The sequence below is a fragment of the Cibotium barometz genome, chromosome 21, assembly GCF_041138505.1.
Source record: "Cibotium barometz isolate CiBa-2024 chromosome 21, ASM4113850v1, whole genome shotgun sequence".
NCBI classification, from domain to species: Eukaryota; Viridiplantae; Streptophyta; class Polypodiopsida; order Cyatheales; family Cibotiaceae; genus Cibotium; species Cibotium barometz.
Genome location: NC_141066.1, coordinates 26,157,640 through 26,229,728, shown reverse-complemented (window position 1 = coordinate 26,229,728; position 72,089 = coordinate 26,157,640). Strand labels below are relative to the sequence as shown.

At 41.4% G+C, this 72,089-nt stretch overlaps 1 protein-coding gene across 1 annotated transcript; it reads right to left on the bottom strand.

The window, feature by feature from the left end:
* Positions 1–44,356: 44,356 nt before the first annotated feature.
* On the bottom strand, positions 44,357–54,533 carry LOC147627000 (uncharacterized). The gene is made up of 3 exons (XM_086815221.1): positions 54,236–54,533; positions 53,498–54,133; positions 44,357–44,424 (listed from the first exon to the last, which is right to left on the bottom strand). Exons 1-3 carry the CDS (start codon positions 54,429–54,431, stop codon positions 44,357–44,359), a joined length of 900 nt encoding a protein of 299 aa, XP_086671347.1. The 5' UTR covers positions 54,432–54,533.
* Between the last annotated feature and the right edge of the window lie 17,556 nt (positions 54,534–72,089).

Below are 72,089 nucleotides of genomic sequence, written 5' to 3'. Positions count from 1 at the left end.
CTCTACGGAGTAGGGGTCAGTCATGGTCAATATGAATAAGCCATTCTAATTCCTCAACATTTTCCTCTCTGGCTAGTACATCTATATGATCCCATTCAGTTTCAATTATGGGATAGCACATGTGAAATATCTGAGAAAGGTACAGATGATACCTCTCATCAAAGGTGGATAAACTGTGCGATGCCCTCGCATTTGCCATATCTACAAACACAGATATAGCATCAGTAGGTTTATGACAAGTCAATCTAGTTCTTGATTGTATATACAGATATTTCTGCTCTTAACGTGCTCTTGCTCTTTTTACTATTTTTTGCTTTGCTTTTCTTTTCTTTTCTGTGTATGAAGCTATATATATACATCCCCTTGAATTTGGCAATTACATGGTCAGGGGAGAAGGTTAAGGAGGAAGCATTAGAATGTCGAGCGTGAGTACATGCTCCCCCTTTCCTTGGGTAGATCATATTATTTGCAATGATGTTGCAGCCTCTTGGAACCAATTTGTCCAGTGGGTCATAGGTTGTGATGTGGGCAGATAGCTTTTTATGACCCTTGTGGCCACATCCAATTGCCGAGATGGTAGTGTACGCTCCCATTGACGAATAGAGGAAATGGTTTCCGACGATACTATTACAAGGGGAGACGTAGACTCATCAGTTTTTTGTTGGGTGTTGACAAGAGTAGGTGTAGAGCATGTACAAACTTCTATATGAGTGTGTGCTTGGCATGAGGAGCTAGAAGCTTCATGTGGCTCCCCCCTTCCTGAGCTAGGTGGTAATGATCGATATCGTTTGGGAATCCAAACTAACTCTGGAAGAAGTGGTGCGGAGCACTCTATTACCTTTCCCTTACCACGGTCTTGAATTGTCATTGGGGTGGCAACAATTGGTTTGCAAGTTTTTACAGGTGATGTAGAGGATTCAGCTTATGTTTAGGGACCCAAATCTGGTCATTCCCCTCGTAGTACCCTTGGGCTACTAATAATTTTTTAGGGATCCATCGTGATGTTACATTGCCCTTTCTCGGGTGGGTAGCTGCTTTCCTCCTACAAGGCTTCTTGTCTGAACGAGATTGAGCTGGGGAAGTAGCTGTTAACGAAGCTTTAGGGATCCATTTGTATGTATTTTTTGGCATAGTAAGCGGAGCTTTAGAGACCACTTTGCATGTTTCCACTCTTGGCGTTGAAGCGTTAGAGGGGTGGCAAATAATCAAGATGGTTTTGCCACTGGACTTTGTGATTTTTCATTATCTAATATTTGAGTGGATGACTTAGGTGCGGGATTTTGAGCGGTCAGCAGACCTAGTGTTGGTTCTTGCGTTGTGACTCGTCTGGTTGCCCAATTGATATTGCACGTGGCCATCATTCATTTGTGCCCTAAGTTTACAGTCCCTTCCATGGTACCCGCCGCCGCAGGCATAACCAAAAAACTTTGAATTATGGTCCCCTTGTCATGGCAATCGGAGTGTGCAGAATTCCTGAGATAGGGGTTTTCTTCTTGTTGATTCCTTGAACTTGGATAGCTCTCTTGGATAAAGGTGGTTTTCCAAGTTGACACCACACGCAATATGATAGCAAATTGTGTTGAGCTCCTGTATCCAATAATGCATTATACAGCACCTCCCTGCCATAAGGACTCTGTAACTCAATTGGGTATCTTAGAGGCAGGTTAGATTCCAGTGCATCCTCCTCTGCTTCCTCAAAAAATACTTGCGTAATTCCCAAGTTGGCTTCTCGTTGTCGCCTAGCACGCTGTTGACGTTCTTTGGCTTTGACTCTTGCTTGTATCTTTTTGAGCTCAGCTTGTTCTTTAGCTGCCTTCTTTTGATGGATAACATGTAACTCCTCTTGGCTCAGGGGGTCATAGTATCTTTTGAATTTACTCCCATTAAGGAATCCAATAGTTTCAACTCCGTCGTCGAGAGTCTCCATTCTAATGGTACCTTGCGGGGTAATTTCACATACTCTATACGGTCCCTTACTAGCATATTTGAGCTTCTTCTTTTCGTTACGCACTCCATACATCAGGACTTTATCCCCAACCTTGATGTCCTTGTCCTTCAGGTTTTTCCTTCTATCCTTCTCCACAAGGGCATTGTATACAGCCAATTGTCTTTCTTCATTTAGCCGCGCAACACAAAGACTAGGAATGACAAATTTCCACGGCATGACTGCTTCTTGGCCATATACCATTTTGAATGGTGTGCAATTAATAGCCACTTTGTACGCAGTACGATAGGCTCATAAAGCTGTCTCGTAAGCTTTAGATCCCAATCCGTGCGATGAGCTTCAACTGTCTTTGTCAAAACAGAGATTAATGTCTTGTTTGTACTCTCGGCTTGGCCATTCTCTTGCGGATAATAAGGAGTAGATTTATGATGGAATATCATGAAATTTGTTGTGAGCTCCTTAATCACGTCATTTATAAAATGCGTCCCATTGTCGCTCACAAGTTCAAAAGGACAACCGAAGCATGTGATTATATTTTCAAAGAGGAACTTGGCTGTTGTCCTCGCATCTGCCTTACGTGTCGCTTTCGCTTCAGCCCATTTGGTCATACAGTCAGTGGCCACAATAATATAGCGAGATGGTGTGTTTCGGGCCGCTGGGCTAATTGGACCTACAAAGTCTAAACCCCACTTTTCAAATGGTTGGTTTACTTTGATTGGATGTAGGGGCATCTGATCTTTTCATTGGGGTTTCTTGTATCGTTGGCATTCATCGCAACCCTTCACAAAGAGTGATGCATCTTGGAACATAGTGGGCTACCAATACCCTGATTGTAAGATCTTTCGCGCAGTTAAGTCTCCTGAGAAGTGACGCTACGCCCATATGTGCCTCTTGCAAAATGTATAGATACTCATCCTCTCGGGCGCACAACGCCTAAGAACGTCATCCTTTCCTCTTTTATAAAGAGTCCCTGCTATCAAGCAATAGGGTTCACATTCTTTGATCAGCTTTCGAGCTAGATCTTTACGAAGCTCCTTGGGTGGAAAGCCATTAACCAAAAAGTTAACAATCTTTCACTCCATTCAGGCATTGTCTCCACCATGAACAGGGAAGTGTCAGGTAAGTCATCATTAACCCCTGTAGGAGCCTCACCATTAGGTATGCAAGATAAATGATCAGCCACATAACATGTTTTTTGCCAGGTCTCACAACAACAGTGAAATCAAACTCAAGAAGAATCAATAGCCATCGTGTGATTCTTCCTGTGGAGCATGGTTTGTTTACCAGATACAACAATGCTTGATGATCCACATAGAAAACAAACTTGGTGGCAAGGAGGTAATAGCAAAATTTCCTTACTGCATATGTCATTACCAACCCTTCTCGCTCCGTAGTGGTGTAGTTCATCTCAGCATCGTTCAACTGGCGACTGGCAAAGCTAATGGGGTAGTCTAGCTTGTGTTCTCCAGGTTGAGTTAACACACACCCAATAGCAAAGTTTGATGCATCAATATGCACATGGAAGAGTAAATCCCAGTTAGGCATTCTCAAGATTGGAGCACTCGCCAAGGCCTTCTTTAATAGCTCATAAGCACGGTCACATTCTTCGATGAGAAGCTTATATAATGGTCGAGCAATCTCGGCAAAGAAGAGAATAAACCTTCGATAATAACCAACGTGGCCCATAAAGCGTTGGACTCCCTTGTAGTTGGTGGGTGGTGGTAGTTCCAAAATGACCTTGATTTTACTCTCATCTGTGGAAATCCCATTTTGGACACTATATACCCTAAGATAACTCCGTGTTTAACCCAGAATTGGCATTTGAAAGGATTCAAGGAGATGCGATATAATCTACACCTTTCAAATATTTTTCGTAAACACATCAAGTGCTCATCCCAAGAGGAATGAACACAAAGATCATCTAAGAAAGCTTCACAGAAGTCCCTTAGATATTCCTTAAAGGCCGTGTTTATCAATCGTTGGAATGTTGCAGGTGCATTGGTCAAGCCAAAAGCCATGAGCGAAAGGCAAACACTCCAAACTTCGTGATAAATGCTGTTTTAGCTTGGTCCTCGACTGCAATTGTGATCTGATTATAACCTGAGTACCCATCTAACAAGCTATATGCCTCTTTGCCTGCCACTCTTTCAAGCACATGTTCAGAATATGGCAAGGGGTAATGATCCCTTCTGGTGGCTACATTAACCTTTTTGAGATCAACGCACACTCCGAGTTTCCCATTCTTCTTTGGTACGGTGACTATCGGAGAAACCCATTTTGAGTGCTCAATAGGGTATATGAATCCCCATTTTACAAGCTTTTCAATTTCCTCTTGTACAATCTTTGCATACTTAGGATTCATTGGGTAGGGACGTTGCTGGACTGGTTTAGCAGTGCTAATCATTGGAATCGTGTGTTGCACCACCGAGGGTGGAACACCCTTCATATCATGATATGTCCAAGCAAATATGTCCTTGAATTCTTTAAGAAGTTTCGTAAGTGCAGCTTCTTCCACCTTGGTGAGGTCTTGAGCAATAAAAACTAGTTTAGACTCCTAACCCGGATCTGCTAAGTCTATCTCCTTAACTACCGCAGGGCCATCATAGACACCGCTACTCCCATTGGTAGGCATTCGTTGGGCTTTTGTGTAGACCACTTTACGTTCCCCTGTGGTAAATGATTTGAAATGTCGGGTGCGGGGTGTAAGTCTACTGGTTCTTGTTGTGCCAGGCTTTTTTCTTTCAATTCCGCTTCCTTTGCTGAGCCAACTCTTGGTTTTGCCGCTATGTATTTCTCCAAGCATCCTATGTCATATCAAATGATCTAAGGACGTCCTTTCATGAGGGAAGCACAAATGGTGCATGACTGGTGAAAAACCATGTCTATCTACAATTCCAGGACTCTGTCATTCGAGTTGATCTTGAGAATGGTCGTGCACATCCTTTAGGAAGCAAGGTTATCATTGATAATTGATCGGATACCACTATTCACTCCGCCCCATTAAGGTATTGCTATATATGCAAAAAAGAGACTGATGATGGGAAAGATTCTCCTTATATGGATGTCCTACCGGGTATGACTGAGTCGGATAACGTGGATTGGGTACACCTAGCGGCAACCATAGACACATGGGGAAATAGAGGCACAAGTTGGGTAACACCTGAGGGGCAAGATATGCCACCGTTAGTGCCAATAAACATGATAGGTGTTATGCACTTGACTCCTGATGGTGGCAAGAAAGTGGCAAAATCAACTGACAGTAACGAAGAATCTGACCAATGCAACTCTGAATATGAATCTCAAGAAGAAACTGACTCTGAGCCTGATGGGGGGGATGAATCAAATATTCACCCAAATGTGGAAGCAAGGTGCTCAAGGCCTAGGATAGTGACCTCCTGTAGTTTATCCGAAAGTGAGGGGGACACAAGTGAAGATCGACCAAGTGAGTTCGAATCTGATAGAAACAAAAATCAAAAACTTGGTAAGAAGAAAACGAGACATAAGCGCCAACGCTATCGAGCTAATGTACGCACTGCAATAAACAAGGAAAGATCCACTGCAGAATGGCTTAGTTATGTAGGAGCCATTGGAAGTTAGCGGATAATTGGGGACAATACCTCCAAAGTGTCATGTGGTGTATTCCGCAACCTCATGACGTCACCCAATTAGAAATCGAAGAGAAGCCGAAACTAAGTCGTACTGCAAGAAAGGTATGTCTTACCTTGTATCCCAGAACCTTGATCTTAAGGTCCCTTAACATTCCAATAGGTTTAGCAATAGTTCCGTTTGCCATCTTAACCACTATGTTTGTGACTTTGAGGTGAGGTCTCCCCATAGATTCCCAACAGTTTTTAGTCACAATGCTCACTCCAGCACCACCATCAAGGATTCCCTTTAGAGTTAATCCCTTGGTAGTAATGGGGAGGGTTGCATTAGATTCGTCACCTTCAAAAAGTACTGTCCCAACTTGTTAACAGGTATTTCAACGACCGACTCTTCATCTAAGTTGGGTTGTAGATCCCAATGCTCCCCTTCATCTTGAAGCGTGTCAAGTCTATCCATATTTGCAAATTGTGGTAGCCCCGCCTTTAGTTCTCCATTGAGAAATGCCCGAAGAGCTAAGAATAGCTCAAGATCTCCGTATAATTTGGATATGATCGTGGTTCTGATTTCAGAGGACATGAAATCCATTAGCTTGGACACATTCAACGGTACTTTTTGAGATATCACCCCTTGACTAGGGACTGGTGAAGATGGAATCACTTCCTCTTCGATGGGGTTAGGCATTCCCTCACTAAACATTCTTTCAAGAAAAAAGGGTGGTTGCCCACTTCCTGATGTCCTATCCTCACTTTCTTCCCGAATGATACTAGGTATAGCTAACGGTCTATGGTTCCTATGAGGCTGAACTTGCGTAGGAAACACTGTGTCTGGAATTTTGATTTTTCTCGGGTTTGGCTCCAGTTCTCTTTGTGTTTCTTCCACCAAACCCCTTAAGTGTTGCACTTGTTCAATCTCCTCAACTGGGTTTGGGTAAGTTCCAATCTTTTTCTTGAGGGTTTTTGGCCCACGTGGCTTGTCTTGGTGGGGGGGAGTCTCAGTTTGGGTGGTCGAGAGGGTATTAACTGACTTGGTTGTGGGGACGAGGAAGTTTCCTTCTGTTTCCCCTTATTTATGTACTTGCTTGATTCTCCTTCATTGAGCTCCTGAGTGGGTTCCTCCCTTAAGGTAGTGGCTTTGGTCCCCATGGTTTCTATTGAATCAGAATCATCTTCAGGATCATTCATATACACGGGGTCGTCTCCTGTCCCTATGTTAGTCTTTGAACTAGGCATTAGGAACTCAATGGAGTCTTTTTGGGCCCTTTAATTTGCCATGAGGTTATGGAAACGTTTAACTTTTTGACAAATAGGAGCTCGCCATGTAAGCAAAAACCAATGGTTTGTAAGAGAGGTGTAAGAGTGGTCAAAGGGTGCACTTTTTCTCCCAAAAAGGGGAGGGGACAATTTTACAATTTTCGGACCTCCATAACTTCTACATACAAGCTCCGATTTGAGCGGAGATTACAGATTCGTGATCTACGCATCAAGAGCTTTCCATAGATATGTTACATGATATGGTTTTATCCGCTAGATTTTAAATTCCATTTTCCCTCCAAAATTCAAATTCGAATAAAGTAGCCGTTTTGAAGCTTCAAATTAGAAAACGTTTCTTCTTAAGAGAAAAGGTTTGACTCCCTTAAATTGCCAAATAAAAGGGCCCAAGAAGACTCCATTGAGTTCCTAATGCTTGGAGCTCGTGGCATTAAGCGATCTCTTCCGCCGTGTTTTCTTTTTCTTTGCGCCTGAGCGATTGATGCAGTATCCCTTTTGAAGCATTGACCGTGTAACTACATTCGCGGGGGTACAACGGGTGTGGTTCCCCGTGCGCTTGGTTGGTGACCTCAACCAAATTCAATGGCGTAATCTTGGGTGCATTAGGATTATGTGGACATTGAGCGATCAAATGATCTATGCCACAACGATTACATGTAAGTACCGGCATTCCCGCCGATGTGCTCCCTTGATTTGGAGCAATCTTCTGTAGCCTATTAGGGCACTCCGCTACACGATGCGATCCACCACACTCGTAGCATTGAAGAGGTGGTCTCCTCGCCAAGGTATTAAGGTTTTGCCCTCTTGTGGCGAGAGCAGCCGCTTGATATACAGGCTTAACTTGCCCGAAATGATCCTCCAAGTAGTATTGGGGAATCATTTCAAACGTATCAATCCCATATGGAGCAGTGGGGTCTATCTCCTCTTCATAATCCCCACACGCACTATGTGACTCACAACCCATCTGGTTTATTGGGGTAATCCTTGGATGTGGAGGTTGTGGTCCTAGCACTGGCGGTGGTAACGGCACAGATTGGACTACATTCGGATTCCTTGGAACTATGTGCTGTGACGGTTGCTCGACAGGTTGTGCAGGCAATAGCGCGGGTACTTGAGGTGTGCTTGACCAGGCTAGTGGTGCTTGATTTGCCAACATTCGCTTAAGTACTAGGCAATCTTTAGATTGATGGCCATACTTACCACATGCATTGCAATTCCCATTGAATTTAACTCTGAATGTGGGACATTCACTCGTGCTATGTGGTCCTAAGCACACCTAAAAGAAATAAGAAGACAAGAATAGTTCTATTAAGAGATAAGTATCTCCAAAAATAGAAATTTGAATTTAGGTGATAAGAGATAAGTATCTCCAAAAATAGAAATTTGAATTTAGGTAATAAGAGGTCATATTTAGAGTACTTTTACATATTTAGAGTCCATGCATACTGAAAATGTGGAAAAGCAACGCGTTTCTAAAGATGGCACGTTTGAAGCTATATACAGTCGTTTTTACCTATTCTACCCATGATGTCTTGTGGACTAGATGGATGGCAAAAAGTGTTGATCTCTATGATCCAAGTGCAAGTTTCTTCCTTGATCTGACCAAGTGACTTTAGGTTCGGTTGGATCAGTTTGGTCAGTAATCACCTTGACTACGTTAGAGTAAAATTTTATCCTGGAGGAATCGCTTGTGCTTTCCGGGCAAGGGAAGTTTTTTTAAGTTCGGTTTTGGAAGAACCGAGGAATTAGTCACCTGTCTGGATATCCGTGGGTGAGGCTCGGAGTGTAGGACCCTGCCCCACGCAAGATGTGCTACTTCCGCTGCTGCTAGCACCCAGAATCCGTTACGCGGTGAGATTACTCTTGGTGTTAGGAGAACCATGGCTATTTTTAAGACACCTGGTAGTGATCTAGGTGCATGCAAGTCTATGAGGGTTAGATATTGTGTTGACAGATCGAGATATGATTATAGTCCATCACTATGCTTATATGGTAAAGAGATAAAAATCAAATCACCCATAGGGTAATTGATCATAAATTGGGCAACTACTAGACTTGATTTCTAGAGGCAACGATTTTTTCCTCATCCATGCAAGGCACAGCTGCTGGCCTAGTCTTCTAGAATAGATTTTCCCAAGAACCTATTTATCTAGTGTAGGGCTTTCACTTAATCTGTTGGAAAGCTACCGACTAATCGGGTCCACCCGTAGGATGGTGCCGTCGGGGCATTTCATCCTCCCACTTTCCACCCTACTCACGTGTCAATTTGTTTTCTAATTAATCCTACCACACTGTTTGACATAAATAAACATGTTCCTTAATTAAGGCCCTTTTCACAAGGTTTGTTAAAACAGTATTTTTCCACAATACAATAATGCCAAAGACAAGATTTATAAAAAAAGTTTATACATGAATCAATTCCATACAAGCCAAACCGGCTCTCTTATTCTTTTCCTTTATACTGCCAACAATGATCTAGAATTCAGCCTTCCCCAGCCTCTACATGATGGGCAAAACCCTATGGGACCATACACCTCATCGTCGACCACTGTGGCGAGAGGACTCAAGCTGGCCTGTCGCCCTCTCAATCTCCATCGCTCGATCCTCCCACCCCTCAGAGGGATGTCTGCACACTAGGGTGGGCTTTTTCACCGCACTAGCTTGGACCCAGAACTAGACAGCATCATATTCTCTCGCCTCAATCGGCAAACCTTATTCTCCCAATGGTATGAGGGATACCTTGGGCCATTCTCGGGCTTTTCTAACGACACCGCCCGGCTACACAAGCACGGAATGGAGTTAGCGTCGAAACCAGGAAAAACTTGCACTCTTTAACGATAACAATTTCAATGCAATTCATTGAATACAGCATCACTCAATTCGTAACTTCATACAATTTTATGTCATTATTTTAAAAGGAAAAGATACACATTTATTTTCTACTAATATTAAAAAGAAACTCTTCTTTAAAAGATAACCAAGCTAACCTGGCCCCATTTCCTTGAGGAGCTTGTAAAGGGAGGGTTGGCGGGAGCATCTTCTCTAATCACGTTATTGCGCCCTTCTCCCAAGGCAATATTCTGACATTTTCGGGAAGGGGCCATCTTGGATATTGTCTTGTAGGGCTTGCGGTTGCGATCAAAATGCTCCAGTCAGATCTCAATTCTAAGATCATTTGCTCATCGTATGAGCAAAAGACCACAGTGCATGAACCCTCTCTAAAGCTAAAACCTCTTGCTAAAGTCCAGGCAAATGGGGGGAGGGGGGGATTGTGTGATGTCCTTAAAATGTTTTGCTGAATGGAAGAAGGACTACTGTAAGTCTCTTCACACAGGGGGGAGAAGAGTTAAGGACACTACCTCCTAGCAAGAGGGACATAGAGGAAAATTGCCTTATCTGAAAAGTGGCAAATGAGGGGCTGTGAAGAGAGGTGGCTGTACTACAGCAAGTACACTGCACAGGGAAAGATAGCGGTACGAACGGCGGCACAAGAGAGCATAAGCTACGCAAAAATGCGTGCTACCCATGGAGCACCCCACAAGGGTTTATATAACTGTGGGATACGGGTATGGGCGCTGCGCAAAGCAAGGACGAACGGACGGTGTACCAACAAAGGCTGTAGATCAGTGGCCTGCATGGCTCAGGAGGAAAGGTACGATTAACAGGGAAAGGAGTGGTACGCATGTACCTTATCTGGTAAGGGGGCAGCATGGGTGTCCACGTAGCGATACGTGTGGACCACACAGTGGGCGGTCGTTCTTTGGTTCTTGTGCAGCCATCTTACACGAACCCTGGTAAGTGTGTATGGTCTAAATTTTGGGACGAGGTCCCCAAATTTGGGGCATCGGTCTCGATTTACATGCCGGACCGTGCCGGGGGGCGATTTATTTATTTTTTGTCCCGGATGTTCTCCTGGTTGTTGTTGGGGTGTAGACCGTTCGTCAATCAGACGCCCGGTCGTGCATTTATTAAGGATTTTTTAACTAAAAATGACTGAAATTTACGTATAAGCTTGATCCGGTGTCTGTTTTGGATGTAAAATCTTATATAAGTGTAAAATCGCGCGCAGATTCCAAATTTAGGCTTAGAATTTGAAGATTCTAAGTAGAAATGACTCATTTATTAAAATCATTGATTTTTATACCATAAAAACTCATAAATTTATTTATTACATAAACATTTCTTTATTAGTGAAGATGGGTATGTTACATCCTTCCCCCCTTAAAGAAATCGAGATGTCCTCATCTCGTCATGAATTGGGGATAACCCTTTAAGAGTGTAGCTTCATCTTCGCAAGTTGCATCCTCTTTAGGGTAATCTTTCCACTGTACTAGATGTTCTACAAGAGTTCTATTTCAGAGTTGCCTTTCCCTAGTATCTATGATGCTACTGTGCTGTAATTCAAGGACTCCTTGAGTAGGGATTACAACTTGTTCATCACATCAAGAATATGATCGAGAATGGGTACATAAGGTTTTAACAAACTTACATGAAATACATTGTGGACTTTGATATGGACTGGGAGTTGGAGTTTATAGGCACTTTTACCTAGACACTTGATAACTGTATAGGGACCACAATACCTAGGGCTGAGCTTCTTATATTTCCCAAGTGATAGAGAACTTCATTTGGGTTGCACTTGTAGAGAAGAACTTTGTCTCCTTCCTTGAAGATCCTTTTAGACCTCTTGGTGTCAGCATAATGCTTTTGTCTATCTTGGGTAGCTTTAATATCCTTTTGGATTGCCTTGGTTTGTTCCTCCATCTCTTCCAGCATTTTCCTGGATGCCTCAACTCTTATGGGTCGGATTAGAGAAATTTAGAGGAGACAAGCATTCTTGCCCATAGAGTGCTTTTAATGTGGTGACATTCCTATGCTCTAATGATAAGATGCATTGTAGGCAAATTCTACCAGAGGAAGGTATTGAATCCACCTTCTTGGTTCTCGTCCACAATATGCTCTGAGAATGTCTTCAATTACTTGATTGACTCTCTGAGTCTGGCCATCGGTCTTTGGATGATAAGCTGTGCTAAAGCAAAGTTGAGTTTCCAAGGCTTGAAATAAGGACTGCCAGAACTTTGAAGTGAAGTCAGAATCCCGATCACTTACTATCCTTTTTCGGAGACCATGAAGTTTGAGGACTTCCTTGATGAATATTCGAGCAACATTAGAAGATTTGAAGGTCTCTCTTTGCTAGTATAAGGTGAGCTACTTTGGTAAGTAAGTCCACTACTACTAGAATGGAGTCATATCCTCCTTGAACAGTGGGGAGACTTGTGACAAAATCTATACTAATGCACTCCCACTTCATTTGGGGAATATCCAAGGGTTGAAGTTTCCCAGGCATCTTGACTCTTTTAGCTTTGATCCTTTGGCATGAGAGACATGTCTTCAAGTATCGAAGGACATCATTTTTCAAGCCTGCCCAATGAAAGCTCCTTCTTATGGCATTTAATGTTTTTGCATAGCTTAGGTGTCCTGCAGTAGGACTATCATGAGATTTATGGAGGATTAGTTTCCTTAAAGCAGGATCCTTAGGGATACATAGCCTGTGGATTGAAGTAGAGGCTTCCTTCATGAGTGGAGTATCCCTTGATTAGATTCTTCTCTTTCTCTGAATTTCCCCCTTCTTCTACTAACTTCATCATCCTCTGATAATCTGGATCATGAGATGAGACTTCTTCCACCTTGACTAGTATATGGGATTATTTGGCATTGTGATTGCACTTAAGAAAGATTTGCGGGCGGCTAAGTGCATCTACTACCACATTATCTTTCCCAGGGCGGAATTTGATGTTGAAGTCATATTCTTGTAGAATTTCAATCCATCTTCTTTGTTGCATGTTGAGGTTAGGCTGGCACTTCACAATTTTGTGTTCAGTTTTACAAGATGGAATTTGCCCCCCAAGAGATAATGTCTCCCTAATTTGAGGCAATGAACAACTGCTAAGAGCTCCAAATCATGGGTGACATAATTTGCTTCATATTGCTTTAGGTTGCGGGAACTATAAGCGACTAGTATTCCTTCTTGGCCTAAGACACCACCAAGTGCTAGACTATTGGCATCAGTAATAACCACTTCAAATTCCTTGGTGAAATCAAGAAGTTTCAGGACTGGGGCAGAAGTAATAATGTCCTTGAGCTGATCAAAACTGTTTTGATGGATTGGCAGCCACACTATTTTGCAATTCTTCTTAAGAAGATCCGTCAAAGGTGCAGCTACCAAGGCATAATCTTTGATAAAAATTCTATATCGTCCCGTGATTCCCAAAAACCCATGAACTTCACAAACTGAATTAGGGGGTGGCCACTCCAGAATATCTTTGACCTTGGCGGGGTCTACTGAAATGCCATCTTTGGAGACGATGAGTAAAGAAGGTACATTTGCTTTTCTTGGCATAAAGTTTGTGTTTGCGTAATAATTGCAGAACTCTATGGCCTAAGGTGTTAGTGTAAATCATTAATTGAGTTTAACCTTATTTTAAAAATTCTTGGGAATGCATGATGTCTTTAGTTAACACTAGTTTGGTACCAAAACAGGACACTTGAGTGTCCTTTTTTGGGGGTTGCAAAAAAAAATCAAACTCCTAATGTAGGCTTTAAAAACCAAAATGCTTCATTGGGCATGTAGAACATAACCCTATGCTTATGTAAAAAATGCTAAACATGTAAAATGCCTTTTTATTTGGAAGCACATAAGCAACAAAGTAGCATATGTCTTGAAAATGAACATTTTTCAGGATTTTTCAGGATTTTTCCAAATATGCAAGCATCATTCTCTCTCAAAAAAAATCCAATGATATCAATAGCATTTTTCCCAAGATATTTTGACAGCATACATGAGTCCAAGGAGGTAGAAGTTCACCAAAAAAATCATTTTCCTTTCCTAGAATTTTTTCCAAAAAAGTTGTATAAAATCAGCAAAAGTAACGCGTATTATCAAAACTCAATCACGCCACTAAAAAAAATTGTAGCCCTATCAATGAGAATGTTGATTATTGGTTTTTATGCTTGAGATGAGATAAATAAGCCATAATTTGATGTGTATGACACTAACTTAGCCTCCACTTAAGTAGGTTCTTATCGCCTAGTTCTAAAAAAACTGTAAAAAACAAAAATACAAAATTTGATCATCTTTTTTCAAAAACTAATCATAACTATGCTTGCACAAGTAGTCTACACCTATAGTTACAACAAATAATGCACTTACACAGCTTTCCCCTTTGATGAAAATCAAAATTAGGCTCATAATTAGATATTTTACGTATTAAAAACAGGTTGCGCAAAAGGCCATGTATGAGAAGAGGCCCAAAAAGTGGCTCTAAAGTTTTGGAAAATTCAAAACAAAGTAGTATTTACCCTATATAACATGGGTGCACCTCAAGTTTTACATTATTAGCTTGCATATGGAAGGAGAAAAATTCATGCTCCACCTGTATAAAAAACATCATTTCAATATTAGCGAGTCAAAAATTTATCCAATAATTATCGTTTGATGATTCCAAGATTTAGTTTACATCATGGGCTTTCCATCAAGCCAAGTTTCATGATCAAACTATGTCCCTTCTAAAAGTTATGTACAAATTACTACTATTTTGAAAACAGCAAAAATCATGCGTTTTATCAGCATGTGTCTAAGAAAATTAAAATATTGCCTTGCAAAAGCTAAGAAAAGTGCAATTTAAAAAATCTCAATTTTTTTTTGGGTCTTGAGGAACATCTGTGGATGTTAAGCATTTCAAAACTCTTAATAGATTGCCCACAAAAATTCAAGAAAAATGCTAACTTTCAGGACACTTTAGTGTCCTCAGGACACTTTAGTGTCCAATTACAGAACTAGTGTTAACATTGGAATATGGTTGTCTCAGGTCTAGGGTTAAAACCATCTTAATGCTTGAACAACTTGACCATGTGTGTTGACCTCTAAGACATAGCTTCTACCCCTTTGTTGAAAAAGGATGTAAGAACGCATGATAATTTGGGAGAAAAAATCCAAAGAGATAAATAAAAAATAAAAAAGAAAGGCCTACAAAAAATTGGCAATGTATGTCTGTTATGTGCTTTCATGTCGGCCTATCTCCCTATTGACACTTGGTAGGTGAGGAGTACTCCACTTCTCTAGACTGATGCCCTAGGTTGGTAGGGGGTAGCCTTGCATGAGCTAGTAGATTCCTGGAGAAGGCCTTGTGGTAAACATGGCACTAGGGTCGATGCTAGTTTTGCTTTAGGGAGGTCGCCATTGTTTGTAAAAATTATCATGTGCATAAAAGAAATAAAGGCAAAATACTCCTATGACTCTAATGTTTCTTGTGTGCTTAGGCTCTTGGGATTAGCTTGTTCTTAGAATAGACACATTGTGGTCATCTATTTATTTATTAAGCTTGGTAATTTTCCTTGACTTAGGCCAGTTGTAGACCTTGATTAATCTTCGACACCTTGCGAACTCTTGAATTACTTTCAATAGTTTTAAACTTCTGTTAATTTGCTATGCTAGCTCCTTAATGTGACCTCTTAAACTAGGTTCTCATGGCATACTTCCATTGTGGTTTAACATGCTTGATTTTATTTTTGATACACTCTATATCTTTTGGAAGACCAAGCATGCTTTCACTCTACTTCCCTGTTTTGCAGATACAGTCTACCACAACAAACCCTGTCGAGCTTACCATACCATAGCTTCCGAGGACGGAATCTACATCACAAAGGGGGGCATGTTAACCTATGGCAGACATTGAGACGTATTACTTTTTATGTCATATAATTATTTTACATATTCTGAGTCATGGGCCAGGCTTGTCGGCACCACATGTAAAGGGCACCTCGAATTTCATCAGGATAAGGGATAGGATCGGCCCGCCATGTGTGGACACCCATATGTGAACGGCTAGGTCACATATAAAAGTCAAATGTAACCTAAAACCTCTTATTCTCGGAGTGTTGAATACAAGGAGTGCTCTTGCTTCATCTTCTCCATCTCCTTTCCCAGCGTGTGTGTGTGAGTGAGAGAGAGAGTGTGTGTAGCGATCGAGCATTGTGGGTGAGAGAGAGAGAGAGAGAGAGAGAGAGAGAGAGAGAGAGAGAGAGAGAGTGTAGCGATCGAGCATTGTGGGTGTGTGTGTGTGAGAGAGAGAGAGAGTGTGTAACGATCGAGCATTGTGGGTGGCACGGTGGTGATGACGAGGCGATAGAGTGGCGGCGGTGACTCCTTCTTCATCGTGGCGCAAGAATCCTTCACGAAGGCAGTCTGAGTGGTGAGTGACACACCATTGCTCTCTATTTTGAGCTTGCTGGATTCCTAGTTTTGTGCTTGCAGCCATTCGTGGGCTCGCATATGGTGCTTGGCAAGTCCCTAGCTCTGACACATGCGGCAAGAGCGCACAATCATATAGCCTATGGGTGTAAATTTCAACCCATATAGGCATTTGTTTTCATGAAGGAAATTTTTGTTATGCAATATGGATAAGAGTGGCAGGAAGAAATTGTAGCTTATATCATGTACATATGTGGTGGTGGTGAAAATTCATAGTATGCATATGTTGATGTTATCACTAGATAGCCATTATAGTTCTATGAAGGGCTTTGTGAACATCGGTGTCAAGCTCTTCCTCATCTGTGAGAGGGTTTAGTTGTCAGCGGTGGTTCACGCGTCTCATGATTATGCCAAAAATGATACATTATTAAATTCCTATTTGATTTTGTCAACGAGATCCTAAGACTTAAGAGGTTCAAAAAATAATTGCTTAAACAAGATAATCGATCTTATTGGAGATCTACGATATATGTCTGAGAAACAGATCTTGTTTCTTCAATTCATCATATAATAAACAAATCACTTATATAACTGAGAATTTTCCACAAACCATTTCTTTATTTATATAAAGGTTGCAATATGTACATAGAGCATCATGGCTCCATAAAATCAAAAACTTTGTGGTATAAGCGCATGAGATGGCGATACTGGCAATGATTTTATATTCACGTGATCACAAATTTTTTTTTGTTAATAACATGTGTTAACATGTTATTAACATGTTAACATGTTAACATGTTCCCAAAAAAGCCGGTGGGAAGCTCCCTGATAACCGGATAAAATCCCGCCGGGGTTTTGCAATACCCGGCGGTCCCGCCGGGAAAAAGGAAACCCCGACGGGTCCCAGCGGGGTACAATTTTCTATATATATGGGCCCAGGGGGCCCTTTGGGAGTTCATTGCTGACAATATACACAGGTAATGAAACTTGTGTTTGTGTGTGTGTGTGTGTGGGTGTGTGTTCGTGCGGGCAGCCGCCCATTGTCGCAATGCGCGGCAGGATGTGGGTGGTCCGCCACACGAGGGATGTGTGTGTGGGTGTGTGTTCGTGCGGGCAGCGGCCCATTGTCGCAATGCGCGGCAGGATGTGGGTGGTCCACCACACGAGGGGTGTGTGTGTAAGGCCATTCTTCGGAATGGTGCTTACCCTGGGGCACTTCGGTAACGCGGCTAGTCTGTGTCCTATGGTAAGTATGGCATGCCGTAGCGGTACTAGTCATTAATGCAGCAAGCATAGTATCGTTATGGCGATGTCACCTTCCCCTTCCCTTCCCTTTGTCAAATGCGGGCATATGGTCGGTAACGCGGCCAATGTATGTTTGTATCCTATTCGTATTCCCATAGAATCGGGCGGCATTTTGTCGTTAACGCGGCAAGTTGGTGTTGTCCGCTAGTGCATATATTGTTTTTTGCATATTGCGGCATTTGATCGTTAATGCGGTTGAAAAAATGTCGTAAATTTGCTTGCATATTACGGCATATGATCGTTAATGTGGTCGAAAAAATGTCGTAAATTTGTTTGATTTGACTTGTATTGTTTTTATCGTGTTTGATCCATGCGATACTTGGTTGCTAACGCGGCATGAGTATTTCATGGATCAAAGTTTACATCATATTGTCTAAATGTTTTATTTTATAATATCGTGATTCGTAACTCGAAAAAATGAATATCTCTCTCTCTCTTCCTGCCCCCCTCTCTCTCTCTCATGATACACTTAACAACTCTTTCTCTCTCTCTCTCTCTCATGATACACTTCACAACACGATAGATGTGTAGATAAGGATTTCTTTTTTTTTCTCTTAAAATATACATAATTCCTAATAATTTCTTTTTTCTCCCTCTATTTACTTAAAAATTAAAACAGTACATTATTTTCCTCTTTAGGAACTCACAAAAATATTAAAAATGTCATCTCTCTCTCATGATACACTTCACAATTCTCTCTCTCTCTCTCTCTCTCATGATACACTTCACAACTCTCTCTCTCTCTCTCTCATGATACACTTCACAACTCTCTCTCTCTCTCATGATACACTTCACAACTCTCTCTCTATCACGATAGGTGTGTAGATGAGGAGTGCTTTAAGAATACAAAACATTTACTCTCTCTCTCTCTCTCTCATGATACACTTCACAACTCTCTCTCTCTCTCTCTCTCTCTCATGATACACTTCATAACTCTCTCTCTCTCTCATGATACACTTCACAACTCTCTCTCTATCACGATAGGTGTGTAGATGAGGAGTGCTTTAAGAATACAAAACATTATTTTCCTCTCTTTAGAAACTCACAAAACTATTAAAAATGTCATCTAATGTTCCCTCTCTCTCTATTTGTCACACCTCTCTCTCTTCCTCCCCCCCCCTCTCTCTCTCTCTCTCTCTCTCATAATACCCTTCATAACTCTCTCTTTCTCTCTCTGTCACGATAGCTGTGTAGATGAGGAGTGCAACATGTATACACTTGATAAGTAATAATGCACTTGTTGCGGTTGTCTCACGTTCGATAATGTATTGCATGATGTTGAGTTCAGTAATATTGTTTGATAATCCATTTTTGTTTGATCATTGATAAGTAATGATACACTTGTTGCTGTTCTCTCACGTTTGATGATGTATTGGATGATGTTGATTTCAGTAAAATTATTTGATATTTCGTTTTTCTTTGAACATTGATAAGTAATGATACACTCGTTGCTATTCTTTCACGTTTGCTTGATGTTGATTTTAGTAATGTTGTTTAATATTCTGTTTTTTTGTGTTTAGTGATATTTGCTAGATTTACGAAGACGACCAACATGATTTCCCCTGAAGAGCGTAAAATCGTTCTACGAGCAATTCGCATCACAGTGTCACAATGTGCTGATGACGTCGTCAAAAAGATCAATGAGTCTGAGATACTCATGCGAGATCTAATAGACCAGATATGGAAAAATGCACAGCGTCGACTTTGAAGCAGAGGCAACACTGAGTTGCTTGTTGATAGACAGAAGATAGCAGATTTCAACCATCAACATATAACACAAACTATTTTGGGGAGCATGCGTGTAGCATGCAATGATCTTAGAGATGCTGCCCCGCCTGAAGCTAATATGCATCGTCTACAGTTATGGGACGTTGTATGGAGCGAGCAAAGAGCCAAGAGCAAGCGCATGAAGGTGCTGGATGCAGAGTCACTCCCCAAAAGAGTGTGCATTGCCCAGGACGTCGCTGCAACGTCCAGCCAGGCAGATGCGAGTGGGACAGGTGTCATTAATCGGACCATCTACAATTCTATGTGCACACACCTCATTGGCATCCCGCAGCACGAGGCTCTGTTCGAAGGGCAAACAATAGGCTCTGGTGCTTTTGGCACAGTAAAAGAGTATACAGTTAAAGGTATATCATTTTTGCCGAAGCACATTACTTTTTGTGAAAAGTACTACAAAGGAGAAGGCAGAGCCAAGTTCGAGAGCTTCCAGGCAGAGCAGGGCATGCAGGTTCTACACCCATCAATTGTCAGGTGTATTGCCTTCACAAAAGAATCTCCTTGGATCACTATTTTTCCATACTATAATGGCGGCTTGCTTGGTGATACTCTTCTGAAGGTCCCCTTCAGATTCAGTGAGTTCACCAGAGCAATTTTCCGTTTGGATCGAGGATGGAGACAACCCCCGCTCGATAATATTCCTTTAAGTCATCTAGAACTTTCTAAAATAAAACAAATAGTAATAACCATGCCACATATTATGCATGCCCTGGTGGAAGGCCTAGCGGCAGCACATCTGGCAGGAATTGTACATACCGACCGACATCCATTCAATGTAGTGTTGGATTTTACAAAAGAGTTGAAGCCACGCATAGGTATTATCGATTGGGGGTTACTGCTAAGAGCACCCAAAAAACGGGTGTCTCTCAATTTTGTATTTGAAGCAGACAAGAACCCTGAGAAGGTGGCACAGGCGGTCTCCTACGGAGACAGAGAGCGAAATAAAAGGCCGTGTGGTGGATAGCCCCGGAACTTTATGATCCGTTTTTGGCAGATGCATACACTCCTGCATCTGATGTTTTTGCTTTAGGATATTTATTACAAACTTTATATGACTTTTGGCAGAAAGTACAAGAGTTATGGATGGACAATAGTACCTATGACAAAGTTACCATGGATACTATTATTTATAGAGTAAAAAATTGGATGTGCTTGCCTAATCGCGATGAGCAAAAATCAAATTTGCAAGTAGTGGAATTTTTTAGATCACTAAATACTGACCTAACGAGGGCACAACGTCCTCTTGTAGAGCTATCGGTGTCATTCACCCCAATTTTGTAATGATATAGTATCAGGAGATTAAGTTTCAGGAATGGCACTTTGTTTCTCTCTTCAAAATTTGATGTGTCCATTGTTTGAAATATTATCTCATTGGGTCTTTGCAATATCTCTCTCCTCTTGTGGTGTTTAAGTTTATGTTTTCTCTTCATGTGCGCGCATTGTTTGAAGTACTTTTGGAGTCAAGTGGATATTTCTCATTGAGTCTTTGCAATACATATCTCCTCTCGTGGTGTTAAACTTTAAGTTTTTGAGGGTAATGGTCAATTTATCTTACGTTGATCTTTACAGTTCATTAAAATCCTAAAGTCATTTACGTTCATGCAGATACGGCAGAGGTGCAAGAAAACGAGCATCAAGAGTTAGCCAAGAAGGCATATGAGCGAATGAAGGCCCTTGTACATGGCCTGACAGCCCGCGAAGCTACAAGAATAGCATGCAGGTTGTCGAAATGGACAAATCCTACTTATGCCCAATGGAAAGACATAAACAAACGCGTAACCACAGAGATGATAAAGGAAATATGGCCATGTCCAGATGGCAAGATTAAGAAGGGAAGATGGAAGATTTCACGTTGCACTCACAATGATATCAAAATTAATGCCGAGCGCATTTTCTTGGAGGTGTACGGTCGTCCTCTCCATAACGCCGACGCTCCACTCTATTTTGCTAAGATGCTATATGCACAATTTATCCTAGAAACTCTAGTGGACTTCGCCTCTAGAGAGGCCACTGTCAACACCCACGACATACGTGAAGAGACAGTGACATTCACAAGGGAGGAACTTGCTCTCATGGTGGAGGGCGCTGGATTGGAGTTAAACAAGGTCAAAGAAAGCTTAGGGGCACAGCTAGCAGAGAAGGAGAAAGAAGCTAAGCGATTATCTCAAGCGTCAACTCCTCCCTCGGCCAATAGAGGGATTCAAGAGCAGCTCACAAAGATCAGCCAAGATGTACAGAGCATCTCTTCACGTATTGCTCCTGTGCGCCAAGAAAACCACATCTCTCATTTTTTGATACATCCTGATCTTGTGGGAGTTTCTGCTGAGGCTACTAGTTCCTCCACCCCCCCAATGTCCTGTATGTTACAAAGTATTCGATGGGTGGAGCGGCCAGTATATACTACCTTGTGGACACTACTACCACTTAATATGTTTAGTGAGGCAAATGCAAAATACTTCCACATGTGCATTGTGCAGTGTCCCAATAAATCAAGGTATTTATACAGTGTTTGGCATGGCTAGCGAATATAAACTACCAGGACCTTTAGATGCAACTCCTAGTGCAATTCACAATTTATTTCAAGATGAAAGCTAAGAAAGATATAAATCCTTCTTTTGTATTGATAATTTCTCCAAATATGATCATTTGTACAAGTACTTTTTATGAAATTAATGAAATGACTTCTTCCTCTATGTCAGTATCTTTCTCCAAAATTCTTTCACCGTTTACTCTCTCGTCTGCTAAATTAAGCTCATTCAAGTCAATGTCTAAATTGTCTTCTATCTCAAGGGTGGTGCACGACGTGCGTCCAACATCAAAGTTCTCGTCTACGACATCATCACAATTGTACATCCATCTGGGCATATCTTCTTCATACTCTTTGCTTTCAATGTCTCGCAAGATCTTTTCATTGCAATACATGTAAACAAGTTTATCTGCTCGATCTGCAAGAAGTCGATTGCGAATAGTACTGTGAATATATTTGTACATGCTCCAGTTTCTTTCTGAGCCTGAGTTTGAAGAGCACTGACTTTGACTAACGTAACTTAATCGTATCTAGCAGGAATCCCCCGCCGGCCCATGGGTTATGTTGAGAGAACGTGGTGCTTATGCTAGATCAAGATGAGTGGAGGAGAGAGACCCAAAAATACAAGAACAAATCTTGTTTATTAAGTTGCTTATGATACAACTTGGCCTTTACACTCTACATAATGCCTTCTATCTTTGCCTTTAAATAGGTGAGCTAGTGGACCATAAGTCCATTCACACACACACCCTTCTTCTACCCTTTTACATGACATTAGTCTTTTAATACCCCCCCTCAATACCAACTATGAAAGAATTGGAATAGGTGGTATATTGGACATAGGTTGCCTTTATAACATTAGGCGTACAAGGTTAGGAATATAGGTGTTGTTACATTGAGATTTAAAACAAATGCTCAGTGGAGTTAGAGGCTAATGGGTTGATTTATGAAGAAGAAAACCAAAAATTTTATGATGTTTTTGGCTTAAGTAGAAAGAGAATGGCTTATAAGAGTGCAACAACCCTTAATCAAATAGAGTCAAGGATGTTGCATAAAAGGAGATTAAGTTGATGAATCATGATGCCATCGGTTGAGCGATGAGTAGCATGCCATCTCATGAATTTTGCAATCCCCTTACATTTAAACATGTTTTGAATGCAAGGAATGGGAAGTGTCTCAACACCTTCCGGGAAACTTTGTCTCCTTGCAAATCATTCCTATAGTGGCTCTCTCCACATTGTAGACATTGTGTTGCATCTTTAGCAACCCCTCTAAATAGCATGCAATCATTGGAACATGTGTGTAATCCATACCTAGCATAGAGAGCATTTTATGACACCCAATGTTGTGAGTTCAATTATAGATTTTGAGGGGAAAGAATCTTCTTAAGAAGCCTACAACATAACATAAGAAATCATTTGTCAAAATATTTGCAAGGTGAGTATTTAAAACATGAGACATTTTCTATTTAAGAGTTAATGAGGCGATCTTACCTAAGAAGACTTATGACACTTGTATCACTCCATCCATAAGTTGTTCAAAGAGGTGCTTGTCTCTCTATACAAGGTTCCTCTTGTGACATTGGAGCTTGCTCACTATCATCTATGACCTCCCTTCCAAAGAAGTCCTTCACCATGTGTTCGTGATGAGATTCTCTTCCTCCACATTTGACAATGGTGGAGGCACCTCATTCATTGGTTGGCAAAGCTGATTCTAGGCCATGCTTTCCATATGAAGCCTTGCCACCTTTTGCACTCTGCCCGATGTTACCAAACAGTGTGAAGCCTTGCCACCTTTTGCACTCTGCCCGATGTTACCAAACAGTGTGGCATGTTACCTACTAGCACTCTCCTATGGTTCTCCTCCATGTCATCATCCACACTTGGTCGTGCCAATTCCTCACATGAAGCCCATACATCTGGACATGCTCAATTTTTATATGATGTTGTCATATATATTGGCCCTTGCATTAATTACACATACAACAAATTGTTTCTCTCAACCATGATTCGGAACCAACTTCTGGCCCTTGATCACTATCAGACATCCAAAATTGATTATGTGTTAGTGCAAAAACACTTGAGCTATCCAAAACTTATAACAGAAACCTGCCTAGGGTTTCACTGCTAGGCAAGGATTACAATAGCATTTTTTCATTGCTCAGCAGCAAAAAAACACTGCTCATCACAATGAAATATCACTACCCCCAATAGTGAAGTTGTTGACCCATTTCTAGGGTTAACAAGAGTTACTACCATTATCTTATATCAAGGAGTCAAGGCAGATACACCAGAAGGTCATACATTCAAGATATGAGGCAATGGTGTCTAAATCTACAACTTGGATGGGCACCCGTAATGATCCTATGGAATACTTATGGCGATTCCAGCTTCAAGAACATGTGGTAGTAAGTTAGGATGAAGTCCCAAGTGATGTAATTCACGGATATATTATGAGAGTAGTAATTGAATAGCATTAGGCCCCTTATGATCCTAAAGTTCTGTAACATGCCCATCTTTAATAATAATATATATCCATTTAATAGATGAATTTATGGTCCCTTTTATAGTGTAAAAATCATCAGTTTTAATAATTGAGCTATTTGACTTGGAATCTTAAAATTATGAGTCCAAATTTAGAATGTGCACCCAATTTTACCCTAATATAGGATTCTACAGCACTAAAAAATGGACACTAGAATAAGCCTCTACGTAAATTTTTAGTTAAAGTATAGTAACTTCCGACCTTAATAAATGCATGTCCGGGTGTCCAATTGACAAACGGACTGCACCCCTATGACCAAGGAGACACCTCGGAAAATTTCACCGAAAAAAAATTGTCTGTTGGGAACACCGACACATATCGAGCACGACGCCTCGAAAAAGGGGACCCCATCCCAAAAAGATGACGTACACACACTCAGGCGCCCATATAATGGTCACATAAGGACCAAAGGCCAACCTCCCTATCGTGTGGTCCCCACTAGCCGCCACTTGGACACCCATGAAACCACCACTGACCCATGTACCTTTCACCTGCGTACATGCACCATCTCTTTTCCTAGACTCATGCAGGCACATACCGGTGTACTTTCACCGTACACCATCCTTTTCATCTCACTTTTCTCTCTCTTTCCCTGCACTCGCACCCATACCTGCCCCTATATAACCCCCCAACACTCATTTGTGGCTGGCACCCAACACTCTATGTAGAGATTGTACCCGATAGCCCTTTGTAGCCAGTACGCGACAGCCCTCTAGAGCCCATCTCCCAGAGTAAGCCCTTTTTAGCCCATCTCCAAGTAGGCTCTACGGAATTTTTTTCAGCATCCCCCACTTGTGTTGTGGGAGGGGTGTCCTACACTATTCTCCCCCCTCCCCCCCCCCCAACACTGATGTGAATAGACTTAAGAGGGAATTCCCCATCTACCCCCTCGTTCAGTTTCCAGCCTTGCTCCAACTTAAGGACACAATACTTTTTGCGTCCCCCTCCCATTTGCGGTGACTTAAGTAAGCACACTTTGGCTCTTAGAGGTGGTTCCCACGTGAGAGTTTTATGCTCATAAAGTCAGCAAACAAACTCCAATTTGCTATCCAAAGGAAGCATTGAGTTCATGGTGGTGCAATCTATGAGAAGGCGGATAGAATGGCTTCTCCTCAAAGATGCCAAAATACCGCCTCGGGAAGCATGCATAATGACGGTCCTAGAGGGAATTCCCTGGACCAACTCTCTCTTTGGGAATCCTACAAGAAACCAATGGCCAGGTTAGCTTAATAATCATTTAAAAAGAGGTTTTTTGATGAGCCTTTAATTTTAGCATAATTAAGTAAGAAAGAGGGTCCTACTTTTCCTTGTTTTGAAAATACCAAAATTCTTGTGAAATTGTTGCTTTCTTGAGAAGATGATGTGGTTTCATGTATCCTATGGTTTAGTTAATAATTGTGTTGCTATCTCGATTAAGTTAAAGTACAGGTACATCTTCTACCTGCCTTGATGATAATCCCGTTTCCTATGCTTGTGTAGCTGTGCAGTGATGTGTGAGTCCCGGAGTCAGCCTGAGGTATCCCTCCTACCATTGGGAAGTTGGAACTCGCTGGTTTGGGTGAGTATTATTAATGCTGCTTGGTTATGTGGGCCCAAGCTAGTGTAGTAAATAAGCCCACCCAAGCACATATAGACAGCCCTTCGAGGAGCGGGAGGATTAATCAACAGAGCCTGAGAGGGAAAATTCTAGATAATCGGTGGAAAGAAAATATGCCTTGATCTAGCTATGGGTATATTTGAACATTGTAGCTATTTTTTATATATTAATTCTCTTATTTTCTAGTATTGTTGTATCATTGTTAAAAAGTGGCTATTTTAATAAACATTGTGTAAGGTCTCTAATTAAGGAACTTGTTTATATATGTTACACAGCATAGTAGGACTAATTAGAGAACAAAATTGACGTGTGAGCTGGGTGGAAAGTGGGAGGATGGAATGCCCTGACGGCACCATCCTAGGACCCACACTCCCAAACATGAGATGACATTAAACAAGCTGTGAAGGAGAGATATCTCGGACCCCTCTCATGAATCCATCAAGAGATGAATGAATTCTTTAGTCTCAAACAAGCAGCTCCATTTAACCTTGGAAGAATACTACTCTAAGTTTATCACTCTCCAGAAGTATGCCCCATCCATGACTACCTCCCAGCAGGTGGCCCCGCTATTGCCAAGGCTTGAATGAGCCTTTGGATGCCCGACTCAAAGCAATGGATGCCCGACTCAAAGCAATGAGGCCGAGTATATTGCCATTTAACCTTGGAAGAATACTACTCTAAGTTTATCACTCTCCAGAAGCAGCTCCATTTAACCTTGGAAGAATACTACTCTAAGTTTATCACTCTCCAGAAGTATGCCCCATCCATGACTACCTCCCAGCAGGTGGCCCCGCTATTGCCAAGGCTTGAATGAGCCTTTGGATGCCCGACTCAAAGCAATGGATGCCCGACTCAAAGCAATGAGGCCGAGTATATTGCCAGATGCTCTCATATGAGCCAAACCTCTTGTGAAGGAGCTGAAGTTTGGAAAAGCTAGGCCCTAGATGAGATCTCACCCTGAATTAAACCCTAAGGATTAGTCTTAAAAGAAGCCCCAGCAAAATTCTCCCTACTACAACCGAGGTCGGCAAACCAACTCCTTTGTTCCCCACTCATATGCTGCTTCTTCTAGAGAGGCCCTTTGTATGTTTTCAATGTAATGAGAGCCAGGACACTTTAATGCCAATTGCCCCAATCTAGCAACATCCTTTCCTCAAAGTGGCCAAGCAAATCGCGGCCGTGGAAGAACTAGCTAGTGGAAAGGAAGTAGTATCTCACCACTCTATATGAAACATTGATTTTGAATTGGGTAGTGAACAAAATCATGACCATTTTAGGGTCTTACCAGTAGGTATTTATGATGGGATCCTTGGGATGGACTGGTCAATCACAAATAATGCTAGTATTCACTTTAACCACCATGCGAGTATCACTTTTAAAAATGATCATGGCCAAATAGTATTAGTTCAGGGGAAGATAGGTAAACCCAAGTCTAGGGTAGCCAAAGAAAAACATCTTGTCAAGGAATCACGTAAGGGACAACAAGTTTTCCTAGTTAAGCTTAACAAAGCTGCTGAACCTAGTAAAGAATCAGAACCCTCTTGGCTCCAAGAATTCTCTGACATATTTCCTGATGAGCTTACAGGGCTACCAGCTCCTCGAGAAGTTGATCATGAAATCTAGCTAATTCATGGTGCTCAACCTGTCTCAAAAACACCCTATAAGATGTCTCTCCCTGAAGCCATAGAGTTCAAGGAGAAACTTTCCCAACTCATTGAGCAAGGATTTTTATGCATCAATAGCTCTCCTTGGGGAGCACCCATTCTCTTCCAAAAGAAGAAGGACGACACTCTTTGTATTTGCATTGATTATTGGGGCTAAATCAAGTCATTGTCAAGAATAAGTATCCTATCCCTCGCATATTGACAAGCTTCTTAACAGGCTTCATGGGCCCAAGGTTTTCTCAAAGATAGACTTGAGGTCTACCTACTACCAGATCAAAGTCAAGGAAGTAGATATACCCAAGGCAGCTTTCCATACCCGTTATGGCCACTATGAGTTTACTGTAATGTCATTCGGTTATCCAATTCTCCTCCAACTTTCAACTGCCTAATGCAAGATATATTTCGTCCCTACTTGAATGAATTTGTGCTTGTCTTTTTTTATGAAATTTTAGTCTACTCCAAGTCAGTTTTAGAGCATGAAGAGCATTTGCGTAGAGTTCTGCAATTACTGTGTGTGTAGTTTTTTGGGAACCTCAAACTCAACTTGTACATGTGTACATGAGTGTTGTTCGTGTTATGGTAAAGTCATGGGAGCACCCATTGACTCAGTGTGGGCGTCGTGGATGCGGCAATCAAGCTAGGAGCTTTGATGGAAGTGTATGTGTAGGAAAAAATGATGAAATCCTGGAAGCACAGCTTGTCCGGAGCGTGATTCGCTGGAGGTGGTTTTAGTTGCTCGGTTGCCTGAATATGTGTGGGCGCGTCAAAAAAAACAATGGGCACTTGGAAGGTTGCTATTTGAAGAGGCATGAGGTGCATGGGCAAATAAGATGAAGTGGACAATGTAGCTTAACATTGGTGTGAAATGAAAGGAAAGGTGGCCATCTTTAGGCCTTAGGGAAAATAAAGAATAATAAAATAAGGATGAACGTGGCCTTCTTCTGGAAAGGTGGCGTGGAGGTTTGAGCTGCCGCCAGCGAGGCTCTTCCAGAAGGCTGGCGAAGAAGTCTAGCGTGGAGTAGAGGCTTCAGAAAGTGAGAAGAGCACGAGGAGAGAAGGGGGCCCCTTGTGTGTTTTTTGTGTGGCTAGCGGCAGCCACAGGCGCAGAGGAGTGCAGGTTCTAGGTGATGGCCGTGTAGAGAGCTGTGGGACCTCTGGAGCGTGCAGGCGAGCTGTGGGGCCTCTGGAGCGTGTAGGCAGGAAGGTCGCCGAGGAGTAGTGGTTGCAGTAGCCGTCAAAGTGGTGAGTCAAGAAGTGAGAAGCCGTGTGGCGCTAGCAAAGGCAGCTGCTGACGACAGCCGAGGGGAACATCGAGAGCAGGCCATGAATACAGAGGGAGCAAGGTGGGCTGCTGTGAAGACTGGTGGCTGGCGACAGAGAGGAGTGAAGCCGGCGAGCAGGTGAAAGGCACAGCATTGGTGACTAGAGAAGCGAGGGCTAGCGTTACTGATGGACGTCAGCAAGTAGGAGCTGCTGGGTGAGGACAAAAGGGGAGCCATCGGGCCACCAGAGGCTGGTGGACAGCGTAAGTGGGGGGCCCCTTGTGAAGTGTAAGGGTTTAAAGTGGCTGGTGTGGCTGAAGCGCAAGGTATGAGCTGAAGGAGGGAAGCATGGACGAGAGCATCCTTGGTGACTGAGTGGCGGTTGTTGCAGAGGTGATGTGGCCTTGGTGGTAAAAGGCGCTGACGGGTTGGTGATAGTGGAGAGCAAAGGCTACCTTTGAGGTGCTGGCAGCACAGAGACAGGCTGCATGTGAAGAGGACAGTGTGGAGTGGTGTAGTTACCTGATGCCCAAATAGTGGAGGATCGCCGTGAAGAAAGGAGAAGACTGGCTAGTGAGGACAAAGAGGTTGCTTTGGGTTTTATTTTGGGAACTGGTAATGTGCTGGTGGTGTAGCAGAGAGACCTTCAGCTGAGGTGCAGTGTAGTGAACGAAGGGGTCGGCTGCAGAGAGGCAAGAGCGAAGGGATTTGGAGCAACCAGGAGCTGGAGAGGGCTGATTGCGAGCGGGTGCTTGATGAAGCTGGTGTCTGGGATATCTCGGATATCCAATTCTGTAAAGATGAAGGTCTTGTCTGAAATATAAGTCTTGTTCATGCTCTTTGGTCTGCTGTTCTGGTGTGTTTGCATGCGTGAGTGGAAGTTTGGCGCTCTATAAAGGTGTAGACAGCTTTACCGCTTCCGTGCCATCACTTTTTGGTGCCTCCACACAGGAATAGATTTCCTCTGGTTTGTGAAAGAAGACAGGGGCTATGTGAAGCAAGATTTGGAAAGATGGCTCAAGATTTTCCAGAGTTTTGGGGATTGCCACAGGAGAGTGCAGTCAGGTTTCTGGAGAAGATGGAATTTACAGCCTTGATGAAAGACACAGCAACTCCGGAGATCCTTTCTCGGATTTTGGCTTATTGCTTGCAGGGTGATGCAAAAACATGGCTGCAGATGTTTGTGACTGCACACAGGAATGTTCATCAAAACAGGATCCTGAGTACCGTGTAGTCAGAGCTACATTTTTGGCACAGTTTGCTCGTGTGAAGAGTGAAGTGTGGAAAGAGTTGTGTAACATTCAGCAGAAAGATGGTCATGATGTGGATCAGTATCTGATAGAGTTTGGTAGACTGTGGAGTCTATGGTGTGAGGCTCTGATTCCTGAAGTACCCCCTCAGATGATAAAGAGGGAGCGATTTGTGGCTGGTCTGGAGCCAACGATCCGTTTGAAGGTGGAGCTGAAGAACCTGCATAGCTTTGAGGAGGCTGTTAGAGTTGCTCGAGAGAAGGAGTGGAAGGTGAAGCATCTGCTGAGGCAATTGGGAATGCAGGAAGAGCCAAAGAGGTTTGTGAAGGTGCCAGAGATTGAGAGTATGCATCCTGGAAGAAAAGCTGCTGTTGTTCCTAAATAGGAGGATTCTTTGAAGGAGGGAGGTTCATGATGCAGTGGAGCTCATGAAGTCTTTATGGATAGAGTCTGTAGGAAGAGGACGAGGCATAGGTGATATGGGAAGGAAGACTGATGCATCATCTGGTTTTGAAAGAAATTCAGCAGATATTGGAAGAGGGAGAGGGTATCCGAATAATGTGCAATGCCGGAATTGTGGTGAGTGGGGTCATATCAGTCCACAATGTGAGAGACCAGCCAAAGCTAATGGTGGCCATATATCAATTGTCTTTGGGAATGAATGATAGGGTGATTGGCCCTAGTATGCAGATGAAGGATGCAATCCAGCCCAATGTTCATGAAATTTGTAAGGTCACATTTGCAGAGCAAGGTATGGGACAGATTAGCCTGTTGGAAATGAAGAAGGATGAGGTTTCTGGAATCAGCCCTGAAGAGCTTTCAGGAGGTGAGGAGGAGGAGGATGGGAGTATTGATGGTGCTGTGGATTGTGAAAGTGATGCTAGTGCTGAGGAGCCTGACGTGTTTGAGCATGGATATGACTTGGATGATCTCTTTGATTTAGTAAAGAGTAATGACTTGCAGGTGCCAGTACTTCAGCCAGCCAAGGTAGAGAGTGATGATCAAGGTGTTACTAATGAAGGTACTATGGATGAAGCACAAGTGGATGATCCAGGTGATGAGTTGGATATTGCAGCCTGTGAGAGTGTGGATGATGAGCTCGACAGTGTACTTGATAATGCACTAGATGATCTGTTGAAGTTGGCTTCCTTGGAGAAGATTACTTGCATGCCAGTTGTGCAAGAAGGGAGTGATGGTGTGACTGATGATGAGTTGAATGCTACTTTGGATGATGGTGTGATAGATTTCGCAGGTGCGGTTGCTGATCATAAGGTGTGTGTTCCTTGTCATGCCCAAGAGAATGAGTCGGTTGTCAGGGGTGAGGATGCATGTGAGGCGATTGTTGTTGGTCAGAGGGACTAGGATGCTTTTGGGGAGCTTAGACTTGGTAGGGATGCCTGTGCAAGATGTGGAGAATCTTGAAGGATCGCCAATGGTCTTGAAGCTGGAGAAACTGCAGGAAAGTGGCAATGATGAGTCTGCAATGCATGAAGTTGCTGTGTGTGATGTTGATGGGCTGAAGGGAAATGGGTTTATGAAGGACACACCACATGTTGATGCTCAGCATATGAATGAGTGGTTTGGTGGCTATGGCCTTGGTCTGGCAGTTAGTCCAGAGGGAGAGTTGGAAGCCAATGATGTGGGCTGTAAATTGGATGACCAAGAGGGGGGAGTTAATCATTAGATGTGTGTTATATCGGTACATGACTATGAGTGGGAATCAGATATGTCAGAGGGGAGTAGAGGTGAGGAATGGTTGTTTCCCTCACAAGGTTATGTGAGCTGGTCTGGAGGAGGAAGTGCAACAGTGGATGGTGATGAGGCCATATACAAAGAGCCCAAGTGGTTGCTGAAAGTAGAAGACCATGACAGGGTGTATCAATGGTTGTTTGATGGAGAAAGATGCTTGAAGGATTGGAAGGTAGATGCACCGAGGTTTCTATTTGATCCAGGGGGATAAATGGTTTCTGTTTGTGTAGCTGCTGGACATAAATGTCTCAGCAGAAAAAAGGGGGTTGCTAAATATGTGTGTAGTTTTTTGGGAACCTCAAACTCAACTTGTACATGTGTACATGAGTGTTGTTCGTGTTATGGTAAAGTCATGGGAGCACCCATTGACTCAGTGTGGGCGTCGTGGATGCGGCAATCAAGCTAGGAGCTTTGATGGAAGTGTATGTGTAGGAAAAAATGATGAAATCCTGGAAGCACGGCTTGTCCGGAGCGTGATTCGCTGGAGGTGGTTTCAGTTGCTCGGTTGCCTGAATATGTGTGGGCGCGTCAAAAAAAACAATGGGCACTTGGAAGGTTGCTATTTGAAGAGGCATGAGGTGCATGGGCAAATAAGATGAAGTGGCCAATGTAGATTAACATTGGTGTGAAATGAAAGGAAAGGTGGCCATCTTTAGGCCTTAGGGAAAATAAAGAATAATAAAATAAGGATGAACGTGGCCTTCTTCTGGAAAGGTGGCGTGGAGGTTTGAGCTGCCGCCAGCGAGGCTCTTCCAGATTGCTGGCGAAGACGTCTAGCGTGGAGTAGGGGCTTCAGAAAGTGAGAAGAGCGCGAGGAGAGAAGGGGGCCCCTTGTGTGTTTTTTGTGTGGCTAGCTGCAGCCACCACAGGCGCAGAGGAGTGCAGGTTCTAGGTGATGGCCGTGTAGAGAGCTGTGGGGCCTCTGGAGCATGTAGGCGACAGGCAGGAAGGTCGCCGAGGAGCAGTGGTTGCAGTAGCCGTCAAAGTGGTGAGTTAGGAAGTGAGAGGCCGTGTGGCGCTAGCAAAGGCAGCTCTGCTGACGACAGCTGGGGAACGTCGAGCTGGGGAACGTCGAGAAGGTGGGCTGCTGTGAAGACTGGTGGCTGGCGACAGAGAGGAGTGAAGCCGGCGAGCAGGTGAAAGGCACAGCGTTGGCGACTAGAGAAGCGAGGGCTAGCGTTACTGATGGACGTCAGCAAGTAGGAGCTGCTGGTGAGGACAAAAGGGGAGCCGTCGGGCCAGAGGCTGGTGGACAGCGTAAGTGGGGGGCCCCTTGTGAAGTGTAAGGGTTTAAAGTGGCTGGTGTGGCTGAAGCGCAAGGTGTGAGCTGAAGGAGGGAAGCATGGACGAGAGCATCCTTGGTGACTGAGTGGCGGTTGTTGCAGAGGTGATGTGGCCTTGGTGGTAAAAGGCGCTGACGGGTTGGTGATAGTGGAGAGAAAAGGCTACCTTTGAGGTGCTGGCAGCACAGAGACAGGCTGCATGTGAAGAGGACAGTGTGGAGTGGTGTGGTTACCTGATGCCCAAATAGTGGAGGATCGCCGTGAAGAAAGGAGAAGACTGGCTAGTGAGGACAAAGAGGTTGCCTTGGGTTTTTTTTTGGGAACTGGTAATGTGCTGGTGGTGTAGCAGAGAGACCTTCAGCTGAGGTGCAGTGCAGTGATGAACGAAGGGGTCGGCTGCAGAGAGGCAAGAGCGAAGGGATTTGGAGCAACCAGGAGCTGGAGAGGGCTGATTACGAGCGGGTGCTTGATGAAGCTGGTGTCTGGGATATCTCGGATATCCAATTTTGTAAAGATGAAGGTCTTTTCTGAAATATAAGTCTTGTTCATGCTCTTTGGTGTGCTGTTCTGGTGTGTTTGCATGCGTGAGTGGAAGTGTGGCGCTCTATAAAGGCGTAGACAGCTTTACCGCTTCCGTGCCATCAACTGCTAAGAAAAGTAAATCTACCTTCTTTACTCTCACCAGATTGAGTATCTAGGATTTGTTGTCTCCCAAGATGGTATCTCAGTAGATCTCGCCAATGGCCATCCCCTAAATTAGTCTGTGAAGTTCGTGGATTTTTGGGAATCACAGGATGGCACATGATTTTCATCAAATATTACTCCTTTGCAGCAGCTGCACCTTTGACCCATCTTCTTAAGAAGGATTGAAAACTATTGTGGTTGCCAATCCATCAAGTTGGATTTGATCAACTCATAGCCATCACTACCTTAGCGCCAATCATAAAACTTCCTCATTTCATGTGGGAATTTGAGGTGGTTACTGCTGATACCAGTAGTCTAGCATTTGGTGGTGTAGACCAATGGCTTATACTTCTTGCAAGCGGAAGCAATATGAGGCCAACTATGCCACCCATGATTTGGAGCTCTTAGGAGTTGTTCATTGTCTCAAGTTATGGAGACATTATGTCCTTGGGTGTAAGTTCTAGCTTCCACAAGAGTCTAAAGTGGATCTTCACCCAGCCTAACCTCAATATGAGGCAAAGAAGATGGGTTGAAATCCTACAAGAATATGACTTTGACATCAAATTATTCCCTGGGAAGGATAATGTGGTAGCACATGCACTTAGTTGCAAATCTTTCTTGAGTGGACTTTTGATGCCAAATGACCCCATATTGGTCAAGGTGAAAGAAGTATCATTTCATGATCCTGATTACCAAAGGATGGTGAAATTAGTCAAAGAAGGGAAAACTTCAGAGAAAGAGAAAAATATAATCAAGGGTTAAGAGAAAACTCTAATCAAGGGTTACATCACCCATGATGGGTGCCTCTACTTCAATCACATGCTATGCATTCCTATGGATCCTCGCCTAAAGAAGATAATCCTCCAGGAAGCTCATGATAGCCCCACTGCAGGGCATCCAGGCTATGCAAAGACCTTGAATGTTGTAAGGAGGAGCTATCATTGGGTAGGCTTGAAAAATGATGTCCTTCAATACTCGAAGCAATGTCTCTCTTATTAAAGGATAAAAGCTGAAAGAGTTAAGATGCCTACAAAACTTTAACCCTTGGATATTCCCCAAATGAAGTGGGAATGCATTAATATGGATTTTGTCACAAGTTCATTTTTGTGGTTGTGGACTTGCTCACAAAAGTAGGTCATATTATACTAGCAAAGAAAACCTTCAAAGCTTTTGATGTTGTTCGATTATTCATCAAGGAGGTCTTGAAGCTTCATGGTTTACCAAAAAGGATAGTTAGCGATCGGGACTCTGACTTCACTTCAAAGTTTTGGTAGTCCTTGTTTCAAGCCTTGGGTACTCAACTTTGCTTGAGTACAGCTTATCATTTAGAGATCGATGGCCAGATTGAGAGAGTCAAGAAAGTAATTGAAAACATTCTCATAGCATATTGTGGGTGGGAGCCAAGAATATGGATTCAATACCTTTCTCTATAGTAGAATTTGCCTAATACATCTTATCACCAAAGCATAGGGATGTCACCATTTAAAGCACTCTATGGGCAGGAATGCTTATCTCCTTTAAATTTCTCTGATGATCCAACATTAAGAGTCAAAGGCCGTGCCCCAAAAAGGGATCCCGCCCTAAAAAGATGTTGTACACATGCTCGATCGCCCATACAATGGCCACATAAGGACCAAAGGCCGACCGCCCTAGCGTGTGGTCCCTCTACTGGCAACCACATGGACACCCATGTGACCACTGACCCCAGAAGGTACATGCGTACCTCACCTTTGTCCCACATACAAGCACCATGTGAGATCCCTGCCCTCTCTGCGCATCGAACTCTAGAGTGCTAGCAGTGGAAGTAGCAACCTCTTGTGCAGCGCAGAGCTTCCCACTCGGGGCCTCGCCCAATGTCCAGGCAAGGAAATAGTCCGGCGGTTCTTCCAAAATTGAAACCGAAAAAAACTTTCCTCGCCCAGAAAGCATAGGCGATTTCTCCAGGAAAATCTTATAAACGAAAATTTATCTAATGGGGTCAAGAGCCTTGACTATCCTTTGTATTATTCCGACCAAACCCGTGGGTCACATGGCCGAATCAAAGGAGGGACTTGCACTTGGTTCATAGAGATCATCGCTTTTTTTCCCTCAAGTGAGGCACAACCGTTGATTCTTTCCAATAGAACAAGAATGCTTATCTTGAATAAAGGATAATCCAAGATTGGGAGTCATTCAATCACTCATAGTTCATTCATAATCACAAGAGAGTCTTCTCTTGGCCCAAACCACCCGACCACCCGACGAGCTATTTCAATCTCAATCTCAATCTCCATCTCAATCCCATCACTATGGAAACTTCATGTTTTGTTATGAAGATTCTCATGAAGTAAGAATAAGGAAAACAAGAACCCATGACCTCTCTAATGAAAGATGTCACTTGTCTGTTATCTTGTATGCTGCTCTACCACAGGCTGCAACTTGATTTGATCATAAAATCTTCATCCAAAATCCGTTTGGGGTCATCCAGGTACTTAAAACGACGGGAAGCTATCTGGTCGAATCCACCAATCCAGCAGACCACTTTATTGGTGGGATACCTCTTTATAAAAATTTGGTTGTGTTTTGTCCTGGGTACTAGGGAAAAGAGTTCCTAGGCCCCCTCTAGCTGACACTCATGCAAAAATATTAAATAGACACACCACTTACGCACCCAATATGAAATTGCCTTTTCTCATATTCAACTATTTTCCAAGACAGAATTGTAATAAAACCACAGTGTTTCCATCATAATCCTCACTATTCCAGTTCCATTGTTTTCCAATCAAGTGTCTTATGGACTCTCCGTTGAAGACCGGCTAGTCAACCAATGAGATCCAATTTCATATTTTTGAGTTTACCTAAATAATTTCTCGCCAATCCTTGAAGATCTCCCTCAACATATGCATGGGTGTCCTTGGCAACCGCGAGCCTGAGCATTGCCTGGTCAGAACCCTCTAGGATCCTCCTTAGGTGTCCTAGAACTTCACTTAGGGACCGCTTCATCGGCCCTTGTCCATTGTACCGATAGCATACAATTTTTAACCATACCGAGGCTGGTCAAGACCTTGGCAAGCTTTGCCGAAGAAACGTCCTTCGATGACTCCCCGTCGGCTGTTGCAATGTAAACTCTCCTTAGATTAAATAATAAACCAAATGCTTCCTCCAACATTTTGGCGTAAAACAATCCTTTACAAAAACAGAGTTTCTATGCAAGTAAGATTTTCCCATTGAGCTTGTTTCCATGTCACACGAAAAACCATTTCACGAGAAAACATCTCTAATATTGGTTCCACAAGACTCTTCATTCAATACCGAGACTTCCTTTTTTTAATTTGATTTTTTTGTAGAGGGAGATTTTTGGGTGTGACCCAACAAAGGAGGAGTACGACTATGGCTACAAAGCCCCTTATCTGCAATTAAAGGCGTGGATGCGTACACGAGGTGTACACTTGTTGGACGAGTCCATTTTGGGGACTCAAGAAGACGAGGTAAGTAGTGAAACAATACTTCTCTTATTTATATCTAATTATATTTTATTGGAAGTGAAGAGGAGAACAAAGATGATGATGTGCTGAGCACTCAGAATCCGATGAGAATTTCGATTAGCCACCTCTTCTTTGATATATTTTTTGTATAAATGCCCAAAGGCTTGACAATTTGTGAAATATAATAATTTTTGGGCTCCCTTGCATTCTGATCAATTTATTTATTTTTCATGTTTATGGAGAGAAGTCAGTATCCCTCAACCCTCTTAAATATGTGTTTGGGTATAATATGGGGTATTACTAGAACATGTTATATGTTGAGATATCGAGCTCTAGTGAGGCGGTGGACACTGATGACCCGCCTGGGGGATAGGCCCCACACTTACACCACTGGCATGGTTGGTGAGATCTTGGGTGATATGCGGCCAGTGGGATGACAGGCTGTGTGACAGCCACTCTAGAGACTGGCATAGTTATAGCGCCAGCTCATTTAGTCGGGTTCACATTATAGAGAACCCGTGTATGTATTGGTTGAGTACCTTTCATATTGTGTGTACTCTTATCTTGTATATGGTGTGTTGAGTGTTGAGTAGAGAAGAAGAAAATTTTCAGCCTCTCACCTTGTGTGTTCTCTATTAGGGTTTTGTGAGTGTGTGTGTGTGCTTGCAAGAGCTCAAGCTCTCTTCCCCCCTGCATCTTTTCATGGTATCAGAGCCTGGTTCGTGCTAAGGGCTGAGCTGCAAGCAAGAGAACCACAGGAAGCGGTACGAGGGTAAGAGCTTCAACTACTCTTCCCTATTGTGTTGGTGACTACACCCTTGTCGGGAGCTCTACGGGAGGCACCGGCAAACGGTCTCCGATTGAGGAGCTTTCTTCGCGGGAGTGAAGCTATAGGGCAACTATACAGTCCTACGGACAGTCCTACGGACTGAAATTTTTTGGCCGAAAACGCGTTTCGGGCGCGTCTGGACCTCCGTTTTTCAGAAAGCAGGCGATTTCAAGCACTGCGGGTAAGTCATCGATTCTCTGCAGAACTCTGTTTTAAGAACTGCAGGAAGACAGATTGACTGTGCAGACACTGTGGGTGCTGCAAAGAGGTCTACAGTTGCCATTGGGTGTATGTATGTGCATTGAAGTCACTGGTTGTGACATTTGATAGTACTGCAGTACCGCTGTGCAGAAAATACAGCATTTGTGCAGAAAAACCAGAGTGCAGTTTCTGGTAAAGTTGTGTGTTTGGCAAGATGTCTAATGATGGCATAACACAGATTGTGGCTGAGAAGCTGGACAAGAATAACTTCCATGCTTGGAGGTTCAGGTTGACTAATTTCCTGATGGGAAAAGGCTATTGGGACTACATAGAAGGTGAGCATGAAGAGGCACCGGAGATACCGGATATAAATCCGACTGCTGCAGATGTGAAAGAGTTTAAAGATTGGAACCAAGGAGCCAGGAAAGTAATGTATTGGCTTTCCATTAGTATACAGGACACCATGATTGGGCACATTCAGGATGCCAAGTCCCCCAAGGAGGCGTGGGACACCTTGGTAAAGCTGTATGAAACAAATACCAAGGCACGTAAGATACAGTTGAAGAATGAACTTCATACTGTGGAGAAAAAGAGCATGTCTGTGAATGACTATGCGCTAAAGATAAAGGGTATTGTGGAATCCCTTGCATCTATTGGTGTGTCAGTAGATGATGATGACAAGGTGGAAGTCTGTCTACGTGGTCTCGGGCCACAATACAAGGCGTTCAAGACGTCCATCCAGACTCGGGAAAACATTCCCAACTTTACAGATTTGGTGTCTATGCTGATTATCGAAGAGAAGAGCTTGGGTGAAGACCAACAGTCTTCACAAAGTAAAAACAGTTCAGAGCAACAGGCCTTCTACACGAGTTCAGGAAGAGGACGAGGTAGAGGAGGCCGTGGACGCGGTCAAGGAGGTGGCCGAACAGGTAATCAGAATTATGGTCAGCAGCAGCAGCAGCAGCAACAACAGTCCCAAAATCAACAACAACAACACGCAGGTGGAAGAGGCAAATTCAGAGGCAGGGGGAGTCAAAGAGGCCGTGGAAATTGGCAAAGGCAATATAATGATGCACGTGAATGCTACTATTGTGGTAAGCCAGGACATGTGCAGTCAGAATGTTATAAGAAGCAGGCTGACATGCAAAATGGGAAAGTGCAGCAAAACAACTATGCATCCTCAAGCAGAAATAATGAGGACAATGAAAGGTTGTTTGTTATGCAGCATGTTGTAAATGCCATGTCTGAAAATGTTGATGCAGCACAAAAAGATAATGTATGGTATGTGGATTCAGGCGCTTCGAACCACATGACAAGTCATGGGGAGTGGTTCAAGGACATGAAGAACCCGGAAAGACCAGGTTTTGTGGAAACAGGGGATGACACTGCTCATCCAATTGCCCACGTTGGAGATGTGCCATTATCTATGCAGGATGGCAAAGTGAAGTACCTTGCAGATGTACTTCATGTACCGAACATAACAAAGAATCTGGTTTCAGTTGGCCAGATGATTGAGCAGGGTTTGCAGGTTCGGTTTAACCCTGATGGGTGTTATGTTGAAGATTTCAAAGACAAGTGCAGGTTGGTTGCAAAAGGCAACAGAGTGGGCAGAATGTTTACGTTGGATGTAGACATGCCTGAGATGAGTGCTGCAATGTTTGCAAATGGTTCAGGAGTTGTTGCAGACACAGACATATGGCATAAAAGGATTGGTCATGTGAATGTGCAGAGATTGAAGTCTATGCAAACAAAAGGAATTGTGACAGGGCTGCCAAAATTTAAAGTGGAAGGTATGCAGAAAATATGTGAAGCATGCCAATTTGGGAAGCAAACAAAGCATGTGTTTCCACGTAACAGATATGTGAGCAGAAATGCACTAGATGTTGTGCATTCAGATGTATGGGGTCCTACGAAGACCGTGTCTATGGGAGGCTGCAGGTACTATGTCACTTTCATTGATGACCACACAAGGAAAGTGTGGGTATATTTCATGAAGGAGAAGAGTGAGGTATTCACTCACTTTCAGAATTTCAGAATTTTGGTTGAAAAGCAAACAGGAAAATATGTCAAGTGCCTAAGGTCAGATGGAGGGGGAGAATACTTCTCCAATGAGTTCTCTGAATTCTTGAAGAAGAATGGTATTCGGAGACAGTTTACATGCAGATACACTCCGCAGCAAAATGGAGTTGCTGAGCGGAAAAACAGGCACATTGCTGAGATTGCGCGAGCATTGATGGAAGAGAAGAATATGCCGCATTGCTATTGGGCTGAGGCTGTTTCTACAGCAGTATACATCATGAACAGGACTCCAACTGCAGCCATACATGATGTAACTCCAGAGGAGAGGTTTACTGGCAGAAAACCAGATTTGTCTCATCTGAAAGTCTTTGGATGCATTGCATATGTGCATGTGCCAGATGAGCTGAGAACTAAGCTGGATCCAAAAGCTGAAAAATGTGTGTTTATTGGATACTCCCTTGAGCAAAAGGGATACAGGTGTTATAACCCTGCTACACGTGAGTTGAGGGTAAGCAGGGATGTTGTCTTTGATGAGATGAGCAGCTGGTATGCTGCTGAAAAAGAAGCTGTTGGGGCTGATGTGAGTGGAAGTGTGGTTGCACAGAATGCAGGTCAGCAATCACAGTCTTTGAGTGGACCAGGAGAGTCCTCATCTAGTGGGTCTGTTGATAGACCTTGGAGTGGCAGGCTGCGTCATAATACCAGCCCTGCAAATGTGATTACTACATCACGAAAAGGAAAAGAGAAAGTGGTTGAGCCCCTTGGTATGCCTGACATTTCTGCAGGGCATTCTCATGTTGATGGAGAGTCTAGTGGCTCAGATATGAGCCTTGATGAGGAGCTTGGGATCCCAGCTATGAGAACACCTGGTGTAAAGAAGGCTATGGAGGCCATGAATGAAAAGCTGCGAAGATCAGGGAGAGTGAAGAACCCTGTGCAGAGATTTACATATGATGGTTATGTGGCACATCATTATGCATATATGGCAAAAGTTGTGCAGGTTGTAGAGCCCACATGCATTGATGAGGCTGTTGGAAATGTGTGTTGGGAGAAAGCCATGGATGAGGAGATGGATGCACTATATGGAAATGAAACTTGGGATTTAGTGCAATTGCCTGAAGGCAAGAAAGCCATTGGATGCAAGTGGGTGTACAAAGTTAAACATAACAGTGATGGAAGCATAAACAGGTACAAGGCTAGATTGGTAGCCAAAGGATATGCGCAGACATATGGGATTGATTATGAGGAAACTTTCAGCCCAGTTGCCAAGATGGCAACGGTGAGAGTTGTGATAGCAGTGGCTGCGTCAAAGCAATGGTCTTTACATCAGATGGATGTAAAGAATGCATTCTTGCATGGGGATTTGCAAGAAGAGGTGTATATGTTGCAGCCACCTGGTTATGAGGATGTGGGTCACCCCGAGCAAGTTTGCAGGTTGAAGAAAGCCTTGTATGGCTTAAAGCAAGCACCAAGAGCATGGTCTGACAAGATTTCTGAATATCTTGTCACTATTGGCTTTCATGTAGCCAATGCAGATTTCTCATTGTATGTGAGACATGGTGATAGAGGAGTTGTGCTTGTTGTCATCTATGTAGATGACTTGATCATTACGGGGGACCATGATGCAGAGATCTTTGATGTAAAGATCTTGCTTAGACAGAAGTTCGAGATGAAGGATCTGGGGGAGCTCAGATATTTCTTGGGCATTGAGGTGATTAGGTCACCACATGGTATTGGATTACTGCAGAGACAGTATGGCTTGGACATGTTGTCCAAGTATGGTATGACAGGCTGTAAGCCTATTTCTGTGCCATTGGATCAGAATGGCAAGTTGAGTGCAGATTCAGGAGAGATCTTGGAGGATCCTACTATGTACAGGAGCATAGTAGGAAGTTTGATCTACATGACGATCACCAGACCAGATTTGAGCTATGCTGTTGGGTTGGTGAGTCAGTTTATGCAGGTTCCACGGAAACCGCATTTGGATGCAGTGAGACGCATACTGAGGTATGTGAGGTCTACTTTGCATTGTGGACTATTCTATGAGACTGGGACAGAGATATGTGTACATGGGTACACAGATGCTGATTGGGCTAGTAGTATCTCAGACAGAAGATCTACCAGTGGATTCATGTTTTCTTTGGGGAGTGCTGCTGTGACTTGGAGCAGCAAGAAGCAGCCTACGGTTGCTCTATCGAGTACAGAGGCCGAGTACAGAGGAGCTGCTATGGCAGCATGTGAGGTAGCTTGGTTGAGAAAGCTACTTGCAGATTTGGGTCTATCACTGGATAGACAAGTTGTCATTTTCTGTGACAACATTAGCAGTATACAGTTGGCCAGGAACCCAGTCTTTCATGCTCGTACAAAGCACATAGAGGTCCACTACCACTTCGTCAGAGAGAAGGTCTTGGCAGGAGACCTTGACCTTGTTTATGTCAGCACAGAGGATCAGGTAGCTGACATCTTCACCAAAGCATTGGGTACAGAGAAGCTCCGCAGATTCAGAGCTTCGCTTGGTGTACATGAGATGGAGTTGAGCTCGAGGGGGAGTGTTGAGATATCGAGCTCTAGTGAGGCGGTGGACACTGATGACCCGCCTGGGGGATAGGCCCCACACTTACACCACTGGCATGGTTGGTGAGATCTTGGGTGATATGCGGCCAGTGGGATGACAGGCTGTGTGACAGCCACTCTAGAGACTGGCATAGTTATAGCGCCAGCTCATTTAGTCGGGTTCACATTATAGAGAACCCGTGTATGTATTGGTTGAGTACCTTTCATATTGTGTGTACTCTTATCTTGTATATGGTGTGTTGAGTGTTGAGTAGAGAAGAAGAAAATTTTCAGCCTCTCACCTTGTGTGTTCTCTATTAGGGTTTTGTGAGTGTGTGTGTGTGCTTGCAAGAGCTCAAGCTCTCTTCCCCCCTGCATCTTTTCATTATAAGTAAACATACAATTTCCATGGATCCATTTAAATGGGTAGAATATGGGGTATTACTAAGACATGTTATAAGTAAAAATAGGACTTCCATGGGCCCATTAAAAGTCAAAGGCTTGATAGAGACACCAGCTCTAGAAGTGTTACCCAAGTGAGAGGATTTCTTGGGGATACTAAGTATTACTCTAGGTTTATATAAGACATGGCATGCATCGTCTATCATTTGAAAACCTTGTTGAGGATAGAAGTGAAATGCGGTTAGGGATACTAGAGGCTCAAACAATCTTTAATTCGCTAACAAGAATTTACCACTGCACCCATCATGAAACCACTAGTCTATGCATCAAAATAATTTCATCTTTATATTGATTGTTCCAAAAGCTTGGTCATTTTTTCTTTTCTTGCGCAAAAGTATGAGAAGAGAGACCATCCAATATCCTACTATAGTTGTAAACTCAAGGATGCCGAGACTAAGTACACGTGGGTAGAACGTGCTTGCCTAGCTATAGCAAAGGTGGCTTGGAAGTTTAAACCAATACCTTACCATGCAACACACTTGTGTTTTTAAAGATTTATGTGAATGGTGTAAGTGAAGTGCAATGTGTTAACATGCAAGTATACTTTAGAATCATCTAAGGCTAAATAACCCCATCTTAGTAGTAGTAACTTTTGAGGAAACGGGGGATTGATTACATGGGACCCATTACACCATCATCTCATAGGAAAACGAATTACATCATAGTCAAAATCAATTATTTGACTAAATGGTATGAGGCTCATGGAGTAAGGGAGGATGATGCCCAAACAACAAATGATTTCTTAATTGAACAAAAAATATATATATATGGAGATTCCTCTTATTTGGTCTTAGATTTTGGTACTCATTTCCTTATGATGTCATCCAAAACACATCACTGACTAACTAAACATACGATGTGATACGACGAGTCCAAAGCCACTTTCTATTTCATGTGCTATGAAATATAATCATTTTGTGTTTGGACTATGTACATGAGTTGAGTCATGAATTGTGGAAGACACAAAGTGTCTTCATAAATCCCGTGCATCAAAGGTGTTACACATGTGTGGAAGGGTTCTTGATTATGCCTTAATTAAGATTTATTATCAGGCTAATTAATGCTAGTTAAATACACAGACACATCACCATCCTTCTGAAGGAAACTTCAACTCACACAAGATCACCATCAGCTCCCTCAAGAAGTGATTCTTCTAAGTTCTCACCAGGGTGGTCATAGCCTTAATGATATGGACAAAATTTCCAGTGGTAGCATTGTAGCAAGATTTGCACAGTATACACATAGATTTGTGTCTGGATCTATGCATTCATTGTATATTCATGTTTTGTCAATACATAGTAGTTTAGGTCTTTCACCTTGTGTTTATCTTTGTGATAAATGTTTATGAGTTCCTAATCATCTTGAAATTAGTGTTAAAATATGCTACCATGAACTTGGGTAGTGTAAAAATTTTGTGCCTTAAACAAGTTTTGTATTATGTATACTACATAAATATAGATGACTTTGCCATCTTCGTCGACTTCTTCTCTCCCTCTTGCTCTACTGGTCTTAACATGCGTAATATAGATGTACCTACCATACATGTTTGTAATGTGGTTGAACTTGCTATACTTGATATAGTGCAGTTGATATACCTATTATTGTACTTGTTGCTATGTATTATGTGTACATGTAGAACCATATATTTGTGCCATATGTGCCTTGATTTTTCGGTACAGTTTTTGAGATCTTATTGTTGGTGGTGGGTGCTTGTATCTTGGCCACCTTTTTGAACCTTGATAAAATATGTGAGGGATTTGGAGATTGAAGAGAGGCATTCCATGCTTTTTTAACTTCATGGATTTATAGGAAACCTATTATATGTGGACATCTTTCAAGACATTGTACTTGGTGATCTGGATAACTTGGTGCTTGTCTCACAGGAAGCACCCCCAAAGTTTGTAATGGATAAAGTCTCCTAGATGCTAAGGGGGACTAGCCCATTCTGATCATATGATGTTAGAGTTCTTAATTGTGTGTGTGGTTTTAAGTGGATACATTGAGTGCCTTTATTTTAAGTGTCTAATCGCATTAATAGTCATATGTAAAAACAACTAATCGGTATAAGAGCACAACTTTCCTTTAAACTATGGAAAATGGTTCTAACTGAGGAATTCATAAGGCTACTAGGGGTTAAGATAAAGGCCTATTAGTCTAGTAGCTAGGCATTTAGGGAAGATTTGGGGAAAATTTCTCTCTTGGTCCAAAAAGAGATGGAGTAGTGCTGAGATACAAGAAGAGAGAACAGGCATTAGGAACTCAATGGAGTCTTCTTGGGCCCTTTAATTTGGACGTTTAGTGAAATGCTTAAAATGCTAATCCATCTTTGACCAAGCCTAGAGGCCTAGTCCTAAAAGCATATATTTGATTTTTCACAAAAACAAAAAAAAATAAAAAAAAGAAGATATTCCTAGATCTGGCCACCTAGGTGACTTTAAAGCTTTGTAATGGGCTGTCAGTCAGTAATCATAGCCTGCAGCAACCTTTTCGAACTCCAAACATTCCAAAAATTCGTCACTTTCTTCCCCCCTTTTTTGTGTGTACACCAGATCTCTTTCTCTCTCTAAATCTTCTCTCTAAAATGCCCTGCACTCCTTCTCCATGGAAAAAAGCGTCTTTCTCTACTCCAAAAGCCATAGCTAACAGATCTTTACTCCTAAATGAGCCTTCTCTCTCCAAACCCACAGTAGTAGCCATGGCTTGTAGGGAAGAAGCTTACCATGAGCATTCTCTCTACAGTACTTGGTCCTCTCTCCATAGCTAGCAGGTCTGTACTCCTAAATGAGCCTTCTCTCTCCAAACCCACAGTAGTAGCCATGGCTTGCAAGGAAGAAGCTTACCAGGAGCATTCTTTCTACAATACTTGGTTCTCTCTCCAAACCCACAGTAGTAGCACAGAAGAACCTTTTCATGAAGTATTCTCTCTCTATATTGCTTAGCAGCCATAGCTTGCACTAAAGAAGCTTCCCATGATGCATTGTCTCCTTTGCATTTTCGTCTCACCATTGCCAACCCTCTCTATGTTTCTTTGGCTCTCTTTCTGGCTTCTTTCTCTATCCACAATGCAGCTCTAGAGAAGCAACCCTCATCTCCATTCTTCCCATTATTTTTTGATACCATATCCTGCTCCTTCCACTCCTATTCAACCCAAGCTTACAAGCCTACTTTCTTGTAGATGGCACTACAAGACATCACCAATAAGCCTTCTAAGATCCGCCTTCAGGTTGATTTGGAGACAGAATACGCAACCCTACGCAGTAGGCATGTTGCACCCAATATTTCATACGATCAGCTTTGAATGCAAGGAGCAAAGGCCATTGATCTTTGGATTGATGGAAATCTTTATCCACACCAGATCCAATATCTGGTGCCCCTCCACCATTCAAAAGCATTACAAGTTTTCTTATGTTTGTTGGTGATGGTTTCAATGGGCTTCTTGGCTATTGTAGGAGATTACACATGTTGTGGCTAGATGAAGTAGCTGAAAAGAGACAAACACAATTTGTCTTCGACCAGCTTCAAGCGGCATCGACTAAGCAGATCAATGGTTTGATGCAGAGGATTAAAGAGCTCTTAGAGGAGCTTGAGGTGCAGAAGAATAATCTAGCGGATCGTGTGCGCACAATAAATCAATTTACCGATAATTATGTTCGTCTTCAACACTCCACTCGTAATCTTCGGCGTCTTGTTCACCATTTCACTCACCTTCCCATGGGATATCACGCAAGGCAAAGAAAACGTAAAGCTGTTGGGTTGCTTTCAAAGACAGCAGGCGCATGCAAGAGGCGTAAACAAACAACCAGGTAAAAATTTTTGTAGGAATTATAGCAGCTTTGAGAAGCAATTAATGAATAAAGCATCTCTCATGGTTGACCATTGTGATTGTAGGGCTTGTGCAACAGCTATACTAGGATGTAACAATGCTGAGGACAATGTTAATGCCTCCCTTCTTCAGCATGTCCTTCAGGAGAAGGATATTATGGAAATGATAACAGGTTCTGGTAATGATAAGCTGCGGGAGACCCTTCGTCAACATTTCTTGAAGGAAATCAAAGAAATTGTCACCCCCAAAGAGATGCTTGATATATGTGACTCAGCAGGTATTAGCCAGAAAGGTTACAGAGCAATATACAGGTCAATCACTTTAGGGTTGCGAGCAAAGGGAGTTATGCAATCCTTGCTTCCAACACTTTATAGCTTACAGATGGCAAAGAAGTGTGCTAATGGTGATATTGCATCCATGTTGTTCGAGGGTGGGTACAAGTGGGTGGAGGATATTATGCCAATGCCAACAATCAAACCCTTTGAATACAATGCATATAACAATGTCTACATTGACATGGAAGTGCTACAAAAAGCAATGATTCAGTACTATGGCCTCACACTTGAAGAGACAGGTGGAAATGCCGTGTTTGTCTTGAAGCTGATGAATGTCAAGTGGTTAAAGGTCAAAGACTGGAGCGTGTTAGTTTAACCTTGATGAGCCGAGCACTTAGAGGAAGGCCTTTATAGACCCAAGAGTTGGATGCAAGTGAAGACAGCAACAATAGGGGTCAAGGGCATAAGCAGGACTACTACGGCATTCAATCAGAGAAGAACATCTGGTGGCAAGCAGCATGGGTCCTCCCAAAAGAGAACCATGATACCTTGAGGTGGTATTTTGAACGGTCTGGCATTCAACATGTCGTCTCTTGTCAGGTCAATGGTGGTCAGAAGCTTGATGTTCCCGGAATAGGCTGCTTTAACGTTGAATGGCACTTGGGTGGCGATCTAAAAACCTTAAAGTGTATGTTGGGTTGTAAAACAGGTGCGAATACTATATTCTCATGTGTTTATTGTTGTCATTCCAAGACAGCAGTAGACTCAAGAGTAAAAGGGAAACAACCTAGCAAAGGCAAAAGTCAAAAACAGGTGGGTGCAAAAAAGCAATCGTTTTTGATGCTGAACAGGAAAGGATCAAAGGTATGGCATAATGGCATATTAAGTTGTGACCAGAGAAAGCCACGTAGTCGTGACCAGGAGGACAATGCTTGGAACCCAATCTTGGAAATTCCACTATGTCAAGTGCATGTGTGCACATTACATGCAAGACTCAGGATTTTGGATAAGCTATTGATGCTCCACATAAACTATGTCTGGAACATGGAGCCCGAAGATCGACGAGAAGAGTCAATACGTGCACTAGAGGGTGTACTTTCCTCTATGGGATTACATGCTGGAGCAGTGGTCTTGACAAAGGACAGAAAATCAAACCCTACACAAGACAACCCTAATAAAATTTGCATGGGTGGATCAAAGGCAAGACACTTGCTATCAAACCACTTGGGTTCTCATAGCCACACTGACTTTGAAATTTGGAAGAAGATATGTGATGTCACAACATATCGAGGAAATGATGCCAGGCTTGGCCTAAAACGTGCACATGTATGGGAGGTGTGTAATAAAATGGTCGATCTTCTAGAGCGACCTCACCTGGATGACCATGGTATTGAGGCACTTAAACAAGCCACTTGTAGATTCACAGAAGAAATGGTCGAGGCATGGGGAGAAACACACATTACTCACTACATGGTAATGTTGTATTTATTGTGTCCTTGTAGTATGTTCTTCATACTGTTTGTTGACTTTTTGTAATTTTCTATGCAGCATATATTGTATGCACATGGGCCATACTTTCTCGATAGATATGGCTCTTTAGCACTTTGGAGCAATCAAGGCATGGAGAAATCACATTACCAAGCAAAGGCCGTGTATTTTAAGGGCACTCGCCATGGTGGTGGCAAAGTCAAGAGTAATGCACTCCATGAAATGTTCAACTGGTTCTATCGCGTTCTGGTTGGCAAAAAAAGGCAAAAAAGTCGCGGTAATTTGTCTCTTAGGCGTCAAATAATGAAAACTGTTAATGCAAGAAGAACTGAAGGATACAACAGATCAAATGCTAGGGAGAGACTACGGCAGTGGGGAGCAAGCAAGCGTCGGTGTGGTTCCTCATGGGCTTAAACTCTCTGATTATAATCTTTTTGTGTTTTTAAATTTTCTAAAAGTTTTAAAAAATTATATTTATAGACATATTTAAGTCATTTTTCATTTATAGCCACCACATTTCAATTTCTTCTTTGTGCTCTACTCTCTCTTGCCCTCCCACTATCTCTTGCACTCGTACATACCTAGGCCATGCCAGAAGAACAGGAGCAAGACTTGCGGTTTTTCGATCAACTCGGCCCACTACCTGCTACAGCAAAAAGGACAAGTCTACCTATCGTAACAGAGCAAGAGGCAAAGGAGATGAGAGAAGAAGAGCGCAGGAAGGAGGCCGAAGAAGCGCAACGCAGGAAGGAAGCTGAAGAAGCAGGGTCTAGTAGAGAAGCAGAAGAAGAGCGGCGTCAAAAAGAAGCCGAGGAAGGTCAAGGGCAGCCACCGGAGATTGTTATTGAGGCCGACACCCTAGAACAGCTCTAAGAGGTTATCTTACAGAACAGGGAGGTCGAGCTCTTGTCCTACGGCATCACGAAAGATACCATTGACAAAGAGTTTGCTCTTGTGAGGGCAGCTTGGGAGACAGAAATGCAAAAGAGACAGCAGCCCAAAGAGGACGCAAGGAGGGCAAGCCAAGCACAGCCACCACAGGCAGCCACAACATCCAGACGGCCAGTCAAGAAGTGTGGTAAAAGAATGGAGGGCAAGTTTCGGGACCAACAAGAAGAGGAAGAGCGTGCACAAAAAAAAAGAAGTTCAGGTCTGAACGACCACCGTGGGAGAATCAAAGACCACCACCGCCTCCACCAGTTACAAAGAAGAAGAGAAAATGGAGGCCAGGGACAGTCGCGCTACGAGAGATTAGGAAATATCAGAAAAGCACAGATCTTCTCATCCCCAAGGCACCATTCTCTTGACTGGTGAGAGAAACAATGGAAAAATATTCTGACAGGGTTGACCGCATACAGAGCACAGCTCTTGAAGCTCTTCAAGAAGCTGCTGAAGATATTGTAGTTTCTGTTTTTGAAGACTCAGTGCTGGCTATGGTACATGCCAAGAGAGTTACTTTGAAGCCTGTAGATATGTCCCTAGCCCTACGTCTACGTTTAGAGCGTAGCCTTCTACCTCAATAGGCTAACCCATTTTGTAATTCTCCCTACAAAATTTTGTAATGTTCCCAGATTCCTTTGTAGCTTTTTCACACATTAATGAAAACTTTGTGAGTTGTGTTACATTCTTTGTTGAGTCCATTTTTTTTGTATACTCAGTGCCAATGAACATTTCATTTAAAAAATATAAAAGCACTATACACACAGGAAGAAACACACACAAACACACACACACACACACACACACACACATACATATATATATACACACACAAACATATATACACACACATATATATACATATACAAATATATATACATATGCAAATATATATATATATATGTACACACACACACACACACATATATGAATATTTATATATACAAAAAATGTAGATCCTATAAAGTCAACTAGAGAAACTTATAGAGTGTCTTATGTGCCTCAAGGCAAAAAAAATAAAAAAAAATAAAAAAAATGCCATGTGCGCTACGGGCGTTAATCTCTAGTTTGACCAGGTCAAAATGGAGATTTACGCGCCGTAGCGCACATGGTATTTTTTTTATTTTTTTTTGATATGTTTGGTCTGGTGAGGCTCATAAAACCATTTAGGTGCCCTAACAGCCCCAAATCTTACATATTTATATAAGATATTATTTATATTTATATATATCTTATAATAGCCTTAAAATCTTATAATATCTTATGTCTTATGTATATATATCCTTCAATAGCCCCAGAATCTTATATATATATATAGGTACACACACACACACATATATATATGTATATATATACATATATGTACATATATATATACATATATGTGAGTGTGTTTACATCTATAAATACAATATTTTTTCATACCGCTCTAACCCAATCTCGATTACTTTTTTTAATCACGATCTCAATTAAAATAAATCCTAAACAATTTTTTCTATGAACAGATGAACAAAATCTTAAAATTGCGAGGCTTGAAATGGTATATCACAAGTACGCCAGGAAAAATCACAACTTACAATGCACAACAAAAATTTTTTATTAAACTTGGAAGAGAAGTTTGCATTACATCTTTTTAATAAGCTCTTGGAAGAGCTCAGGAGAGAGAGAGTTCTAGAGGCTGGTTTCTGGCCTAAGCTTTGGAATACATCACTCGGCTCATTGATTCCTTGAGCCTGAGAAAGGGCACAATGGCCTAAAACTGAGCCGGCATGGTTGCCCGTGAAGCAATACAAGGCAGCTTCCCTAGCTACCAAAATACATTTATTTATGTTCGAGGCTAAGGGGTTCTCCGACAAGACTGCACTAAGTGCTTTACATTTTAGGAGCTCGGCATAGGCGATCTCTGCATATTCTAAATGAAAAACCCGCACTATGTCAGCTCTGAGGGTAGGTATGTAGTGCCAAAGGGATGCATCTCGACCCTCTGACTTTGGCCGCGTTCCTCCTACGCGCATAGCAAACTTGTCCACTTCAAAAGCAGTCTGTCAACATGTCAATATAGAAGTTAGGAAGCGTGAAATGATATAAAAAATAATTTGCTTTACAACTAAGAAGTAAGGACATACCTCAGTTGCATCGTCACTTGCAACTAGTTGCTCATTCGTCAAGTTTATGCTTCCTTGGTCTTGAGCATCGCCAGCAACCAAGGGCATGTGTGGTTCAAAGGCAGCTACGCTCTCATAGAATTGCACTTCTTGCTTTATTTCAACGAGCGCTTTGGCCACTACAACTTCCAAGGTACTGCTACCAATATCATATGCAAGCGCTTTTGTGAGGTTGTCATCTTCAAAAGAGATTTTCACTTTTCCTTTGTCTTGACCCCCAGCATTCACGGCAATAATAGAAAGTGCCTCATCCTCACGAAACCCGAGTGTCTTGGCAATGTCATCCAAAAACAAAAACTCTTTCCCATCAATAATGATTGGATGCAAAGACATGATAACAAGGTCTGGGACCTCCTCGAGTACTTCATCGCCCTCTAGAACTAGGTCCGGAACCTCCTCGGGGACATTATCTTGTAGAGCCACCAATGCCATTGAGGCCTCCCATTGTTCTGTAACATTCTCTTCCTCAGCATGGGCCTCTTGGACCTGCTCCATTAGCTTTACTTTGCCCTTTTCTTTTTCCTTGCCACTTTCTTTCGCCACACCCTCTTGTAACAGAAGGACCAAAACCATGTCCCAGCTTAGGAAAGAAGTGCCGATGTTGCCCATTTGTAGATCCAGGAGTAAGTCTTCCTCCTCATTTCTGTAGTCCTTTTCTGTGAGGGATTTTAAAAACCTGGATAGGCGAAATCTAAAATTCTTCTCTTCCCTGAATATGTACTTGATGAGGTCAACTGGAACCCATAAGCCCTCATCACCCTCAAACATGATCGAGTACGTGCTGATGTGTTCATCCATATACTGAATGACATCTGTAAAAGCATCCGCGTGTAGATGCATTGTTGCACGTACATCAATTGCTCCCTCAAACATAGGGACGATCTCATCAACCCTATGAAGTAACTCAAGCTTTCCTAGTTGTGCAATAAGTGCGTCAAGTAGAGGTGCCATGTCTATGAGTGATTGGAGGAAATAGAGAGTGTGTGATACAGAAAGGTGTGCGAAATTGAGAGCAAGTGTTAGGAGAGAACGATAATTGTCAATTGATGTAAATGAGTAAAGTATCGTTTATAAATGGGCGACCTTGTTATAAAATTTTTAAAAACTTTTAAAATTTGTAAGTACCAAAAAATTTTTAAAAAATGGTATGCGAAAGCAAGAACGCATCCTTCCATCGCAAGGTCATTTCCAATTTACTAGTGGCTCACGCCACAGATGCTTCTGTGACCAACCTTACACTATCACAAAAAAATAAAACTGCACAAGACAATTGAAAATTCTTAATAAGACAGTGAGGCAAAAAAATTGAAATTGTATTTACTTCAATTCAAGATTACATATCCAGTGGTTATCTGATAGCTACACAGCCAGGGAAAGTAATTTCTCTACAAAGAAAAGATCGTTCCTGCCTTTTGCGCACTACTCTACCATTGATTATCAAAGCAAAATCACCACTGAGTGAGAATCGAAGAACTAAGTAGTCACGTAAGTTGGCAAGGGACCAGTCATCATTCACAGTAACATCTTCTACATCCCCACCTTGCATGGATATATGTAGCACACCCTGTTCTGTAGAGGTTGTGTCGGAGGCTAACGCCTCCCATTCTCCATTTGTAAGCTTCCATCGCCTGTAAGGAAACGCAATGGACAACTGTTGCTTGGCAATATGATAGCGCGTCACAACCTTCTCAACAATTACTCCGCATCTGATGGTGTCTCCATTGTGTTGAACAACTTTTTTATCCCATGCAGGTGATAAGAAACAAGTCAGAGCTCTCTCCCCCTTTGCAATCCATAAAGTTGGGGTACGATGTGTGTCACTTGTACGGAACAGGTACACAAAGAGGTGTAGAGGTATGAAGCAGGTTATGGTTGCTTTGTGAGATCCATATGTGCACTTCATAGCATTTTGCACCTTGCTTTCGATCTGCAAACAAGCCATGGCCACTGAAGCATTGTCTGGAATTGGCCATTCAATAGATGTGAGAGTTGGCGTAGGTTTTGGAACTAATTTTCCAGTACCATTTGCTGTCGTGGGAACCACATATGTATCCTCATAGAAGAAGATGTTTCGTGCTAGAAGTTGTGCAGCTGGACACCCTCCAAAGATTAAACTACCAAGCTCCACATGGTATGCTTCAAAGGTTCCTGAAATTGCCTCCATAGGCTCCCATTCACTATAGTTTGAGGGAAAAATATCTACGCACAGGAACCCAAGAACAATCGAAGCAGTGCTCAGTATACCATTATTAGCACACAATTGATTTAAAAACAAGAATATAAAGTGGTGAAATAACTTACAATTTGCAGGAAATCGTTGACGTTGGTCATGGTCTGCTAGTTTCAGCTCTGTTGCCTTGTAAACATGTTGGACCTTGGCTAGCTTTTTTCCATCACAATCTTGTTTGAGCTCCAATATCCGCCCTTTCCAATGGTGACTTTGTATATCAACATATCGCTTTGACACCTTGTGGCTTCCTCTTGTACTAGGCTGCATCGTAATCCAATTCCACTTCTCGTACTGTTTGATGTTCCAGTGCCCATCCTCATCTTGACCACTGCTACAAGAGAGAGATTGAATACTGATCGGAGGCCTTCGAGCTCTAGAAGAAGACATTAGATGTATATATTAGAGAGATTATAAACCTTGATGGCAAAGAAAAATAGAATGGTGAGAAAAAAACTTAGACTAGGGAGATGTAAAAAAGAGAAGGAGTTGTAGAGCAAGTTCCAAGGGCTTGGCTGTGCTATTACTGCACTTTGAAAGAGGATATTGGAGGGGATGAGAGGAGACAATGAGTAAGATTATGAGAGCCAAAGCATTTGCAACTCAAGCTTCCATAGCTTGGCTCCACTGTTACACTCTGTAAAAGGAGGTTGGACAAGGTAGAAGGATGTAAGTGAGGATCAAACTTCCCTAGCTTCTGAGAGGAGGTTGCAGATCAAGCTTCCATAGCTAAGCTCTGCTGTTACACTCTGTAAAAGAAGGAGGTTGGACAAGGAAGATGGATGAAGTAAGGAAATGTAAGTGAGGATCAAACTTCTATAGTCTCTGAGAGGAGGTTGCAGATCAAGCTTCCATAGCTAAGCTCTGCTGTTACACTCTGTAAAAGGAGGTTGGACAAGGAAGAAGGATGAAGGAAGGAAATGTAAGTGAGGATCAAACTTCCATAGCTTCTAAGAGGAGGTTGCAGATCAAGCTTCCATAGCTATAGATCTAGGTTTCTGAGTGAAGAGAGAGGTAGATCAAGAGGTAGATAGCTAAAAGAAGTAGTCTGGAGAGTGAAAAACGCCTTGCTATGAGAAAGGGGGAAGAGAGAGCGTTTTGGAGGGAACGTGGGAGAGAGGGATAGTGGAAAGTGAAGGGGAATGTGCATTGAATGCATGGGAACTCGTTTTTGGGCCTCTATCACTTTGGAGGCCTTAGTTAATGATGGCTGCAGGCTGCTGGCAGGCTGCAGCTATCCTTTTCTATATAAAATAGGGGAAAAATGCATATACGTTTTAAATTTTTGAGTTTTAGTTGATTTTGAAAATTTAAAAAGAGCCTATTTAGCCTATTATTCTAAGTTTGACCACTACCTTCTAGGCTCTTACAAACCATTGGTTTCAGTCCACATGTAATCTCCCTATTTGTCTATTTCTTAATCACCTCCATTAGGCAATGGCAAATTAAAGGGCCCAAAAAGACTCCATTGAGTTCCTAATGGGAGATAGAAGTGGCAACCATAGAGAAGGATGTGCAAAAAGAGTAGCATAGGCAGGCTTGGAATGAGGCTTGGGTAGCCACTTTTGAGTGAGCCTATTTTGATAGGAACATTGCAAAGATATTTTGCAAGTATTGTGAAAATGCCAATCAATGCAAGAGTGAATTTGGAAGGTCTAGATCCATCAACATCCAACATAATGCTCTAACGGAGCATGCAAAGACACGAGCACATAAGGATGCTAAATATGTACATGGTAAGAATAAACAAACCATTGAAGATGAGATGAATAGGTCAATTGAGGCTGCTAATCAAACAACATTAAATCTATTTATTGTTGCCTATCATATGGGGAAGGATGACTTGTCTTTCAACAAATATCTAGTTGTGTTGACTGTTTTGCAGTTTTGCAAGTGTCCTTACATGACCACTTATCTATACAATAATGACAAAGTATGTGAAACCTTTGTCTACTACATTAGCGAGGTGCTAATGTGCAACAGATGTTACAAAAGATAAAAGCATCAAACTTTTTTAGCCTTATGATGGATGAGTCGACTAATATTGATCTCACTCAACATTTGATAGTGTATGCATCTTTCATGGAGGATCTTCGCTTTCCTAGGCTTGTTGGAGATCCAAGGTGGAAATTCAAGTCACTTGTATGACTCGTGCAAGTTCTTCATGTCACAACTTGGCCTTGATATTATAAACATGGTGTGCTTGGGTATTGATGGTGCTTCAGCAATGCTTGGACATGTTAATGGTTTGAGTGGTCGAATGTAAAGAGATAGTCCCTATATGACATCAATTCATTGTATTGCACATAGAGCAAGTCTATTCTTGGTGGATGTAGTGAAGGGGTCAACCTATATGCAAGAAATTGACCATGCCATCAATGAAATCGCTGGAACTTTTTCATGAAGTCCTTATAAGAGTAGATTTTGCTAATGACTAAAATTAAGGTACTAATCAAAGACAAAGAACCTTGCAAAATCTCCTACTTAAAACTTTTAATTTCTTGCTGGAACCAGATTTTGCAAGGTTCTTTGTCTTTGATTAGTACCTTAATTAATCCTTGATTAGTCATTAGCTTAGGTAGCACTTTTCATCTTCTCCTTGTGAGAAGTAACAAGGTGTAGCAAGTGGCTATGTGATGGGCACTACAAAAGGAGATTGGCCTAGTGCTATAAGAGTAAACATATGCAACAACCACTCATCCCAAGCAACAATTAGTATCCACTACAACAAAGGCAAATAAAGAAGTGCATGGTAGTGCAATCCGCCACCATAAGAAGAAAAAAAGCGGCACACACAATAGATAGTTGCCAGGAAAAAGGGAAGGTTGTGGGACAACCAGTTGAGCGTACACTAGCCAACAGTAAGGAAAGCACCGGCGGACTAGAGAGAGTAGCACGCGGCACAAGAGAGAGGAGAAAGGCCAGCAAAGGAAGTCGCAAAATCAGTGTGGCCGGTCAGGTGAGAAATGTCCGCTGTGTTGCTGCTGTTATCGAGGAAAGGTTTGTAGCAGCAACACACAAAGAACTTGGAGCCGGGAACTTGCAGAAAAAAGGCAGAATCTTATGGTGCAAAGCTGCCAATAACAGTAGCGCAGGGCAACATAGTGCCATTGTAGGGCAGGGGCTATTTTCTGCCATCTTCGAAGGTCAAGGGTTGCTAGGCTCTACCAGAGAATCATTGCCAAGCCCATGAGCCTCGTCTTCCTTAGTAGCACAAGCGCTTCAACAGTAAAAGCGTAGGAGGCAGCACAGTGCGATAGCGAGACAGCGGAAGATAAGGTTAATTTTTTTATGTCTTTAAAAAAAATAAAAAATAAAAAAATCCTAAGGCTAAAAACCTTATCCTTTTCCAAGAGGTGTTCAGGCGCTTTGTAAAGCCAACATAAAAATGCACTCTTTCATGGACATGAACACCATACTTAATGGTTGGATCATCATCGACAAAACTCTTTAATCAAACAAAAATTACACTAAATACATCATCGGGCAGTAGCTCAGTTGTTAAGGTGTTTCGTTGTCAAAACCCAGGTCATGGGTTCGAACCCTGCTGGCTACCCCGATTGATGCCTCACCCTTGAAGCTTGCCCCTGCTTTGTGGGATAAGGGGGGTCCCATGGGTACTAAGCCCGCTTCCTAACGCCCAACTTTAAAAAAAAAAAAAAAAATTACACTAAATATTTTGTGGTAAACCATGAGTCAAAAATCATTGTAAAAGAGTGGCCAAATGAGCATGCTAACATGTGTTTGTGTGAAAGAGGAGAATGCAACTTGTGTAAAAACGTTGCAACCACATGAGTATGCGAGTATATACGTGCAAACCATAAATGAAAAAAGTGCATCTAGTCCACATGAAAGGAGAAAAGATCAAAGAGCCAATAAGAAAAAGCAGACATCATCGACAAGAAGTGGAGTCAAGGTCACAGTTACCAAGATCCTACTACGACATCAACATCAACATGTGCAACAAAAGAGCTACTAGTCACTACCTAAGCCAATATTGTAAAAGCCACCAAATGAGTAGGCCAAAAATCATTTGAAATGTTGTAACACTCGATCACCTAAGAGTAGCCAAAGATGCACCCAAGGGGAGTGAAAAACAAACCATCTCAAAGAAACCTCTGAGCTAGAGAGTGTCCAAGCCAAACAAGAGCCTCTGAGTCACCTAGCCAAGTTAGAATTAGGGGGGGGGGGAATGAAATTTATAAATCCTTACATCTAACCACCTTAAGTAGCCTAAAGATTTGGCACCATGAGGGGGTGTTGAGAAATGTGGTGCCATGGATCTGCACAAGGAATGTAGAGAATGAGTCACATGAGCAAGAGAAGAAGCATGCACATTTGATAAAGGAATAGACTAAGAGTCTAATATCAAAGGTTGATTTATATTGTCGCTTGTAAAAGGTGAAGTCAATGGTCAAAAGGTGACACATGGAAAGCACAAGGTTGCACATGTAGTGTAAGCATTAATGAACACATGGTTGGCACTAGGGTGCACAAAAATCATGGATTGGAGTCCTTCCCAAGACTATAAATATGGCTGTATGGAATTTGATTATTGCAATGATATTATGGAGTTTGTGCCTTAGCCATTGTGTCATTGATTAACCTTTATCTTAATCTCATATTAGCATTTTCTTAGTCTTTTCATTATGGGCTTAATCACTTGCTATGAGCCACATTAGATCCACATTTTTTACAATAAAGTGTGTGAATCTTTGGAGCCTTTGCTTAGTCTCACAATGCAAGTTTACATGTAAAACTATGCAGTTTTTCAGTTTATTTACATCATTCATTTCATGGCGGATATCCTTGAGAGATTGGCCATGTTAAGCAAAAGTTTTCAAAGAACTTTTGTGGATATTTCTTCGATGGCTGGGAACATTGAGATAGAAATTCACTTGATCCACATGCAATATATTCAAGATCCCCATGTGGATGTTAATGCCTTGACATATGATAGTAGAGGCTAACATATTATCCCTGACTATGGGCCCTTGGAGGGGTAACTTGCTGCTCTTCCTGCATCTATTCATGCCAATGCATATAGGTCTACCAAAATTGAAAGGAATGTTCATGGTAAGTGAGTTGGACAAAGGGATCACTTTTCAAATGGATTTTTGCAACCTAGTGATTCAAAATTTGTTGGACAAGTTTCCTGATAAGGATCTCATAGGGTGCTTCAAGGCATTGGCGCCTTGCACATTTCTCAAAGGAAAGCAACTCAAAAATTATGGTGCAATAGAGATCGAGACATTAGCATCATACTATGGTGAAACAAAGTTTACAGGGAATGGAGAGGAAATTGGTCCTTTGGTTGAGAAGACACAAGTGAAGAAAGAGTTTCAATATTTCATAGCACAAGCACCTTATGAGTGGGAGGACCAGAGCTTTTGTGATACTTGGGTGCCAAGCTAGAAATCCGACAACTTGTGCCAAGTATCCTATGTAATACAAGGTATGTTTTTTTTGCTGTGAAAAATGAAGTATATTGATTCAAAACTTTTTCTTTTAAGTGTATAGAATTAAATGACGCTAAGGCTATTGATATGTGTAGGGTGCATGGGATTCAAAGAAGCTAAATCTATTTTGGGTACCGAGTTTTGGTGATCTTGTGTAGTCATGATCAAATTTATGGATAACTAAAAATGATCGTTTTATTTCTTGTATGAATAATTCGGCATCTCACGTCTTGCTTTTAACTGTAGGATGGCGACATTTGTTGGATCGATTGCTTTAGTTTTCATTTTGACGCACTACTTATGATCTTTTTTAAGCACCATATCAAGTGGCAAAGGAATTATGGATGGGTGTTACTTACTCAATCTTTCTTTTGGTAAACGGTAATTCATTTTACCTAAGGTCAAGGGCTTATGTTTTCTAATGTGTCTCATGTATGATGTGAGATCTTATGCTATGACTCTATGTTGCACATTGGATATGCATAAGAAATATGCATTGATGCATGAGATCTAAGTATTATATACTTAACTTGCATATGCTTATAATGAAGTTTTTTGTGGTTATGGGAAGCATTATCAATGCAATTATGATCTTTTGGTTTGTAGTAAGTGATTATATCATAAGCTTTGGTTTTTTTCAAATTGTCATGTGCTCCATATTTAATTAAGGGTTTTGTCCTCCTTTTTTGGTAGGTTGGCTCGTTGACTCGAGAGTCGAGTGTACCTTGTCACGAAGTAATTTATCAAGACATGGTCATGTTTTATGAGGTTTTCTACATCAACATGAAAAGACAATGACCTTAGTCATCGCTTTTTTGTTAGCTTTGTTGAGAGCTCACGGACAACGATATAGTTATTGTCACATCAAATTATGGTCATGTTGTTGATACTTTTTATGTTGCTTTTTCTCCAATAATATATTTTGGTTGCCTCTACTCTATTTCTTGTGAGGTTTGTCGTTGGAATATTGTTGGGTTTGTACGAAACACCCTCTTCTGAGTTTTTGCTGAATTGCCCAAAGCTTAGTATGTGTTAGTGCCTTATAGTGTAGGCTAGGTTAAATGCTTCTCTTTTAAAACTCGACTGAAATTGGAAAGTGTCTTTATAAAAAAAGGTTGAGGATGAATTGCCTCTTTTCTTTCCGGTCAAGATCCTTTTTAAAAAACCAATATATATATATATATATATGTGTGTGTATTATTATGCTAAGAAAAGTTGTATCATATAGTTCATACCCTATTTAGAGGATAGCTTTAATTTACATGGTTGGTATTGAGGTTTTTTCCAACCACTGCTTACAATTAACCTATGAGGCTGTGATGATAGCAGCAGACTCTAGGACCTACCACCACTTGCCGAAAAGCCAAGCACGAAATTCCAAAGCGGTCGCGTGACACCGCAGTTCTCGTGTTGCTGCGTGTGGACAGAGGGCTGCGGGCCTGCGGCTGCACAGCGGCGGCGAGCGATTTCACAAGAGATCTCGATTGTGGAATCTCTACCACACATACAGACAAGTCGAGTAACCAGAAGCTTGAAGGTCAGCAGGCGACAGCCTCTCACCCACTCTCTTTCTTATCACGCAGAGATGCGCGTTTGATTGGTTGCATGAATTCCGTGTCGCAAGCTTTTTTCCCCCGTCCCAATCTAGGATCAGTACTGTGGATGTATCAGAATGTGCCCTTTCTGGCAAAGCTAGTCGCCTGCTAGATTCTCTTTTGTATTGAACTGTGGCTCTCTCTCTTTCTCTCTCTCTCTCGGTCGTGCGCAAACGACAACAAACTCACATGAACCATACGTTAGTTGCTCTCTCTTGTTTTCGCTTGAGCTTCTCACGCCTAATTCTGTTAAAAGGTGACTACCACCACCCACATGTAGGTGGTTGACACTCGCAAAGCTATATAAAGTATAAACAGTGTCTTGCTTGGTACCTTCATGTCCGTCCTCCACTTTGCAGACACCATCTTAGGACATGTTCTTCCATTCTCTTCAATTCCCTGCATCACGGCTCAATTTTGCAACTTTGCCTTGAACTACTTCAAAATTTAAGGCCTAGGGGCTACAACAAGGAACCTTGGCCTTCAACAAGTGAAACTCGTAGTGGTGGAAAAAGCATACGAATCTTTAATCAAATAATGAAATGGTGAAATGAGGTTGATATCCCCTTGCAAAGACTTAAGTTGATGAATTTTTATCATTCTAACGAATTTTGAAAGGTTACTATGGGCTTTGAAACCCACTACAACCTTCAAATTTCAGCACTTCATGTTGGCATGAAAATGCATTATACTAATGCAAAACCATAAGTCCCTAGGGGCATGCATGGAGAAAAAGAAAAACTAGCGTTACAAGGGACAAACATGTGATCTTAAAGGGAGTCTCGTGTGCAAACAAATCTAATTTCAAATTTTAAAAAATATATGTAAATTCAACATTTCAAACTTTCTAGATTGTGGGAGGCTTTGGATAACTTAAAACTATTATGACGTTTCTTCTAATTTTTAGGGATCAAGAGTTTTAACAACTAGAGGGGGAATCCCCATGCTATTATTAATTCGTATTTTGCCCATATAACACTAACAAGTCATTATATCACAAACAAACATCTTAGTGCAGTATCCTAAGTCATTTGTCAATTCCAAACATGTGTAAGCTCATGATATAAAGCCTCTAAAGGTGCTTAGTACATGTTATAGATGACATAATGGAGCCATTTTTCCATAGAGAATTGTCCCTGAGGACTATGGTGGAGGAAAAAGCATACGAATCTTCAATCAAGTAATCAAATGGTGAAATGAGGTTGATATCCCATTTCAAAGACTTAAGTTGATGAATTTTATCTCATTGTAGGTATCTAAGGACTTAAGTTAAACTTTTATATCATTCTAGATGTAGTAACTATATATATCATGAAGTTGACAATTAAGATCTCTCTTTTGTAGGGGTTTTCACTCTTGCAAAACAAGGTTTTAAGCCACACCATCCTCTTTTCCCTTACATTTTTCAAAGAAGAGTGGCAATATGTGATCCTTGTGTGGCTCCTCTCTTTCTTTAGAATACTCAATATTTACAAAGCATATTTGAGTGAAAGAAAGCACAAACACCCCCAAAGTAGCACACGTATAAGGATGGTTGTGAAATAAAGCAAAATGTGCTCCAAATATGGGTAAACTTTTATGTGGAAAAACACTCGGGATGTTCACTTAAAAATATGCAAGTCTACTACATATGCAATCAGTAAAGAGGGGTTTTTAATAGGCATGTACCTTGAAAATCATTTTTTGTCTTGAGTTTTGGACTAAAAAGCTCTTTTCATAATTAGTTAGGAAGAGAGGAGTACTCGATCATCTTGAATTATACTATACACTCTCATTATTGAAAAGGAAGAACACAAATTTCTTGTTTAAATTCATACTTTGGACCATTATTTAAAAGTAAAAATACTCCTTAGGCAACATTTTCCTGTCTAAATAACCAATACAATCCTCAATTGCTTCACAATGTAATTATAGTAATGTAAATTTTACATTCTTTTAGGAATTAGAAAATCATTCCATAATCTATTTTTTAATCGATCAAAGTATACTCTTTGAAGAGTGTTTTTTATCCATAATGTGTATCCAACCATTAAGCAAGCAATTTTCTACTTGTTAAGTGCGTTAAATTATGAGGGGCTTCTACTTGTTAACTCCCTTGAGTCAAACATTGTTCTAATTGTTAACTCCCTTGAAGGGGCACTAGTTTTACGCAAGAAAAGACAAGGTCATTTTCCTCATCCAAGGGAGTGTGTATGTTCGAGACTTAATCAAACAATAATTAATTTGGACATACAAAATATGGGCGTGCATCACTCTTATAACCTAGTGATCGCATCATGTGTACTTCTTCTTGCAAATCACCATACAAGAAAGCATTCTTTACATCCATCTGATGTAAACACCAACCCTTTACAATAGTAATAATAGCTCTCAAGATTGCACCATTCTCTCAATCTTGCTAAATGTATCCTCATATTCAATGCCATAGGTGTGTCTATAACCCTTCGCAACCAGTCTTGCTTATACCTTCTCATTGATCCATTTGAGTTATGCTTGATCTTATATACCTACTTACATCTGACTACCTTCTTTATTTTTGGCAAAGGCACCAGTTGTATTTGCATCCAAGCCAAGTGGGATCCCCAACTCCTGTGTTTCTTTAACCATGTAAGCCGAATGATGGGCTATATATCCATCATATATCAACCTATCAACATGGGTTCTAACCCTCGTAGACCTATATACACCTAGATCACTATCGGATCCTTGCACTCCACCACTAACAAAATGCCAAGCTCCTCATCAAGGCTCTGCTTGGAGCCACTAGAGTTACTATCCACATGTGAGTAACCTGCTGACAGATCAAGCACAAAAGGTTGATTTACCTTTTTCTTTCCTTTACATGATAAATGTGTACCTACATCTATTCATAATTTTCTTGACCATGGACTAACATTGGATCCACTGTTAAAGGCCTCTCTAGGTCCACTAAGCACGTGTGATTGCTACTCTACATGTGGGGTGGTATCAATACTTCTTACATCTACGTCTTATGTTGCCTTAAATGGTGCATACCAGCTACTCATCTCATCAAAGACGATATCTCAACTTACTCGCATCTCACGAGTGGTAGGGTTATAATGTCTATAAGATTTTTTCTCCAAAGCATAACCAATGAAGATGCATTTGTCTGCCTTTGGATTCAACTTTTTTCTCACTTCATCATTAGGGACATACACATATATAATAAACCCAAACACTTTCAAGTGAGACACATCAAGTTTTATACTATAAACTTATGTTTGGGCATCGTACCATAAACAATTGTTCATAATATAAACAATAGTGGAGATTCTATTCATAATGTAAATAGCAGTTATTGCTGCTTTTGCCTAAAATACTCTGGCATATTCTTTTCAGACATCAAGACACATGTCACTTCTACAATATGCCTATTTTTTCTTTCTATAACACCATTCTGTGTACCTGCATATAAACTGCCTTAATTCCCTTCTTTCTCAAGAAATCATTGAACTTATTTTGAAGGAATAATCTCCCCCACCATCTAATCTCAGGAAATTTGTTTGCATGTCTTTCTCCTTCTCGGGCTAAGGCCTTAAATCTCTAAAAGTGAGAAAACATCTCACTTTTCTCTCTCATGAAATAAATCCACACTTTTCTACATCAATGAATGTAACATAATACCTGCAATATTAAATTGTTACAATCTTGGTCAGTCCCCATACACATCCGAACATATAACATCCAAATGGCATTGTACTAACATGCTTTTCATGGACGAAATCATGTTTGACCTACATACCAAGCTCGCATGCTTCACATACTTTATCTATACCATTAACCTTAAACTTTGGTAAACTTACAATAATATTTTGGGCCTACATAGACTTCAATTGTTGTATATTCACATGACTAATGCACTTGTGCCATATGTCAATATCTATAATGATACATGTTCCACATGGTTGCCTTCACCTCAGGCATGTTCACAACCAATGTAAACATCCTGTCAATTTTGTTACCCTTTGTAACCAAGCGGCACTGATTTTTGAAGTCCTTCACAAAATATCTTTGAGAATTAAACCTCACTTGCAAACCCTACTCAACCATATGTCCACAATAAAAACCAGGTTCTTTGTAATATTTGGAAATAAAGTACACATGCCAAGAACTTCATTTTGCCATCCTGCATAGACAATTGCACTTTACCAACATGCACAATGGGATAAGTAGTATGATCACTTATTTTCACATGTCTTGGTTTTTCCATTTTTTGCATATCTCTAAACCACTCCACCATGACTAGGCATGTGGTTAGAGGGACCGGAATCCACATATTAAATATCTCCTGATCCTAACACATCTCTTTTCATGGAGCTTAGCATGTGGTGCTATAACAAAAATAACTGCTCACTTATGTCATCACCTATTTACTTGATGATGCAAAGTTACCTTGTTGTAACTTTCCACCTTTGGTATCATTCAGCTTTTTATATCAATCCTTTGCCACGTGACCTGGTTTGCCACAGTAATAGCACTCACTCTATAATATTTACATTTTGATTTCTTTTCCAATCACGTTAGTCCCTCTTGCTCCCCCTACCTCTAGAGAGGCCCTTTCCACCTGTTTATACATTTGATTCATGGTATTGTTACTGCCCATGATTTCTATATACAAAAATGACCTCCACCTCATCCTCGAGATGATGATCTATTTATACCTCTACATGTATTTGTGTAGAAGTCTTGCTCATTTTTTGAATTTCTAGAGGATGACACCGCCCCCAAAAAAAAAAAATATTTATCTCCTCACATGGACAAGAAGAGAAATCAATTCTTGAAAATCAAGAAAGTCCTCTCAATGGAGATCTGAAACTAGTTATATTTCTTACCATGATCATTCAAGGTCATAGACACCATATCATCATCATCTACTAGCCCTTTAACCTTCGCTAAGAAATCATTAATACTTAGCTTCTCTCTGGTCACATTATGTAGCTCTTGCTTTACGTGCATCTAACCGAGCTTAAGTGTTTATGATCATTCAAGGTCATAGACACCATATCATCATCATCTTACTGGTTATCTAATAGAAGAAAGGCCACCTACTAGCCCTTTAACCTTCACTAAGCAATCATTAATACTCAGCTTCTCTCTGGTCACATTATGCAACTCTTGCTTTAGGTGCATCTAACCGAGCTTAATTGTTTGTGATGTAGATATTCACCAAGGTATCCCAAGATTCCTTAGGTGTTTATGCATCCTATATATATACATAATTATAGGATCTATCACACTAATAAACAACCAATACAACACCTTTCTATCTCTTTTATGCCATGCTGTATATATGCATGCACTTGTTGTGGGGTCAAATTTTCTTCAGTAATATCTAGCTTCTTTTTTTCCAGCTATGATGAACTCCCAATATCCTTTTTCCTTATATAAGGAAGTTGGTCTTCCTTGTTTTCACTTGTGAATGAACTCCCGATATCCTTTTCCCACATAAGGAAATTGGTCATCCTAAACTTCCATGCCTAGAAGTTATTCTCATCTAAATTCTTCCTCACAATCTGGGATAGAATGTTAGACATCTTTACTTGTAGTAACTTACCAAACAATGCTTGCAAAAAACCTTCTGTAGTTGTAGCAAATCTATAATCTTCAATACCAATACTATAAACATGTTATAATGCCATTGTATATAAACCAATCACATAAACATACATCCACCAATATGTGAAACACCTATATTTTCTACACAGACTGTCCTGCAACCAAATTTCTATTGTAACTTTGCACCAAACCAAAAATTAGGCATACATAATCAAAATCGCCACTTTCACAGTGTGCTTATGAAAAACTTAAAGAGCCAAAATAGGGCCCATGAATCGTGTCAAAAAGAACAAAAATCATAGTTAACTAAGTTAACTTCACACAACATGGTCTTCTTCTTTCACCCACCAAGAGAATGCCTCAATCTAAGATAATAACTTCCTTGTTTGCAAGTAGCTCTCACAGCTACCAAAGGTGTTGCTCATGAAAATATCCTTACCCATGTACCAATTCTTTGCTTGCCTTATTATTACCTCTTGCTTGCCTTCTTATATCTCACATGAACCAGAGTTGTGAAAACATAAAGAGAATGTGGGGGAGAGGGATAGCTTCAGTTTCTTGCAAGTAAACACACACACACACACACACACACACACACATAAGAGAGAGAAAGACACAAGAGAGAGATGGATGGTTGAATTTTCTTCTATATTCTTCTTTTCTATACAACCATTAATATAAAGTGATAAAAGTACATACTATAAGGGAAAGTGCTTTCCTACTATAACTTACAATGGTCGGTCCATAGTGTGAACTTGACTATATCAGTTAGTACTGTAACTATGCCATACTCTAGTAATCCAAATATGGCTATCACATAACTTGCTGGCTACTCATAGCAGCATATCAACCATTTTCTTGTTAGTATATATATCAACCATAGATATATATATTAATATATCACTTTTTAGTTCACTTAATTTATGGGGTAAATAAGAGACTAGCATTTTATTGTATGAGAGAGAGAGAGAGAGAGAGAGAGAGAGAGAGAGAGAGAGAGAGAGAGAGAGAGTAGATGCAATAGGGAAGACATTTACATTATTTAATTAATGTTTAGAAAATTATAATAATGTTTTTATCAGGGAAGAACATGACATTATTTAATTAAGGTTTAGAAAACTACATATACTGACATTATATTTCCACAAATAAATTCACCTAAAGATTTGATAAGTATGTTAATAAAGTTAGCTACCTAACACCTTAGCACCATCCTCTCCAAACCTTAATCAAGTTAGCCACATAACACCTTAGCACCATCCTCTCCAAACCTTAATCAAGTTAGCTACATAACACCTTAGCACCATCCTCTCCAAACCTTAGCACCATCCTCTCCAAACCTTAATCAAGTTAGCTACATAACACCTTAGCACCATCCTCTCCAAACCTTAATCAAGTTAGCCACATAACACCTTAGTACCATCCTCTCCAAAACTTAATGAATATTAAAATGTGATTAAATACACTATTAATTGAGCTGTACTCTATTGATTATAATAGGTACATTATTTTAAGTTCACCCATGAACTTTCACCACCAGGATAATATTTAAGGCCTCATTTTTAAAAAGTTTACTTTGTGTATCCTAAGTTTGAGGGGGTTTTTAATTGAAGCATTTGTGTGAATATTTTAGGCCTCATTTGGAAAGTGCACTTTGTGTATCCTAAGGTTGAGGGGCGTTTTTAATTGATGAATCTATGAGAATATTTTAGGTCTCATGTTTGGAAAGTTCACTTTATTTATCCCACACTACTATTTATGTTGTGGTAATTAAACGGCCACTTGACATGGTTGTTTTTGTAATGAGCTTCTCTCTTCTATGAGAAGAGCTCCCTAAGTTATGAGAGTATTTTAGGCACCTATGAGAATATTTTAATTGATGAACTCGTTAAAAAATTTTATACCCTATTTCGAAAGTTCACTTTGTGTATCCTTTGGTGAAGCAAAATTTTCAATTAACACACCTATGAGAGTATCACTTAGATAGCTTTGTGTATTTGAAGGTGGAGTGGAATGGATCTAGAGTTAAAGATGAAATCAAACACATGAAAGATGAATTCTAGCATCCATTACACATGAATTTAGCATTTCCAAGCATCATAGCCAAAGATGAACAAGAGAGAGAATCCATATGTGTATGTAGCAAAGAGAAAGATACACAATGGCTTGAGTGTGTTAACCTCTCACCAAGAGGATGGCTTGAAAGCTAGCCATGAGCCTAGATGGCCATCTCCATAGTAGGAGCCAATTTCCATATAGTAGGAGCCAAAGGTACAATGGAATGTCCAAAATTAGTAAAAGTGACAAAAGGCCATGACCCCAAGGCCCTATTTATAGTGTTTTACCCATGGTCCCATTTACATGTATGCTATAGGTTCATGACAAACCATCCCTTCCCACAAAGGTTTCGTCCTCAAAACCTAAATACAACAATACGATCACAGTAGAGGTAGGTAAATGAAGAGGCCATTTATAATGATTTGCATCCCAAGACAAATGGCCAAACATGCTAGCCAAGGCATAAGCATCTCCTGAGTAAGGCACCGCCATGGCAAGAGTGATCCAAGAATGATGTAGCCTCTCGGATCAAATGGTAATGTGAACCATATGTCTATTATCATGAAAACCAATAGAGTGCTCGGACCATATGGAATGAGACAGGGTAAAATATCATAAATGCCACTTGGATCCCAAGTATGCCTCATGTGGATAACCATACCAACATCACATGGAAGAATAAGATCATGGTCCCCCGAATGCAAAACATCATGCCCACGCATAACCGTACAATCCATGAGTGTCCATGTGAGCTTCAAAATTGCATCATCTACCCATAGAAGTCCTTCCGGATCATAAGGCATGTCAACATGATGATCCACAAAAACATAGTAGGGAATTATCTCCCCAAAAAGCATGATCACCACAAGTGGATAATCTATCAAAGGACATGTATGATCAAAATCCGGCCCATCAAAACAAAATACTTCCACATGAGCATCCCAAATATCCACGAAAAATGCATCCTTCATGAGTAATGATCTTTGGAAATCCCCATGTGGCTCCAAATCCAAATATCCAAAATAGAAAGCTTCATGATCATGCAACGATGAATGAGAGTACATAGATGCTACTTCCCATTGCTCTATATAGAAGTTTATGCCCATGCCTAACCAATATGAGCATAAGTCCATAACATCAATAAAAGAGAAGCTTTCATATGACATAGCTCCCTTTATGCAATTGATTTCCAATCCATCATCTTTCCAAGTGGTGTAGGCATTAAAATAATCCATGTCATAATCACTTGCCTCTTCCAACTTAGGAGTATATGTATCTTCTAAAATGATAGGAAGCATCATCATCTCTTCGTGCTTAAGATCCACACATGAATCAACACCGCGCATGACATAGGTGCATCCTTATTCTCAAAATATGCAAGAGAGCACCCTCCATAAAAGAGTTTCCATTCTTGCATACAAGCTGTCCACAAGCATCCCAATTCATTAATCCATGTGGCCAAGTATCAAACTTGCTTATAGAGGAGGAAAGAACTCCATTATCTTCCAAACACAAGAGCTGTAAATTTTCAGCTTGCATAATAAGCATGTAGTCAGCCATATCGGTCCACATAACATCACAAAAAAGGTGTTTCCACTTCTCTTGGTACATGGGAACTATCCAACCATGATATCATATCAAAATTGCCAAGATAATTAGTGATGAAACCATATGTACCAATCTATCCAGAAATTGCATCACACTCTTCTTTGACTTGGGACTTAATAGCAACCTTCAAAAGATCTTCAATGTCCATCTCCATGCAAAGCCTAAATGCGGGAGTGAATGGAAATCCTCTCTTTTCCATTTTGCAATTAAATTCATATACAAGAGTGTACACCAAGGAAGGTATTCCATCCCCTTCTTCTCCCAAGTTAGCCCACACTTTCATACATGGAAGTTCTATCATTTCCATTTGGCATTGCAAACAAGAATATTTCCCATCCTTCCCAAATGAATAATAACTATCAAAAGAAGCAACATCCCTTAGTGGTAATTTTCTTATACCCTCAAATGTTCCTTGGAACTCTTGACGAAGCCCATGCATATCTTTATGCATCTTTTGCCACTCCTTGAGCATGCTTGCCCTTGCATTACAATTGCCTTGTGTCCAAATTGTAGAAGCATGAGGGAATGAAAAAGTTGATGAAGTTGAAGAGTGTGAGGTTGAGGGTAAAGGGTATGAAGGAATTGAAGAAGTAGATGGAGAGAGTGAAGGGTTGGCCGCTTGTAGGTCCAAACGATAGAGAGAAGGCTCTTCTTCAAAAGAATATTCTTCCTCTTCTTGGCCATTGATGTCCTCTTCAAAAGCATCCTCTTCTTCTTCATCTTCTTGGCCATTGGTCTCCTCTTTAAAAGCATAACCACTTTGTGAAGACTCCTCACGGACATCATAATGTGCATACTTATAAGCATAAGAGAGAAGGCTCTTCTTCAAAAGATTATTCTTCCTCTTCTTGGCCATTGGTATCCTCTTCAAAAGCATCCTCTTCTTCTTCATCTTCTTGGCCATTGGTCTCCTCTTCAAAAGCATAACCACTTTGTGAAGACTCCTCACGGACATCATATTGTGCATACTTATAAGCATAAGGATGTACATGTTGCCCATAATACATGCCTTCACCTTGACAAGCATTCGTCTTCCTATATTGCCCACCATGAGCAATAACATTTTCATATTTGTCTTCATACCATACATGGCCAAATGCATCTTGAAAAGCGTGCTCTTCACCCATAAAAGAATCATCATAAGCATCACCTGTCACACAATAGCTTACATAGTGTTGAGCATACTCTTCTTCACATGTCTCTTGTTGAACATGCCCTTCATAAAAAAAATCACCATAGGCATCACTTTGCCTATCATTGCATGTATCTTGATTAGCCGCTTCATCCGGATCCAATTCTAATAATACATGACCTTCTTCATGTGATGGATCTTGATCACTTATGTAGTCTTCAACACTACACAAAGCATCGCTATCATGTGATGGATCTTGATCACTTATGTAGTCTTCAACACTAAATGAAGCATCGCTATCATATTCCCCATCATCACATGAATAGGCGTCTTCAATACTACAATCTGAATCCATGGTTCCAAGCTGCAATTTTCCCTTGACACTTTGGAGAGGCAAATGGTATCCGATTTTGATGATTTTTATCTCTATGGAACGGGGTGAAAGGGTACTAGATGGCTATACACTTGGTATGGATAAATGAGATGGGCTATATATCTC

Coding starts and splice junctions, on each gene's coding strand:
- LOC147627000 (XM_086815221.1), bottom strand. CDS start 54,431: ATGCAGCCTAGTACAAGAGGAAGCCACAAGGTGTCAAAGCGATATGTT. Junction 54,134..54,235: donor TCAACGATTTCCTGCAAATT/GTAAGTTATTTC, acceptor TCCTGTGCGTAG/ATATTTTTCCCTCAAACTAT. Junction 44,425..53,497: donor CACAACCTCTACAGAACAGG/GTGTGCTACATA, acceptor CATATCATTAAG/GCTATGACCACCCTGGTGAG.